This window comes from Mustela nigripes, chromosome 3 (genome assembly GCF_022355385.1).
Source record: "Mustela nigripes isolate SB6536 chromosome 3, MUSNIG.SB6536, whole genome shotgun sequence".
NCBI classification, from domain to species: Eukaryota; Metazoa; Chordata; class Mammalia; order Carnivora; family Mustelidae; genus Mustela; species Mustela nigripes.
In genome coordinates this window covers 163637885-163709973 of record NC_081559.1, presented here as the reverse complement: position 1 = coordinate 163709973, position 72089 = coordinate 163637885, and the positions used below count along the sequence as shown (strand labels likewise).

Genomic DNA, 72089 nt, shown 5'->3' with positions numbered 1-72089 from the left:
TGCTGGGGTCCAGGAACCGCCTCCAGGCAAGCTATTTTTTCCGAGATGGCATTTGGGGGCGCAGCAGGGGTAAGGGAGGAAACCATAGGTATCATAGGATTCTCCCAGGGGCCCGTGACCCAAATGATAAGAATCGATGTTCCTTAAACCAAAGAGCAGACTCGCCAATACATAGAACAAACTGGTGGTTGCCGAAGGGGAGGTGGGGGGTGGGTGGGTGAAATAGATAAAGGGGATTAGGAGATACAAACTTCCGGGTATGAAAAAAATCAAGGAGGTGGAAAGGACAGCATAGGAAATACCGTGGATACGATTGTAATAACTTTGTATGGTGACGGATGGTGATTACACTTACTGTGAGCACTGAGTAACGTACATAGTTGTCGAAACCATATGTTGTGCACCAGAAACTAATATAACATTTTATGTTAATTATACTTCAATAAATATTTTTTTAAGAAACATTAAAAATTTTAGTAGGGAAGGAAAAAAATGAAACAAGATGGGATGGGGAGGGGAGATAAACCATAAGAGACTCTTTTTTTTTTTAAATTTTTTATTTTTTATAAACATATATTTTTATCCCCAGGGGTACAGGTCTGTGAATTACCAGGTTTACACACTTCACAGCACTCACCAAAGCACATACCCTCCCCAATGTCCATAATCCCACCCCGTTCTCCCAAACCCCCTCCCCCCAGCAACCCTCAGTTTGTTTTGTGAGATTAAGAGTCACTTATGGTTTGTCTCCCTCCCAATCCCATCTTGTTTCATTGATTCTTCTCCTACCCACTTAAGCCCCCATGTTGCATCACCACTTCCTCATATCAGGGAGATCATATGATAGTTGTCTTTCTCTGCTTGACTTATTTCGCTAAGCATGATACGCTCTAGTTCCATCCATGTTGTTGCAAATGGCAAGATTTCATCTCTTTTGATGGCTGCATAGTATTCCATTGTGTATATATACCACATCTTCTTGATCCATTCACCATAAGAGACTCTTAATCTCATAAAACAAACTGAGGGGTGCAGGGGACGGAGAGGGGGGTGGGGTTATGGACTTTGGGGAAGGCATGTGCTATGGTGAGTGCTGTGAAGGGTGTAAACCTGGAGATTCACAGACCTGTACCCCTGGGGCTAATAATACAGTCTATGTTAATAAAAAATTAAAAATTAAAAAAAATACATTCAAAATTTTAAAGAACTGATGTTTCCTAAGCACTAACACTCACTAAGCACCAGGAACCTCACAAAGTTTTTTTTTTTTTTTTTTTTGACAGACAGATTACAAGAGGCAGGCAGAGAGAGGAAGGGAAGCAGGCTCCCCGCTGAGCAGAGAGCCTGATGCGGGCTCCATTCCAGGACCCTGAGATCATGACCTGAGCCAAAGGCGGAGGCTTTAAGCCACTGATTCACCCAGGCGCCCCCCACACAAAGTATTTTATACATCCTCTCTGTCTTCTGGGCAATCCTATGGGGTTTAATACCTCCTCTATTTGCCCCGTTCACAGATGAGGAAACTGAGGTTCAGAGAGGTTAAGCAACACCAAGGTTCTCTTTAGAGACCCATCCAGTTTCCTGGAAGTTATAGTAGACCCAACTGATGGATATTAGAGAAGAGGAACAGTCTGGCAGGGGAGCATACCAGAGCATTTGGAGGAATGCCCCCTCCCCGGTTACTACCTAACTATAAGTAAATTTCATCCCTGTTTGTCAGAAGCAGCAAAAATCCAGTGGGCTCTAAAGCCAGGACGGGCCACCTAATTTGCAGGGCTCAGTGCAAAATGAAAATGCAGGGCCCTTTGTTAAAAAAAAATTTAAGAATTTCAGGATAGTATTAACAGAACTATACACCAAGCATGATTCTTTTAAGCACAGCTACACAGGTCACTCACCCATGAAACAGCCCTGTGTAAAGCAGAACAGGTCCCAGGTCCCAGCCTGTGCCTTTATGTGCCAAAGCACTGCGGTGGCAGCAATCTACAGGCTGGAGAGGAGGGGAGGGCAACCCCCAGAGAGTATCCAAGCACAACTCCGGAGGCTGTTACCCCCAGGGACTTTGAATGGTCCTTCTCCGTGTAAATTTGGGGTCCAGATCGGAGTTTCAGCAAACAGCTAATCCTGTATGAACATCCATACTTTTTTTTCCCCCCATTTCTTTAGCCTTAGAAAAAAACAAACAAACAAAAAAAAACCACAACTTTTTAAGCTGGTGTATAGTTGACACACAATGTTGCATTAATTTCAGGTGTACAACAGTATGATTCAAGGACTCTACGCGTTATGCTGTGCTCGCTGCAAATGCAGCTACCATCTGACTCCCTAACATCAATACATTTTAAAACTACACATTTACGGGGCGCCTGGGTGGCTCAGTGGGTTAAGCCTCTGCCTTCGGCTCAGGTCATGATCCTGGGATCAAGTCCCACATCCGGCTCTCTGCTCAGTGGGGAGCCTGCTCCTCCTCTCTCTCTGCCTGCCTTTCTGCCTACTTGTGATTTCTGTCTGTCAAATAAATAAATAAAATCTTAAAAAAAAAAAAACTACACATTCATATAACTGATCAAATTACACTGTAAGATATATTAACTGGATATCATTATCTATATTTCAAAGGTAATCTATAATAATGTATAAGTGCCTTACTCATACCCTGTCTCTCGGGTCCTAAAATGACCACAGATCTAGTCCCACTGTGGGTTTGATGAACTTCTCTGTCTCTGTGCTTACTTCTATATACCTTTGTGTGTTTGCAAAGTCATTTTTTCCCACCACCTCTAGAATTTACTATTTCAGTCCTGTTGAGTTTTCTTGTTCTAAAACTTAAGTCCATTCTAACATTATAGATTTTAGTTCCAGTTAGAGATTATGGACTAGTTTAGTGTCTCAGATGTTATTTCCAGAGTGACCTTTCCCAAAGATTTCCAAATGTTCTGTATATTTTTTGTTCAGATATTTTACTTCTTCTATTGGACTATTCATGTACTTCTTATCTGTCATAAAAACTACTTTAAGGTTGACATCTTTAAAACATTTGGTCTTCCCATTAGGGACATAATATATCTCCCCAGTTTTCCAAGCCCTCTTTTATGCATCAATAAAATTTTAGGATTTTCTTGATATATTTCTTATTGTGGCTATGATGTATTTTGCTGTGATTGCCAATGGAATCTGTGCACACGACCCACAGACTGTATCATTTTTCTATTACTGTGTAACAAATTGCCACAAACTTAGTGATGTAACACAACACAAATTTATTACCTGCCAGTTTTGTGGGTCAGGAGTCCAGTTCAGATTAGTGTTACATGAAGCTGAACTCAAGGAGTCAGCCAGGCGAGTCCTCATCAAGAAGCCTGACTAGGGAAAGATGCACTTCTAGTCCTCCTTACATTGTTGACAGAATTCATTTCCTTGTGGTTTATAGGACTAAGGTCCCTCCTTTTTGGCTGCTTGCTGTCTGGGGACCATTCACAGCTACCAGAGGCCACTCTCTTGTGGCCCTTTCCATAGGTCCTCCCAGTAAACCTTTGACTCTGTGGCGGGAAGGGTGTAGTACCTTCTAAGTTTAAGTCAGGCCCATCCAGGGTAAGTCAATGTCAACTGATTAGGGAAACTAATTACACCTGCAAAATCCCTTCTGTTATATAATATAACATTAACATGGCGGTAACATCCAACAGCTTCACAGTTTTGCTCATACTCAAGGGGAAGGGATTATTCACCACAAGGCAGAAATCTTAGGGAGCTGTCTTAGAAATCTGTCTACCCCATGCATCAATGGGCTTTAGCTCGGAGCTTTTGATTGTCATCACTTGTTTCCTTATAGCGTAAAAAGGGATGTTTTATAATGTAAAAAGTTCTGGCAGATGGCAGGAAGATCAAGATGGTCAATAAAAATATTGTAATCACACTAGTAGTAGGAGTCAGTCCACGGAAATCTGCATTTCCCTTGCAGGAAAGCAAGCACGGGGAGTCCTCCACTTCTAAATTGTTAGGCGTTCGCCTGCCTCTCAGTTGTCCTCGTTTGCCAAGTGCTTCTCCCACGCATCACTTGATAATGGACATTTCCAAGTATCACGTAATCATAGCTCGCCCGTCAAAATTCCCTTTCGGCAGCATCTCTATCTTCATAAACAGGATTTGAGCCGTTATTTGACGCCTCGTCTTTGCTAGACCCTCTGCCCAGCGTGGAGCCCAACACAGGGCTTGAACCCACAATCTCAAGATCAAGACCTGAGCTGAGATCGTGAGTCAGACGTTTAACTGTCTGAGCTACCCAGGCGCCCCCATTCTTATTATTTTCTAAAGAAAAAAGAACAAAGGGAAAAGAAGGATAGCGATATAAATAATAACTCATAAAGTGAGTATGGTTGAAATAAAATAGAAATAAACGGGCTGAAATTACCATTTTTTAAAGATTCAAAGGGACACTTACCAGAATTAAGGTAGAAGAGCCTATGTATCGGTCAAGGTCTAGTCAGACTAACATAAACCATGCTGGCAAGTTCAACCGGAGGAGATTTATCAGCTGCTACCAGGAGAAGCTAGAGGCTAAAGCTGTAACTGTCCTCTGTGTAGGGACTTACTAAGTGCTTTTCCCTGGTACTTATGGAGCGCCCTCTCTATATTAGCTATTACTATTTTTATTATAAGAGTTGGGGATTCCATATAAAATTAAAGGAAGCCGTGGTTCAGTAAAGGACGCTTAACACATCATTGAGAATCCAGTGAGGACACAGAAACCACTGGGAGTATGCAAAGAGAATTTAGATGTAGGAATGAAGGTAGGAAATTGACTGCGAAGTCTTAAAGGTTAACAGAGGACAGTGAAGCGTCCCACAATTGGCCATGGCCATAAACTGTTCCACTCTTAAGCTGGAGAGACCTAAGATGCCCAGTCAAAGCTGGAATCTTATTGGGTTTATCCATTGGAAGCTGGAAGGGTAAAAGGGATGTGAGGGAAGGAAGATGAGTAATACCATGGCTATTCCCTTGTTCCCCCCTCCAATCTCTGATTGGTCCAACCCAGCTAGAGGGCCCCAGATACAGGAGTCTGGGAAACATCCCGAGATACACAGCAGAGCTGAGGAAGCTTGAAGAATGATGTGGGGGCAACGGGCACCTATCAGTTCTGAAGGGGGTCCTGAAGTCCTCCCTCCACTGGCTCATGCCTACATGTGTACACACAGGCAGCTCTCATATCCAACATTGTGGTGGCTTTGTCACAATCCGAAATACGTAGATTACCAGACTGTTTGGAATGGTATGAAACCATTAATCTACCCACATCCGGCACTGATAAACAGTAAGTAACTAGCACCCTTCCCAGTACATGAGTGATTCAGATTTTTATAGTTCTATGAGAAGAAAAGTTGATGGAAAGTCATAGAACCCAAATCATTGGTAAAAGATAAGGGTAAGTCCCTTGCCTGTGATTATGGTAAGTATATTCTTCACTTATCCTTTCTCATTCATGCACATTTTTACAATGGGAAGCTGGCGTGCTTTGCCATGCCTGAGGGCAAGCTCTGGTGGTCTATGTGAGACCCCCAAAGAGTTATATTTCATTTATTCTGAATCATAGCATGCGATATGCTTTCAACGTGGGTAGTCTTTCATTTCCTGTAGAATTTTCTTCCTTTTCTTAAGTTACTCGGAGCTGTGCACTTTCTGCCCCTTTTCATTGTGCCCTGTGTACCAATGCTTTGAAATCAGCATCCTCTGAACAGACTCTGCATTGTAAGAATTCCTTAGAAAGTGGCTCACCGTGGAGATCTGTGTTTGAGAATGGTCAAGATTAAAGACGTCTCGGGACGCCTGGGTGGCTCAGTGGGTTAAGCCGCTGCCTTCGGCTCAGGTCATGATCTCAGGGTCCTGGGATCGAGTCCCGCATCGGGCTCTCTGCTCAGCAGGGAGCCTGCTTCCCCCTCTCTCTCTCTCTCTCTGCCTGCCTCTCCATCTACTTGTGATTTCTCTCTGTCAAATAAATAAATAAAATCTTTAAAAAAAAAAAAAAAAAGATTAAAGACGTCTCTGGGCGGTTCAGATGACTCTTCGCAGCCCATGTGTCTCTTTCGAGCCACAAAGAGCCGCCTGTTTTCTGAAAAAAGAAAGCCAAAGTAAGCAGGATATTTGGAATTTCATCTTAAAACATTTAGGTTTATAAAATGCATCCAGGTCTCCAGCTTCCCGGCACACTTCTCCAATCCCATCAGCTAGACCATGGTTTCTGGTTATTGCTTTGTTGCTATAAAGTCAGGTCACTGGAGTGGAAATCAAAACAAGCCAAAATATTAATCCCCTCCGTCATCTAGCAGAGTTTTTAGCAAATAACAAAGCAAGCTGAGTGCCGTTTGACTTCCTTCCGAAGTGCCCCGTGGAGAGAGCTAGACTGGGACAACATGGGAATTAATAGGTGGCAGGAGGGAGAAAATCAAGAGGTTTGGTTATAAAACAAAGAAATGACCAACTGTCCAAAAGAAAAACAAGAGTGAGTGGAATAATTCACTATTTGTTATGGCAAGGAATTACCAGTTGCACCATTTGCTAACCACCCCATGTAGAAAATTGCAAATAATTTTAATTAAGTTAAAGTTGGTTTAGGCAAATTCCCTTCCCATGTTCCTTACCATGATTTGAAAATAACCCCTTGACAATGTTATTAGATACTTTGACATTGTTATCAGAACCATCAGCCTTACAAAATTATCAGCATTATCACAAACCTCCTGTTACCCCTTTTCCTTTAACTGGTGGCTAAATGAATGATTCCTATTTTTATGAACTATTGGCCTCCTCATTTATTTATGGATTCTGTAGAAAGTATGCTTTGCTATTTAGAGAGGTCCCAAAGCTGGGAGAAGTAGTCAAGCTCCTTGCACCAAAGCCAGATAGGAAAGATCTGTTTGGCATTAATTTCTGAGGAAAAGATCAGGGTGGCTATGTCTCAGGGGCAGGGGGACAAGAGGGAAAATTGAATTAGTCATTTGTTAAATAAAAATCAGGGGCACCTGGGTGGCTCAGTGGGTTAAAGCCTCTGCCTTCGGCTCAGGTCATGATCCCAGGGTCCTGGGATCGAGCCCCACATCGGGCTCTCTGCTCCACAGGGAGCCTGCTTCCTCCTCTCTCTCTGTCTGCCTCTCTGCCTACCTGTGATCTCTGTCTGTTAAATAAATAAAATCTTTTTTAAAAAAATCAAACAATACAGAAGAAAGTCACTTGAATGACTTGGATGAATGAAAATCCTCACTTATCCATTAAGCAGATACAAACATCCACTGAGAGGTGCCTGGGTGGCTCCGTTGTTAAGTATCTGCCTTCAGCTCAGGTCATGATTCCAGGGTCCTGGGATTGAGCGAGCCCTGCATCGGGCTCCCTGCTCGGTAGGAAGCCTGCTTCCCCCTCTCTCCCTCCCCCTGTTTGTGTTCCATCGCTCGCTGTCAAATAAATAAATAAAATCTTTAAAAAAGATAAAAATAAAATAAACATACACTGATCCCAACCATATGCAGATTTTCCTTTTGGATCTTAAATTCAGCAGTTAAATGTGGCACCATGTAGCTGTACATGTTCCCACACCAAGGGTGATAAGACATACCCTACAGCTTGATCTCCTCATGGTTCTGTTGTGCAATCTCATCAGCTACCTGGAATCCTTGCCATGGGCCCTCATTTTTTTGTTACTGAGGTTATATTAACATATAGCACTAAATCAAAGTCAGATATGAACTTATATATATTGCGAAATCATCACCACAGTGAATCTAGTTAATATGCATCGTCACACATAGTTACAAATTTTTTTCTTGTGATCACAACTTTGAAGGTCTACTCTCTGAGAAGCTTTCAAATATGCAATACAGTATTATAACTATCTCATCATGCTGTGCATTACATCCCTAGGACTCAATGATTTTATAGCTGGAAGTTGGTACCTTTTGACCCCGTTGCCCCAATTTTTTTTTTTAAGATTTTATTTATTTATTTGACAGAGATCACAAGTAGGCAGAGAGGCAGGCAGAGAGAGAGGGGGAAGCAGACTCCCCGCTGAGCAGAGAGCCCAATGAGGGACTCAACCCCAGGACCCTGGGATCATGACCTGAGCTGAAGGCAGAGGCTTTAACCTACTGAGCCACCCAGGCACCCTGGTGTTCCCCCAATTTTTAAGGTGATTGCTCCCTTGGGCATGAAAGGAAATTTGTACCTATCCCGACTTTCATTTAGGTAGAATTCTTCTAAGAGCCAGGTCATATCCTCAGCCTCTGCTTACTACATCCCCAGGAACTTCCGTTACTTGGTTATCATTAGTGTCTGGTGACATGTCAAGGTATGGCCGGTATATTGCATTCTGGGACTATCTCCCAGTCACCACGCCTTCCCAGCCCATATTCATGCACACAGACAAAGGCAAAGTCGTGCATTTCCACTTTGAGGATAATTATATATTGCTCCATATTTCACTACTAAAACCCAAGGTAATCTTAGTGATATCATAACCACGATAAGAAATAAAAGCACTGACAGACATACACTGTCCTGTGTGGTTAAGAACACTGTTAGAGTGTGATGCTTAAGGCCACGCAATATGTTTGTTTTAAAGATTTATTTATTTGAGAGAGAGAAAACACATGTGAGTGGGTAGGAGGGCAGAGGGAGAGAGAGAAAGAGAATGTCAAGCAGACTCCGCGCTGACCATGGAGCCTGACGCAGGGGCTCCATCTCACGCCCCTGAGATCGTAACCTGAGCCAAAATCAAGAGTCAGATGCTTAACCGACGGAGCCAACCGACGGAGCCAACCCAGGCAACATGTTCGGAGAGGAACGTGGGCAAATACAGCACAGGTATGTTTCTTGGCAGGTGAGCATGCTTGGGAGGGAGCTCAGAAATCCTCTCAGAGATGGAAAAGTTGGAAAGTTGGAGCAGGATGGCAGACAAGGGCTGTGACGAAAGGGGGCGGGGAGCCTTGTTCCACTGTGCTCAGAACGATGGTATCAACTTCTCTTCGGCATTCTGGGACATGTCTGGGTGGAAAAGATCATTGAGGATGATGTTTGCTTCATCATAACAGACCAGCTGGCCTGGCAGTAAGCAGGTGGGAGCCGGGGTGCTGTCGGAATGGGCAGCGGTACCTCCCCGAGGCATCTCCTTGAGAGGAGTCTGCATGGCAGTGGGTTGATTCCAGAAGATGATGATTATTACGTTCCAGAAATAGGCTATAAACTGGCAATATCTAAATCCCCGAAACTGAGCTTAATAGGTAGTGAGTGTCTCTCAGGGACTGAAATTAGATACCTACTCTCTCCAAAGAGCCTGGAGGCAGAGCCAGCGGAGGCTGTCGGGGGCAGACCCCAAGCTTTATAAGGCGGAGCTCCACATCATTTCCTTCTCAACGTTATCTCGGGACTTTGAATTTCCAAGAGACTCCACCCAGCCCTGCCACACCGGGCAACTGTGCAAATTCCTTCCTTCCCTTTGGGTTGACTCTGCCACTTGAGTTAGCTCCAATATTCCTGGAAGTCATTCATTCCCTCATTTAACATTCATGGGGCACCTACGTGAGTCAGGATCTAGTGCCAGACACTGGAAATAAAAACGAAAGAGGCACAGCTTCTGTCCTCAAGGAGCTCTGAGTCTGATGAGAAAAGCAGATTTCTAAAAACGAATTTCTAAACATACGAATGCAGAACAGGATGGTGAATGCCATGGTAGGGGTGAGTACAGGTTGCTTGAGATGGGGTCAGGGAAGAGGAAGAGGCACTGCCATGGAAGGCTTCCTGGAGGAGGTGATGTCTGGACAGCCTGCCCATAACCCTGAGAGCAGCCCGAGCATAGACGCTATGATTATACACAAGTATATTTTTCTCAGAAGAGAAAAGATGATGCCCACTGGCCCAGGTGAGAGGTGACAGGGCGCCAAACTTGCATACTGATAGTGATTGATCAGTCCTAGGGGGTGGTGTGAGAGAGTGACAAGCCCACGGTGAACTCCTCCCTTGCCAGGATTTCTAGCTTAGGTGACAGTTCACAGACTGGGATGCCGCCAAGTGGAATGTCAGTGTAGCCAAAGGAACAGTGTTCAGGGAGCACAGAGGAAAGACCATGCAAGCGCACAGCCAGAAGGAGGCCATCTGCAAGCCAAGGAGAGAAGCCTCCAGAGAAATGCAGCCTGTTGACACCATGATCTCAGGTTTCTGTCCTTCAGGGGGATAGGAAAATAAATGACTGTTGTATAAGCCCCTCGGCCTCTGATATCTTGTTATGGTAACCCTTGCTAACCAAAACAGGTCCATAACCCAGAGCCAGAGCCACTACCTCTCAACACTCGCATTCAGAAGCCTTGGGCATGTGCTTCCACTCTGGGGAAACAGTGGCAGCGAGATGTGTTAGAGCAGCGGCTCGCAGGCTTCGGTAATCATGAGCATCGCCTGGAGCCCCACCTCCACACCTTCTGAGTCTGCAAGGTCTGGGGAGGGCTCCGAGACTCTGCATTTCTAACAAGCTCAGCGGTGGTTGGGGGGGTGGTGGCATGCATTAAAAATTAAAATAGAGGGGCGTCTGGGTGGCTCAGTCCTTAGCGTCTGCCTTCCGCTCACGTCATAATCCCCAGGTCCTGGAATCAGGCTTCTCCCTCTTCCAGTCCCCCTGCTTGTGTTCCCTCTCTAGCTATGTCTCTCTCTGTCAAATAAATACATAAAATCTTAAAAAAAAAAAAAAAATGGAACTAGAAAGCTAAAAAATACTTTCAAAAATTCATTTTAAAATAGCAATAATAGTTATGTCAGAATAAATAGCCTTTTAATGAAAAATAGCTGTATTTTCTAAAACAAAAAGTTAACAAGGGGAACGGCATTATTCTGAATGTTTTGCAACTCCCCCTGCAGCCGGATTCCCCTCTGTACGTCTGCATTTGATATGTGGCCATATCCCACATCACGTGGTCTCTGGAAAACTCCACTGTGCACACGTGACAGAATGAGAGTGGAAAAGACAAATAACATCTTATTATTATGAACATAGTTTCGATGTCCCGTTTTCCCTGAAAATGTCTCAAGCGCCCCCCAGGGTCTCTGGACCCCGCTTTGAGAAGAGATGATTTGTGGGATGGGCAGAAGAGAGCCCCTAAAGAAGAGGTCAGAGAAATAGGAGCAAATCCAAGAGAGGGTCGGCAGCGGGAGCAGAACCGTGGTGTGCACTGTGATGGGAGCCCGGCCAGCTGGGCCGGAGCCGGTCCTGCTCTGACCACACGCACACTCCTGAGCACATGTGTGCCCGTGCCGTGGGGAAATTAAAATCACGGCAGAGCGCTGACATCCCTGGTATAAGATTAGCAGTTTCATCCCGTTCAAGCACATGTTGGGCTTCCAGATTCTCTGAGTTTAGGTTCTGCTCTTCAGCTCACGACCCTGGCACTGTATCCTTGTCTGACTCTTTGTGGACCTCCTGGGCTTTGGCGTTTGCTGATTTTCTTGGAACCCTGGAGCTGTTCTTCTTCCTATCTCCTTACCGTAGGCCTTTGTCCACAGTGTGCATTTCCTTCTCCCCAACCTCTCCACCAAGCTGAGCCTTCAGAGCTGCTTAGCCGGAAAACCAGCCCTTAGTTCTTCTGGGCCATTTATTTCCTTACATTTACACTCTATTTTTTTAAGTACAGGACTTTCTTGTAATATGCCTTTGAAACTCACCTCTAATCTTATTTTATTTCTTTATTTATTTTCCTGAAACTCACCTATAATTTTAAAGCCACCCCTTCCCAGTTCAAGAACAGGTAGACTTTAGATTTCAAGACATAGGCTGGGCAATACATATTCATGAAATGAATAAAGGAATAAATATATATTAGCATTCTTCCAGAGGCAGAAACATGAAATGACCCTGTGATGTGTCCCTTTTCAAGGGTGAGAAAATTCTTTCCAGAGTCCTTCTGGCACATTCCCTTCCTGTCTTACTGGCCAGGATTGTTGCACATGCCTGTTGCCTAAAACAAATCACTTGGCAAGAGACATTCGCCTCACGGGGCTAGAAAAAGACTATGCCTTCCCCGAAAGACGTGGCTGCTTGGAGGACCGTGAACAACATTTGGGTTCTATTAGCAGGGAAGAAGGGCAAGTGGCCGGCGCAGTGACTCACTATCGGGGAGACAACGGAGAGTATCTGCCAGCGCACGGTCTTCCTCATAGTGATAATCTTACTATTTCCTCACTCCTGTCACCAACAGGGAAGCCCTTGCTTTGTTTATGCAACCTACTGCTAGCTCTGGGTACCTTTTGGAAATAGGAGACCTCCGGGCAACAGGCTTAGGATAAAGCGTCAGGGAAAGTAAGCCTCCAAGTCCAAAGGACATGTCACCCAGTTCCATTTATGGATATTAACGACTCTCTTCTTGCACCGTAGTTTTTCTAGTATGCAAAGGCTAATCAGAGAACTCAGGTCTGTGGAATGTTCCTGAAAGGAACCATTTTTCATGAGTGTTTTAGGCAAAGACCTGGGAGCTTCCACAAATTTCTGGCTCACTCAGTGTTTTGCCTATAATGTTTGCTTACTGCTTCCCCAGGGATCTAATCTCCATGGAATGTGCTTCCCCCTGCCCCCCATTCCCCACCTCCTGGGGTGAGTATTCCTGGGGCCCCACTTACTGAAGAGTCTTGTGTAAGCCTGGGAACTCTCACTGAGAAGCCAGTTTTTCAGGTCGGTCATTTTACCACAGGCCTTTTGTTATCTCTTGATTAATTCCTCGAATGAAATTGAGGCTCTCTCATAATGCCTGCATTATTTCCTAGACTCATTACAGTCTTTGGGTTCCTGAAGGATCGGTCCATTGACAGAAACTGAGTTGTCAGGCATTTGTTTTCAAATTGCTGCTAATGATCGCCACCATATCTCTGTTAGGATGCTTGTTGCTACACTTGAGCTCATTGGTTGGTTTCCACACTGGTCGGTATTTCCACGGGTGTGGTCTTTCTATGCTAAAGAAAACAGTATGAATCCTTGTGATAAATTTCTTCCTTTACAGAGTTCTCCAGTAAATTGATTTATTTAAAATAAGTGTATGGGTGTGCCGAGGTGGCTCAGTGGGTTACAGCCTCTGCCTTTGGCTCAGGTCATAATCCCCGGGTCCTGGGATAGAGCCCCACATCGGGTCTCTGCTCAGTGGGGAGCCTGCTTCCCACTCTCTTTCTGCCTGCCTCTCTGCCTACTTGTGATTTCTGTCAAATAAATAAATAAAATCTTTAAAAAAATTCCCTATGCTTAAAAAAAAAATAAGTGTACGGTGATTGTTTCATTCCCTCTTCTATTCTGCCTCCTGTTCTTCAGTGCACCAGTAGAAATAAAATGTATATGTGGCTTATAAGTTTACAGATTAATGGTTCTCAGTAATTGATTGTCCAATTGACTGTCTCCTTTTGTAAAATAACTTTTAAATATATGTATTTAGAAAATTTGAATTTTAATTAGATGAAAGAGTTTCATCTTTTGAAACTTCCTTTCATAGGAGGGGATACCACCCATTTAGCCATTAATTTGTTTTCATTGCCATATTTCTGGTTTCTCCGAAGGTTGGCAAGGTGGCAAGAAATTTGACATTTCTTTGTATCTTCCGCAATACCTAAAACAATGAGCTGCACACAGAACATAACGATGTTAAGTAATGCATATTGCATTGAACTGAGATACTAGGCTTGCCTTCCTATGAGTTTCAGAGAACAGATGGATAGAATCTGGTTGGGAAAAGGATCAATCCCTTTTAAAATCTGTCAACAAAATGAAGTTAAAAATTTGGCTTGACAGTTAGAAAACAAACAATCTGACTTAAAAAATGGGCCAGAGACCAGAAGATACACAGATAACAAATAAGCAAATGAAAAGGTGCTCCACATCTTTTGTCATTAAGGAATTATAAATTAAAACAACATGAAATGCCGAGGCTTACCTATTATTACCTAATCCAGAATACTGACAACACCAAATGCTGATTAGGATGTGGAGCAACAGGAACTCTCAGTCATTGTTGGTGGGAATGCCAATGCCATAGCTACTTGGGAAGAAAGTTGACAATTTCTTACAAAACTAAACATACTCGGGTGCCTGGATGGCTCAGTTGGTTGAGCAACTGCCTTTGGCTCAGGTCATGATCCCGGACCTCCAGTATTGAGTCAGGCATCGGTCTTCCAGCTCTGTGGGGAGTCTGCTTCTCCCTCTGACCTTCTCCTCTCTCATGCTCTCTCTCACTCATTCTCTGTCAAATAAATAGATAATATCTTAAAAAAAAAAAAAAAACCAAACTAAACATACTCTTACTATTTGACTCTGCTATTACACTTTTTAGTATTTGCATGAGTTGAAATGAGTTGAAAATTTATGTCTACACAAAAACCTCTTTATTGCAGCTTTACTTATAATTGACAAAACTTAGAACTAACCAACATGTCCTTTAGTTGGTGGATGGATAAAAAAAACTGGGCTACAGGGCGCCTGGGTGGCGCAGTGGGTTAAAGCCTCTGCTTTCAGCTCAGGTCATGATCCTGGGGTCCTGGGATCGAGTCCTGCATCGGGCTCTCTGTTTCGGCAGGGAGCCTGCTTCCTCCTCTCTTTCTCTCTGCCGGCATCTCTCCTACTTGTGATCTCTGTCTGTCAAATAAACAAATAAAATCTTTAAAAAAAAAAAACTGGGCTACATCAAGACGATGGGATATTATTCATTGGTAAAAAGAAATGAGCTATCAACCTATGGAAAGACACAGAAGGAAATTAAATGCATGTTAGTAAGTGAAAGAAGCCAGTTGAAAAGGTCACATATCATAGTATGATTCCAACTAAATGACATTCTAGAAAAGGCAAAACTATGAAGACAGTAAAAAGATTACTGGTTGCCAGGAGCTGTGGGGGAGGGATGAATTAGCAAAACGCAGAGAGTTTTCAGGGCGGTGAAACTATTCTGTATGAAACTATAATGGTGGATACATGTCATTACACATTTGTTAACCCACAGAATGTGCAACAGCAAGAGTAAATTACAGTATAAAGTATAGACTTTGGGTGATAATGAAGGGTCAATGTAGATCATCAACTGTAACCAGTGTATCACCCCAGTGAGTGATGGTGATCTTGGGGGAGATTATGCATGTGTAGGATAGGAGGTACATGGAAAAGCTCTGTACCTTCCATTTGGTTTTGCTGGGAACTTAAAACTGCTCCCAAAATAAAGTCTGTTTAAAATAATGAGTATGATTGGGTGGAACAATACAGTGTTGATGAAGGTCCCCATTAAGTCATGGCTCTGCATCATTGTTTGAACAAAGTCTTCCTAGAACTGCCATCATTGCCATTATAAAACTCGCTTTGACTATGGCAAATATACAAAGCAAATCTGCAGGTGACATTTCTTGAAGTACAAAAGAGTACAGGAACTCAGGGCATAACCAAAAACTTTAAACCTTTTGCTCTAGAGGCTCAGTATGTATTTCATTTTCCTTTACCAGAATTCGGGCTGGGAAAAGCTTTCAGCTTATCATTACACTGTGCTGCCATCATTCCTCTATGTTTATAGCAGAATTTTCAAGGATTTCATACTGAAGGCTGAAGTCCCTGTAGGCATAAATCACGTTTTTCCAGCCATATGGTTACTGCTGTGTTCCCTGCTAACTCTTGACCAATAGTGAGTCCCAGATGTGCTCACTCCACATGCATCCTCCAATGTCCTCCTACTTTGCTACTCATTTTGCAGAATAAAGAAGCTCAAATTTAGTCTTGTTTGGGTGGAATAATGCAACTCTAGTTGAGGTCATCGAAGGGTCTGAGATACACATTCCTATAATATTTCAGTAAATGTTTATTGAGCATCTTTTATGTGACAGACACAGTACTGACAGCTATGTGTCACCTGCAAGGAGTGGACCATTGTATCAGTTAAGATGCTTTCAGCAGCAAGTAACAGAAAATTCAACTTATTGGGGCTTAAATAAGGACATTCATTTAACATGAAGTTCACAGGGAAGGCTGCTCCACAGTTGGTTAATTCTTTGACCCAAGCATATCATCAAGAATTCAGATGTTTTCAACTTTTACGTTCTGCCACTCTTAGGATTTGGGTTTTCTCCCCATGTCATCATCCCCATTGGGGTGACAATTTGTCCAGGTGTCCCTGCTAAATGCAGCAATGTCTAGAAGAGAAGAGGACCAGCTCTTGAGGTATCTCCTGGTTGAGAGGAAGAGCCTCTCTCCCAGTAGCCCCCACCCTTGCACATCTCATTGGCCAGAAGGGGGTCACCTACCCAACCCTAAAATACTTCTCAACCAGGAGAAGGAGATGACCATAATAGCAAATTAAGCAAATGAAGAAGAAACTCCATGTAGAAGGAGGTGGCTCAGACTCTAGTAGGATTCTCCTGGGGGCTCCTGAGGATTCCCTAAGAAGGCAAGGAAGTGCTGATTTCCCTCACCTTATTACTCGTTACCAGGACTCCTGTTGCTCTTCTTGGACTTTGCATCAGAAGCAAGAATTCAAGTTATACTATGGGCAGATGCAAAGATATTTTCCCCCTTCTGCCTGACAGAGTCTTGGAAAACAGAAGGCAGAGGGAGATGGGGAGGTTCCCCTCCTGTCTGAGCCCATCCGGGTGCGTTATTAGCAAACTCTTGGCTTTGAAGTTAGGAGTCAAGTCCAGTATATCTAATTCAATTCCAATTTTCTGTTGGAGTTATGGTAATCCTAGACCTCAGCTCATCCAGAACTATGAGCTAAACATTTAATTCCTCAATATATTTAACTCATGTGGTTATGAGTCATTGTTAATACGTTCAACAGATACGCTGGTTTCCAAGCTGCATATCCAAAGTCAGGGTTTTAATTGTTTTTCTTGGTGATTTGCTCATGTCTGCATACCAGCAGTCAGGCTTGGCTGACCAAAGCCATCTTGAAATATTTAACTTAGAATTCAGTACGGGAATAAACATGTTAAATATTTCCAAGGTCTCTATCCAGAGACACAGATCCTCCATCAAAGTTAAGATCCAAACCAAGTTACAGTAGGAGGTAAAAACAACTATGTATTTTATAGATGAGTACCATCGATGGGATAAATGAAATTTTAAATGTCATGTAAACAATTTTTTGCATGTAAGAATAAGTTTATTGTGTCTTTTTCAAAATTGGGGGGGTTAAAGGAAATATTTATCTGGTGAGCAATAATTTTGGAAAATTCTAGAATATTGATAATAACAAAATTCATAAAGCTGCTTATCTGCATATTGATGTATATCTTGAACTGCAATATGTCTTCATTTAGCTGCAGTATGAAAGAAAACAAGTAATAGATGTTTGCAAAACAGGCTGTTATTTTTCTCACCACTTTGAGCATGCCCCATGGCACCCAATTTTGGAGGTGGGTGGCAGCATATACTCATTTTGAAATAAAACAATACAGAAGTGTATAAATCTGAAAGTGAAAGGTTTCCTTGTTATTAACCCTCACCATGATCTCACTCCTTGAAAAGAGCTATTGTACATAGCTTAGTACATTTCTAGTTTTTTTTTTTTTAAAGATTTTATTTATTTGTCAGAGAGAGAGAGAGGGAGAACACAAGCAGGCAGAGCGGCAGGCAGAGGCAGAGAGAGAAGCAGGCTCCCCGCTGAGCAAGGAGCCCGATGTGGGACTCGATCCCAGGATGCTGGGATCATGATCTGAGCCGAAGGCAGTGGCTTAACCAACTGAGCCATCCAGGCATCCCATGTTTCTAGTTATTAAACATATATATGAGATAGTGTTTGAATATAAGTTAAATGGGATTATTGTATACATATGTGACATTGTGACATAAGAAGAAATATGTATTTGATATTTGCTCCCATTTCTGGCACAGGGCTTCCAAAACCCTTGGAGTTTCTGAAGTGATAAGGGTGTTAAATGTGTCTTAATATTCATAACATTCATAAATGTGTCTTTCAACTTCACCTGAGTTTATGTTAATGAACTTTTGGACTTTTAGAAAATACCTAAGGATGGATACTGGTTGCTGGGGAACCAACCACGTGATTAGGGTGTTGGCCCTTTCAGTCGTGCCCTATGACCTCCAAGGAGAGGAGAGGTACTGAGGGGGAATCAGTCACCAATGGCCAATGATTTAATCAATCCTTGTAACAAAGCCTCCATAAAAAACCCCCAAAATGGGGTATGGAGAGCTTCCAGGCTGGTGAACTCGGGGAGGTGCTGTGGGGTTGCCCAGAGACCATGGAAACTTAATCCCCATTTACCCAAACCTTGCCCTATGGACCTCTTCATCTGACTGTTCATCTGTATCCTTTATACTACCCTTTCCCATAAACTAGTAAACATAAGGAAAGGTTTCTCTGACTTCTGTGAGCAGCTCTAGCAAATGAATTGAACCTGTGGAGGGAGTTGTGGGACCCTCCAACTGTAGCAATGGGTCAAAAGCAGTGGGGACAGCCTGGACTTGCATCTGAAGTTGGGGGCAGTCTTAGGACTGAACCCTTACAGTGGGATCTCCAGGAGACAGTGTCAGAACGGAGTTAAGTTCTGGATGATGTTGAAAAAAACGCACACAGGAAGACATCCTACTATAACCTGCTTTTTTCTCTAACGATACTTCCTGGACATCTCTCCCTGTGACCATCTATAGTTCCTCCTTTTCCTTTATAACATTTCATAGCATTCGAATGAGTGGAATACGTTATATAACAAGTTGCATACTCAGAGATACTTAAGTTTCAGGTTTTTTTTTTTTTTTTTTTAAGATTTATGTATTTGAGAGAGAGAGAGAGAAGGGGGAAGGGCACAGGGAGACGGGGAGAGAGAGAATCTCAAGCAGACTCCCCTACTGAGTGCAGAGTCAGACACGGGTCTGGATCTCACAACCCTGAGATCATGACCGGAGTCGAAACCAAAAGTTGGAACTAACTGACTGTGTCACCCAGGCGCCCAAGTGTCAGTTTCAAATGATGCTTCAATTAATATCACCAAATTATATTCTAGCATAATGCTAATCACTATCTGAATTTATCTCGTTTGTCTATTTACTTACTTGCTCATTGTCTGACACCCCCTGGAGTATAAGCTCTGTGAATACAGGGGCTTGTGCCTTGTTCCCGATTATATCTTTAGCAACTGGGACAGTACCTGACAGATAGTATTAGTTGTTCTTATTACTGGGCGCACATAGGTATTTCTAGGTCTTTTCAATGATCCAAGGGCAACCTGGGGTGAGGTAGCTACTTCAGGCCCTCTCCCTACCTAGTCCTTGGCTTGGCCGGTTACAATTCCTTTCTGTCTAAGTAGTGCCTTTGAGCAGATTCTACTTCTCTAAAACCTTGAAATAGTCACAGTTTGAAAATTAGGAACCAGTTCAGATCTCAGGAATTCCAGCCCCACCGTGGCTCCCTTCCTCTTGGCGACTTACCTAACTATATGTGGTAGGTGGGGAACCAGGACACATTCCCCGTCACTCACATCCCTTGACACTTTTGCTCTTGGTAAAATCCAGTGGCTCATTTACCATCCATCTGATTTCTTCTTTGGTGAGATATCTGTTAAGGTCTTTTGCCCATTTTTTAGTTTGGGTTGTCTGTTTTCTTATTGTTGAATTTCAAGAGCTCTTTTTATATTTTGGAAAGCAGTCCTTTCTCAGAGGCATCTTTGCAATGATTTTCTCCCCTTCTATGGCTTGTTTTCTAATACACTTGACATTGTCCTTCACAGAACAGAAGTTTGTAATTTTCTCTTATTTATTTTAAGACTTCATTTATTTATGTGAGAGATAGTGAAAAAGAGAAAGATCACAAGTAGGGGGGGAGGGGTAGAGAGAGAAAGAGTTTTCCTGCTGAGCAAGGAGCCTGATGTGGGACTTGATTCCAGGACCCCAGGATCATGAACTGAGCCAAAGGCAAACACTCAACTGACTGAACCACCCACGCTTCCCAGAAGTTTGTAATTTTAATGAAATCTAGCTTATCAATTGTTTCTTTCATGGATTGTGCCTTTGGTATTGTATCTAAAAAGTCATCATCAAACCCAAGTTGTGTTTTATATTTAAGTGTATGATCCATTTTGACTTAATTTTTTTGAAGGGTGTAAGGTCTTGTGTAGACTCATTTTTTTTTTTTTTTTGCATGTAAATGCCCAGTTGTTCCAGCATCATTTGTTGCTGTATGAGAGTTTTCCAGTCTTTACTTTTATCCAATTAACTGCGATTAGCCACAGAGCGCTGAGAAGGAAGCATCACCTGTCCTTTCCACTTGAGTTACTAATAGATTTACCAAAATCTCTATGGTTTGTCTGAGTGGTTCCTTGTTTAGTTTTACCTCCTCTGATTTTTCAGACTGTAGGCTAGTTTTTGTGTTTGAGGGTCCTGAATGAATGATACCTACATCTGAAAATGCTCAGGAAGTTGACCCGAGTCAGGCCCGTGAAGATAACAATCCCGCTTTTGTTAATGTTGAGCCTGCTGCTGGAGAACGTGACTTGTGAGCCAGATGGGCTTTCCTCTGCTCCTGGCCTCCTAACCCTCCCGAGTTTAGACCTTAGAACACGCCACCTAAGGGAAAACAGCTTACACCCACTACCCTCCCAAACACACATGTTGAATATTTTACCCTCCCAAAAACACATATCTTGAATACTTATTGATTTTAAAACTTAGAATGCTAAACGCACCCTTCAGTTTGTTTTACTAAAAGGCCTTTATCACCAGGAAATGGCCTTGTTTCCAAATCCAAAGCACTTTGAAATAGGAATCTCAGTAAAATATAAAAATAGATTTAAGGTAGTATTGCTCTTGCTCTTTTTTTTTTTTAAAGATTTTATTTTATTTATTTGCCAGAGACACAGAGAGCGAGCGAGCACAAGCAGGGGAAACATGGCAGGCAGAGGGAGAAGCAGACTCCCCACTGAGCAGGGAGCCCCATGCGGGACTCCATCCCAAGACTCTGGAACCATGACCTGAGACGAAGGCAGACACTTAACTGACTAAGCGACCTAGGCGCCCCGTGGACCTGCACCCTTTATAGGAGACACATGATTTTAACTGGTATACCTGGCCTGCAGCCGGAAGTACAAACAGTTGGTTTTAACATCCCCATCCCAGGGAAATGACAAGGAGGGACCGCAGCATGTGCCCCTGCTCACAGGAAGAACACGACCCAATATGGACACTGGCCTCTCGTTCTGCAGACACCGTAAAACCGAAGTATACAAACGAAATACCTACCGGGAGTCTCTGAGTTCAGGATCTACAGCGTGTAAATAATCTTGCCAAGATATAACTCACGTGTTCTCCTTGGCCACGTTCTAGAGGTGAGCGGTACATCCGGCAGCGAGAGAGGGATCCCTCGGAAAGCTCCAGTAGTCTCTAGAACACAGCAGGGCCTCATCCTTGGCTGATGTATGTAGCATTTTATCTCCTTGATTAAAAATAACAAATCTCTGGCTCAGGTATCAGGTGGGGAGGAACGTTATTTTCGCTCTTGGCGAACTCCGAAAGAGGCAAAGTTGACTCACCTGCTCTGGAGGGAAGGGACCAGGGCATTTTCTGCAAGCCAGAGCTCAGCTTGGAGCGGTCCAGGCAGCCGGCAGGGACAGACGAGAAACCTACGACCATCACAGTTCTGCCGAGGTTTGGAATCACCCAGCCAGCTGGGAGCTGCTGATCAAAACGGGGTGGTCCCCGAGAACACCTCCCTGGGGCTACTAGAACAGCCAGTTATAAACGACCAACATCCCTCTCGCTCGCCCGGTCGGAGCTCCGGAGCCCCGGCCGACAGCACTGCTCGCAGGGGGAGGCGATTGCGCTGGGCAGGGAAGGGGGAGGTCTCTAGAGAGGACCGAGGTCTTCCTTCTGCCGAAAGCTGCCAACACCTTTGCCTTAGCCTCTCCCTGACCTTCAGCCCTCAGACTGCTGCCTTGACTTTTGAAGTTGGTGAGTATGAATTATCCGCTCCTGGGGACACTTAGACGGTGGTGGTCTGTTTGTGTTGGGGGGGGGATGGGGAGAGTGGCTGGAAAGAATTTGCCATCGTGGGTTTTCTGAGGACTTCAGCCTTCCCTTGTGTTCCCCTATATCTCATCCTGAGGGGTTGGTCCTCTGGCCTCCTGGGTCTCCCAGTGCTGGGATTGAGTAAGCTAGTCTAAGATTTATTCATGGGGATAGGAGTAGAGTCTTGGGTAGGGACACAAGAAGTTCTCAAAACACCTGTGGGAGGGCGCCTGGGTGGCTCAGTGAGTTAAAGCCTCTGCCTTTGGCTCAGGTCATGATCCCAGGGTCTCTGGGATCGAGCCCCACATCTGGCTCTCTGCTCTGCTCTGCTCAGCGGGGGAGCCTGCTTCCTCCTCTCTCTCTGCCTGCCTCTCTGCTACTTGTGATCTCTCTTTCTGTCAAAGAAATAAATAAAATCTTTAAAAACAAAAACAAAAACACCTGTGGGATTGCCAACAGAAGAAAAACTGGCTTCAGGGACAGAGAATCACAGCATGGAGGAAGCAAAGGAAGTTTGAACTAGAGGAACTGGGGGCCTTCAGGGTCTCAGTGGGGTCTGCTGCCCCTCCCTGCCCTGCATGCTAGCAGCTCACAGCAGGGAGGCCTTGGCTGCCCGCAGACTCCCCCCACCACCACCCGATGCAACATGGGCTGGACCCACTGTGGCAGCATTAGCTAGATCTGGGCTCAGTAAATGTTCTTTAAAAAAAATAATAATAATTTGTAATTACACTACCTGATACATGAGCAGATTCTCTTTATAAAAATTTAAACGTTAGGGACCAGGTTCAAGCCATGCATTTACATCTGTGTGTCTGTCTAACATACCCAGGGTCATTGCGTGTGGTGAGGGGTTGCTTGCTGGCACGGTATCATCACACACTTAGACACATGTATATGTAATGAGAGAAAACACAGAATCGTTCTGTGGGGGAAGGTTTACATAGACGGTATTACTCTGTAAATATAGTTTTGAGACTTGCTTTTTGCTGCCTAACAATGCCTTGGAATGCTTCCACGTCCGCGCATTAGGATTTCAGTCCTCCAAACTGCGAATTTTTTAGGTGTTCTTCCCTCTCCCACATGTGCATTCATTCTCCTCTGGCTTGGTGGGTAGAGAGGACAGGATTTTATATTGTTTAGATACAAATATTTTATATTGCCTCAATCTCTCCTGAGTGTCCAGAGTGGCCAGACCTTGCCCTGCCCCTGGGGTCCGCGAGGCTGCCTGCGCCTGGTTTTGGAGGTGTCATTCACCCCCCTTTCCTGGTCTTTGCTTCATCAAGAAAGCGCTGGAACCTCTCCGTGTCTGCACGGCAGGCCTGGAAAGCCCTGGCCGGAGTCTACGGACAGGGGACAAAGAGGCAGTTGATGACTGTCAGTCGAGGAAACACAGTCCCCCTGTTTTGTTTCCCTGTACTTTTTACTTGCCCGCAGCCTGCCAACCAGGTCAGCTCTAGAAACACAGCGTGCCATTCTCCTCCCTTGGAGCCCGCACGGAGAGTGGTGGCAGCAAGTGCCAGCCAGGGTTTTGCCGGTGGTCAACTTTGTTTACCGGCTCTGGAGGTGTCTGTTTTATGAAGGTTTGCATGGGGCCTCTGGACTGGCCATTCGAAAGGATGAAAACCGCTTGGGAGCTTATACTTGTGAATTTTTTCAGATAAAGTTTAAAATCTCTGTATTCAGAGATTTTAAAGTATTCTGTATAAATACTTTCTGATCGTGAAACTAATTAGATCCTAGAAGGGGCCCCCAAGAAAATAAACCCACAAACTTGCCAGTTTTATTGTAGTTAGCACTTTGGAAAACAAGACGGAGAAAATACTAAGGTTTTTTTTTTTCTTTGGGGGTTAGGAAAAAAATCTTTGCTGATTTGGGGGGCCTCTTCTCTCCATATATTTAAAATGTAATAATATGTATATTTATAAACCTATGAATTAAGCATCAAGTTTAAAGACTCTTTGTACTTGAGTATGTCAAAACCCAGTATACATGCCAAATAAGTAGGAAATATTTGTAATAATGTAAATAAAGGTGAACTAGGGCATGAGCTTGGAGAAAATGGCTTATTTGAAAACTTTCTTTAAGATAGTTCTGTTGAAACTTAACGAGATTCTCTCTCTCTCCCCCCTCTCGTTTTGTGACGGATATCCTTAGAAGTCTTTTCTAGTTTTCTCCTTTTTCCTTCTAGGGATGGAAAATAAAAGCCTTGAATTTGGCTAGTAAAATTAATTCATCTTAGCAGCACTTTTTTCATGTATTTTCATTTCTAACTAGTGTTTACCACTTTTGGTCCTTCCTTCTTTTCCTCTTCCCTACTCTTTCCGTATGGCTCCCTTTGTCTTCCCCTCCCCGAGCAGTGTCCACGACAGACTTTCTGAGGCTGCTCTCCCCTACCGTTCAGCTCTGAGTGCCAAGGCCCTCCGAGAAACTTGGATTAGGCCTTTGATCCTTTCTTGTCTGCTCTCTCTGTTGATGCAAAGGAGTTCATGAAAGTTTGGTTCTTCCTCACGTCCAAATCACAGTGGCCACTGTTAAAAACTTCCAGCGTCTGGAATTTTCAGTCTTTGGTGCTGGGGGTGGTGAGGTATTAAAGATGATGCTTTCCGTTCAGAAGAGTTATAGCAAGGCTTCTTGTGATTATTAAAAATTATATCTTTCCTTTCTTGAGAGTACCAGTGCCTGCCTTGGCAATATTAAAACTTTCCAGCAGTCATAACTGGAAGAGCCCACCAGTGGCATATTTCTGAGAAATCAGGAAACACTAAAGTGGTGATTTTGATGCTGGGTGGTAATTACAAGCTGTTTTTGGTCTAGTTTTTCTAGGAAAGTCTAGGAAAGATTCCTTCACTACCATAAATAGCCTAGCAGATGGATTCTAATGGATGTGCTGTCTTTTGGAAAGATGGTATTCTGTAAAATTCTGTTGAGGATTTGTGGCTGATTTTCAAGTTGAAATGCTGCCTGATCATTTCTTCTCTCTGTGGAGTTGAGCGGCACATTGTTCATGCCAATGTTATTATTGTAAATGTATGTATGGAATTTAGGGCCACTTTTCTGGTCAAAAAATGCTCTGTAATTCTTATAAAAATAAATGTCACCACTCCTGGAACAGTAGGCTCTTTTTGCGTCATAGACTCTGGGCTCATGAGAAAGAGAAACTGCTGTTTTCTTTTGAATTAAATGATAGTCTTGAAGTTGGCTATTAGAAATAGAATATTTTTAAAAATTTAGGCTTACTGATTACAAAGGCTATGTTCCTGGTTGAGGAATCACTTAGAATACAGGTAGGTATGGATGGACATTTTTATCTTAAATAAATTGCTAACGAATCAAATCAGGATATTAAATGATACACCATGACCACTTGGGTTACTCAAAGAATGAAAGAATGGCATTGTATTAGAAAATGTAACTTACTCATTGAGTAAGAGGCACAGGCACAGAGCTAGACTGCATTCCCCAGCCTGCCCTGCAATTAGGTGTGATTCTGTGTCTGGCTTCTGATAAATGGAATGTAGCTGGGAATGATGTGTGCACTTCCCACTCTGACCCATGACATTTTTCTGTACATTTACTCTCTCTTCCTCCATCTGCTGGCTGGGTACAGAGAATCCTGCAGAGAATTGCAGCTCTAAGGGACAGCTGTGGATGGCTGCATCAGAAGATGGAAGTGGTGAGTCCTTGAAGAATCAGTTGGAACCTCAAGAACATTTGCTCCTCTTCCTTCAGCTGCTAAGATTTGAGGACTGTTTGTTACAGCACTTAGCCTACCTCGACTAATACAGCAAACAGGCATTCAGTAAAATTTAGCACCTACTGCTAATTTGAAAAAAATCGTCAAAATGGAATTCATTACTAACTTGTTAAAAAAGATCTATCTTCTACCAAATACCAGTGTTCTTAATGATGAAATGCTAGAGACATTCTTATTAAAATAAATAAGACCAGGATGCCTTCCGCTACCACTATTAACAATGAGAGGTTCCCAATTTGAGCAAATAGATGAGAAATAAAATGACCATTACTTGAGATGAAAAGGTCATCTACATTGAAAATTCAGGAAAAATCAACTACAAAATTATTAGAGTGACTAGGAGACTTTCATAAAGTCACCCATTACAAGATAAATATTAAAAATCCATGTTTTCTACATGATATTTAAAAAGCAACTTATGTTATCTGGAAATATGCCTAAAAGAATCATGAAACAGGAAGATACTATTTTAAAATAACAGGAATAGGGATGCCTGGCTAGCTCAGTGGGTTAAGCCACTGCCTTCGGCTCAGGTCATGATCCCAGGGTCCTGAGATAGAGTCCCACATCAGGCTCCTTGCTTGGCAGGGAACCTGCTTCTCTTGCTGCCTCTGCCTGCCTCTCTGCCTACTTGTGATCTCTGTCAAATAAATAAAATCTTAAATAACAGGAATAAAAATGCTCTGTGAAATTAAAAATATGAGAGCCCAAATGAAAATTCAGTAGAAATTTAGAAGATAAGTTTCAGAAATTTTCTTAGAGAACCAAAATTCAAGGAGATGGATAAACAGAGAGGAAAGGTGAGAAAATTAGAAGATCCGCCTAGGATGTCCAGAATAGGATTAAAAGGGATTCCAATAGAAAAGGAAGCAGAAGGAAGGAAATTCTCTTTCTCTCTCTCTCTCACACACACACACAAAGGACATTTCACTGCATTGAATGTCTAAAATTAAAGCCCATATTTTATTCAGATTTGCTTAGTTTTTATCTACTGTACTTCTTTTCTAGGAAAGCACATTACATTTGGTCACCATGTTTCCCCAGGCATCTCTTGGCTGGGACAGTTTCTGACTTTACTTTTGGTGATCATGATAGCTTTGAGAACTGGTCAGGTATTTAGTAAAATGTCTGTTGAGATTTCTCTGCTTTCTTCACAACTAGACTGAGGTTATAGATTTGGGGGAGGAAGATCGCCAAGGTCAAGGGCCATTCTCATCAGGTCATATAGGAAGCGCACCTACTCTCGTCATGCCCTCTACTGATGCTGACTCTGCCACCTGCCTCAGGTGGGGTTTTGTCCAGTTTCTCTAGCATGGAAGTTCATACTACACTGGCAGGGACAGTGTGCCCCACTGTCCCATTCCCTACCATGTTCTTTGGAAGGAAGCCGCTAACTATGGGCTGGCCAGACTTGAGTGAGGAGTTCTACTGCACCTCAAGGGTGAAATATTTACATCAGTCAGTTCAGGAACTACTTTGGAGCGTGACTGCTGGATCGCATGGGAAGACCAAGTCCGGCTGCGTTGAGAAACTGCCCGTTTTTGAGAGTGTCTATACCGTTTTGCATTCCCATTAGCTGTGGATGAGAGTTCCTATTGCTCAGCATCCTTACCAGAAATTGATATTGTCAGTTGTTTTTTGGCTTGTAACCATTCTGATAGGTGTAGTGGTGTCTCATTTTTCCTTTTGTGATATTTTTAAGTTACATGAGTTTAAGAAATCCGTGCCTCATCCCCGAGGAGTACCTCTGGCTCTTCTCCCCGTCAGATGTTAGTGCCGATTCTTACTCATACACTGTTTTTGCATGCTTGTCTCTGTTTGACTATATGATGAACATCATATTTGAAAAAGTATTTGTAGAGTACAGAGAATAGCATTTTCTTCCTCCAGACAAGATTGCCATTTGCTTCTACCTATGACTAATCCAGAACTACCTTATTCTAATTCCAGAATAAGAGATTTTTCTAGACCATGCAGATAACTTGAAGCAGGGCTGCTGTCCCTACACTTCACACTTCCTTCCTTCAAAAGGATACATCCTTTCGAGGTCACAACTCTAAGTGGAGTGTGGTGTGTGGACACTCCTTCCCTTGAACCCCAGCCCTTGGACGCTGGCAATAACTGTTCAACCACTCAGCCACCTTTTCCACCCATTCCATTAAATGCTCCCTGGGCTAAAGAAGCCCCAGTTGTGGGGGCTGGCAGGGTGAATTTCTTTCTTCTCCAAGGTCTTAGCCTGGCAATTCCTCACTATCCTATTTGTTTTTTAAAATGTTTTAATTTAGTATTGTTTTATTTACCACTGCTTTACCTCATCCTTCAGGTCTCCCACTGGCTTTAAAAAGTATGATAAATACGGCTGTATCACGTATACTCTGGGAAAAACGGTAACAAATGAAAAATTTGAGTCCCAACGTCTTTTCCAGTTTAAAGCTTTTGGCTAATTAGTAATGGAGCCCCTGATCTGAAAAGTTCTACCACTTCCTGGGTCAGGACCACTAAAAATAAACACAATACTCCACAATCTCTTATACAGAGAAAACTTTATTACTGGAAAGATCATATAATTTGTATGCAAAGTTAAAAAATGTGGAAAAGTTAATATTTACATTTTCCATACAGTACGTGATAATCTTTTTATGCTTAATAGAATGCTAAATAGAGGAAAAAACCAAAAGCATCAGAAAATGTTCAAAGTAGAACACTTAATTGGAAATAAAATTAAGAAAATTCTTCAATATTTTAAAGTATGTTTATCAGGACTACATTTTTTCCCCCATTTGATTGACACTAATAGTGCTAACACATTTTTTTTTTTAAGCACACTTTTAAATGTTTAGCAAAATCCTATTTCGGTACAGGAATGAATTCTACATAATGTCTGATGAAGATACTGTACAAGCTTTAGTATTCTAAACGTTAAAAAAGTTAAAAGTACAAGCAACTAAAAAAAAGTACAAGCAAGTATAAATGGTCATAAAAATACAATCTTGAGTGGTCATAAAACTTTTTTTTTTTAAAAGGAAATCAATTGCACTTGGCTTAATTTCTAAAAGAGTAATAACATTTCACCTAATCCTTCAGGACATATCATTTAAAAATGTAGAAGGATCAGAGCAGCATAATACAATCAACAGTGGACATTAAGCACCTCATTTTAGTGGCATAATAGATGTATGAAATTTCTAAAACAATAAGACTATAAAATTCACACAGGGAAGATGATAAAGTGGAATAAGTGGGTTTTTAAAGGTGAATTCCCATTATAAAACCTTCTGGTGTGTCAAATATTTTTCATACTATAAAAGTATTATTTTTCAATTTTCTTAGAAACTCAGTGTAAAAGCTACCAAAGTAGTGCTAAAATATCAGAATAACATGACAAAAATATTTGAATAGCTTTTCCAGGATTCCTTAAAAAAAAAACAAAATTCAAATACATAGAAACTTATTTTCAAATGTATAAAAAAAAGACACAAAGTTTTAAATACTTTAGCAAAGTAATATCTTGATTTTAGACCATAAAAGTGAAAGAGCATATAGTACATTTTAAAATACTTTTAACAAGAGCAGAATATTCATAAATAGAAAAGGAAGATTCCTCTCACTCCCTCCTCCCACACAACTTAAAAAAATATTATTAACCTGCACATTTCTGTTTCCTGGGTATACTGTCATCACGAAACTCTGTGTGAAATGAATCCTATTATACTCGGAATCTACCGTTTCCAGTGTAACAAGCGACGGTGTAGCTCTCAGTGCAAAAGAACGGGACAGTGATGTTGCTAAGACGGCGCACTGTCCCCGCCAGTGTAGTATGAACTCCCTTCTCTGCAACGGGCAGGCAACCCCGCCCCTCACGTATCCGAGTGACTGCCACGGCCCTGCTCTTTCCTGCCCCCGGAAGCCGAGTGAACGAGCAGGGATGCAGAGCCTCTTGGGCTGCCCGGCTCAGAGGAACCTGGGGCCTGTGAGCTGCTGTTCTGCACTGGGCCAGGCTCGGGGACGTCACTTTTTGGAGAGAGCCTAGGTAAAAAGACGAAAGGTGACATATTACAGACCAAAGCGCAGATGTGATGCCAAAGGTCCTTACAGCTGCCATCCACTTTTCGTGAATTTTTTGCATAATTAACTAAAACTCTTTATGTGTACCATGACACCTCAAAGTGCAAATACTTTCTTTTCAAATACAGTTCTTGCTAACTTCAGAAATTGCATTAAGCACCACCCATGCGTGGGCTGAGCACACTGTAGCATCGGGAATACACTTAATAAGACAGAATTCCGGCCCTTGCTTTAGCAAATATTTTATTCATTTCCCACCAAGGATGAGACATTTTAATTCCAACACAATGATGAATCAGACCTCAGCTCTGAGGTTTTACAAATTGAGGGTTTACAAATCTAGTGGAGGTTTTTTTTTCAAATTAAAAATTTTTTATTAACATATAATGTATTATTAGCCCCAGGGCTACAGGTCTGTGAATCGCCAGGTTTACACACTTCATCGCACTCAACATAGCACATATCCTCCCCAATGTCCATAACCCCACCATCCCCTCCCCCCCCCCCCCCCCCCACCCACCCCCCGTTTTTTCTGTGAGATTAAGAGTCTCTTTTGGTTTGTCCCCCCCCCCCCCCCATCCCATTTTAAAGGCACATATCTAATTAGAAACAGCAAAAGCTGTTACGGGAACACAAAGAAGTGCATCTGATTTAGTTTGGGAGGAGGGTGGCAAGACAACCTTGAGACCTAAAAGTACTTAGCTATTGGCATTCTGCTTAATTCGATATTTACCTGTGTCTGGATCACCTATGACCATTTGGAAAAATTCATTAAAGATAATGTCAATATCCTTTCATGTTCAGAAAGTAAAAAACATAATCATCTTCATATAAAATGACAAATACCTTTTAGTACTATGATACAGTAGCAATTACAACTCAATAGCCTGTATCTCAAAAGGCTCCTCAGCATTTACCAAATATACACGCAACACTTAACAACGGCCACGGAAAAGAACATCACACTCCTATGCAAACAACATTCATGAAGGCTCTTTTCCAAGCTAAGAACTGAACTACCAAATAGCATATTTACAGGCTGGACCCAAACTTCTTATACCCAAACTTCCTTGGATTAAATATATGGACACATGTCATCTCCTAGCACATTTTCTTTCCAGAAGTGCTATGCTTTAATAAAAAATGCATAATGCAATATTCAAAGCAGTCCCGATTTAACAGAACAAAATCGGAGCTCACCTTCCTTCACTCCTCGTACTTTCTGATACGCTGATCTTATCTGTCCCGTTGCCTGCCCGGCCCTTCCTGTCGGCCTGTTCCCCACAGAGTTTGGAGCTGGATGCTGCTGGGGAGGCCGGCTCCCCACAGTCGTGTTCTCTGGATCCGGGGGTGCTCGCTCCGTCTGCTCTCACCTCTCTCACTGATGTTTCTGGGGAGGTTGGTATTTCTGTCAAAGTTTCTTGTCCTAAGTAATCATGGTTAGTGATAGCCACTGAGGAAGTGCCGTGATTGGCGGTAGCGCCTGTGCTGGTTCCCATGGATTTGGAAATGACCTTCAACTTATGCGAACTGGGCTTGTAGTGCTTCTTTTTGTGTTTGACTTTAGAATTGTGCTTTAAGAAGAACTCACATGACTCCTGTAGAACTCTTCGACTTTCACTGATTGGACTGTAAGAGAAACCAAGGAGCGGGCTTACTAGGTAAATGTTAAGTGCTATCGAGAAGCCAAAAAGCAGGGGGACAAAAAAGAAAGAAAGAAAAAGAAGCCAAAAAGCATAAATCTTATACTAAAATCTTTAGTTGATCAGGTTAAAAGTTCTAAATGACTTATAGTTATGAAATCTGGGATTACAGATACTATGAGCTATAAGTAGATTGCCATGACGTGAAATCTTTTTTGCATACACTGTTAGCTGCCTTTGTCGGCACAAGTAGATTGGTAAAAAATTAGAGAGGCTACACCTAAGGAGGAAACTGACAAGGAAACTCAAAGCAGCATACCGTAGGGGATAATCTATTTATCACATGTAAATACATCAATATAAAAGTAAACCAAAAAAGAAAGGATGTAGAATGGTTGTTGTTAAATTTAATTGTTTGCTAACATTAAAGTTAGCAAATTATACTGAACTGTGATGTATATAAATATGGAGTAGATATGTAATAATTGCAAAAAATTAAAGTCCAGTTAAATGCAATTCTTCAGTCAGGCTCCCTGCTCAGTGGGGAACCTGCGTCTCCCTCTGCTTGTGTGCTCTCTCCCTCTCTCTGTCAAATAAATAAGTAAAATCTTAAAAAAAATGCAATTCTTCAGACTTTAAAAACTTAGAAAAGATCCATAGTTCTGAATTTTTACCACAAAAAAGTTTATTAATCAAACCAATGGGGAATAGTTTAAAAACCTATGCTACATTGTTGGCTGTATAGAGCATATAATGTATATAATTAACCAAAATGAACTATTTACTTGTAAATCTACTATATTGTTATAAAATACTACATAAGCTTAAAATTTTACCATCTTAGGGCAAATAAGTTGCCCTAAGCCATTTTAAGCCAGCACTATGTGTGATAAAACTTAAAGGTAGTAAACGATCATATAATATATTTGAGTCATAGTCTATAATTTTCCTTACATATATTTGATCCCATTTAATCTTTTATCATTGATAAAATTTAAAATGCTGCATCTGAACTAATGAATCCAGTGATAGCAGTAATAATATTAAATATAAGCTGTGTAAAGAAAATGCACACTTAACAAATCTTTCTTTCATATTTCAATAGAATAGTATAGGTCAGAGTCTATTTTAATGAATGCCAAACAGAATAAAGTATATTTCTCCAGGAAAAAGATTTCCAAATTTGATATAACAGTTGGCATAATGAAACTCTGGCACAATAATGACTTGAATAGTTCCTTGGTATTTGTTCTATTTAATTTAAAACAACATCAGATAATTCAGTAGCTTCTTACTCTCTCTTTCGATTTCGTTTAAAAAACCCAGCCCATTCCGTGCATGTCTTTTTGCTTCCAACCCAGAAGACAGCAGAGATGCCAACAATCAATGTCATCAGATATTTTATCATAAATAAAGCCAATTCTGGTCGAGTTTCTGTTTTTGCCTACAAAAAAACAGTGAATAATAAAAATTTCAGTGATACATTTTAAGTGGAAAGAAGTCTATACCATCAATGTAAAACTTGAACAGAAAGTATAAATTTTCAGTCTGTTGTATTATAAAATGTTTGACATAGTGCACTATAATGAACAGTGCTGCTTTAATATTCTTTACTAAAGTTCCGAATGAAGAACTTATCTGCATATCAAAATACATAGCTAGAAAAGGAAAACACTTAAATATATTTAGGAAGAATATCCTAAATCTTGACTTGATTTCCCAGCATCTTTTCCCTATAAGTATTGCAGCCTCTTATAATTGCCAAAATATCTGGCTTTGAGTATTCATCTATTTGCCTTCTACTAAAATCTACCAAAAAATTGCATTTAAATTCAGTGGAACAACATAGTATTTTAGAGTCCTTATGCATTGTTGTTAATGTTTTTAAAAATTTGGTTGGTCAGGGTGAAAGAAGTATCAATTCCATATAGTAAAATAAGTTCTGTTTTTATAAGCATAGATGAAACAAAAACATTATAAGATGACACGATCAAATTAAATAAACCCAAATAAGGTTTCCCTGCACTAAGTGAAGAATTAAAAACAACTCCCACTTCAGCAGAAGTTGACAGACCTCTTCTTGTTTCTGTTCCTCATTATTATTTATTTGCCTTTGCAATCGAATTTAATTTTTATTAAAAGAATAGCTAAAGGAGGCATTTTAACTATCGTAACCAAAGTCTAAACTTGAGGCAAGAACTCAAGGCCTGACCTCAGCTTCAGCTAATGCCCAATCTTTCCATCTACTGGATTTTCTTATGGAAAATCTAATGTCATGTTCATGACTATTTCAAGTGTATGTCCAGGGAATGTCCACTGTGTTAAAGTTAAATAATGAACTAATACAGGGGTCCCTGGGTGGCTCAGTTGGTTAAGCATTTGCCTTCAGCTCAGGTGATGATCTCAGGGTTCTGGGATTGAGCCCCGTGTTGAGTTCTCTGCTCAATCTGCTCCCTGTCCATCTCCCCATCCCCAAAGGCTCAGGTAATCTCTCTCTCTCTCAAATAAATAGAATCTTTAAAAAGGATAGCAAACTAATACAAATGCTCTTTACCTGGTAAGGGCACGGGATGTGGTACTGACGACAGTGGTCGGAGACCCAAGTTATCTCCCAGGTGACCCTGTTCACTTGCTCATAGATGTAACACCCCAGAAGTATCACGAGGGGCACAAGATACAGGCCACTAAAGACTCCAATTCGAATCATAAATTTCTTTAGTTTCTCCTGGTTCCGGCCATCATGTTGTATAACTTGCCGAACGTGATTTAAGGAAATAATGCCAGCTAGAAGAAGAGACAGCCCGACAAACACACAAAGGCACAGAGGCAGGAGCACGAAGTAGCGAGACGCATCCAGGTCATAAAGGCCGACGAAGCAAACACCGCTAATGTTGTCTCCTTCGACTTTGTTCATAGCAAGAAGCATAACAGTCAGAAAACCCGGTATCCCCCACGCCACGGCATGAAACCACACCGCTTTTTGTTCAATGGCTTCACAACTCCATTTTCGTCCTGCCGCTAGGAACCACGTAATGGTAAGAATCACCCACCACACCGTGCCGGCCATTGTGAAAAAATACAAAAACATAAACAGAACCGTGCAAGCCTTATTCTGAGAGCCCAGAACTACCGTGTCCCCGAGCTCTAGCTTCTCATCTGCCTTGTTGCAGGCTGTGCGGTCACCTAACAAGAATCCGATGAAGTACATCAGGGACACGATGCTGTAGCAGACAGAGTAATATATAATTGGTCTTTCTGGGTATCTGAATCTTTTAACATCGATTAAGAAAGTAAGGAATGTGAACAGAGTTGCACAGAGACAAAATATTGAAACTATCCCGATAAAACTTTTTGCAAACTCTAGCTCATCACTTTTAAAATACATGTTAGGGCATGGAGGTGCGCACTGGTCAATTCCCAGAAACTTATAGCCTTGTCCCCCAGAAGTCTTCAGATGCCTGGGACACCAAAATCCAATGTCTCTTTGAACTTCCTCTGTTTTCTTCTGAGGACCAAGATACTGTGTGTGTGGATCAAAAGTTACAGGAACGGTCTCATCACAGTACTGCAATCTGTAGAGATTATAAAAATCAAAGGCAATATTTTTACTGATTCACTGTTTTAATGCTATGCTTTCCAGCTATAAAGTACTACATTATGCATTCATAATTGATGGGAAGACATACAACCTGGATAGATTAAAGGTTAGAGCTTTGAAATTAACTGAACACTAGTAGTTGTTAGTGAGGCCCCAATACGCTAACATATATTTAATACAAGGCAAGTGAATATGAACATTTCCTTACTCAGAAAATGATCAATGAATAATTTTTATTTTGTAAATTTTTTAAGTAAACTTTATACCCTAGGTGGGGCTTGAACTCAGGATCATGCTCCACTGCCTGAGCCAGCCAGGTGCCCCAATTAATAATTTTTAAATAATTTCTGCTTCCAAGAATAAATATTTAAGAAAGAATTTATCCTAAAAAAAAAAAAAAAAAAGGAAAAGAAAAAGAATTTTTCTTAATTAGTAGTCTCCAGACAAAAAAGTGTTGGCTTGTCTGTTTACAGCATTAGAAAAGTCTTGGGGAAGTTCACTTGTATTCTAATGCCCACAAGCAAAGTAGCTCAACCATATGACAAGGTTTTGACAGTTAAAATTGGCTGAAATGACACCCTTCCCCTCCCTGGATTGAGTTCAGGTGATCTCTACATTCTTAAAGGCAAGAAGATCACCAAGAAGTAGACTAGGGACCAGCTTAATTAATCACTATCCTGTTTCAGTTTGGCTGGCTCTTTTTAATTTAATTGAGTTGACATACAATATTATATGAGTTTTAGGTGCACAACATAGTGATTTGACATTTATATACATTGAGAAAAGGTCACCATAGTAAATCTAATCACCATCTGTCACAAAATTAATACAATGTTATTGGCTACATAGCCCATGCTGTACATTATATCCCAACGACACATTTATTTTGTAACTGGAAGTCTCTACTCCTTGTCTCCCTTGTTTACGGTAGACTGGAGTGATATACACAGATACATTTTCTATTTTGTGAAAAAGTTTATTGCTCAGTTGAGTTTCTACACACCAGTGTTAATTTGGAGGATCTATATGGTATAAAAATTAGCGGGAGTTTGGGGCGCCTGGGTGGCTCAGCGGGTTAAAGCCTCTGCCTTCGGCTCAGGTCATGATCCCAGGGTCCTAGGATCGAGCCCCACATTGGACTCTCTGCTCGGCAGGCAGCCTGCTTCCTTCTCTCTCTGCCTGCCTCTCTGCCTACTTGTGATCTCTGTCTGTCAAATAAATAAATAAAATCTTTAAAAAAAAAATTAGCGGGAGTTTTGGGGCACTTGGGTGGCTCAGTTGGTTAAATGTTTGATTTGGGCTCAGGTCATGATCTTGGGGTCCCGGGACTGAGATCCACGTTGGGCTCTCTGCTCATGGGGTAGTCTGCTTGGCCCTCTCCCTCTTCCTCTATCCCTCCCACTTGTACTCTCTCTCAAATAAAATCTTTAAAAAAGTAAAAATAAATTAGTGGGAGTTTCTAAGAAGAAAACTACTTATTTATTTATTTATAAATTTTATTTTTAAGTAATCTCTACACATCCAATGTGGGACCTAAACAGTAGAGATCAGTTGGGACCCCTTTCTGGTCCTATTCTCCTTTCTCTCTCCCCAGAAATACTCATTACCACAAATTCAGTTTTTATTCTCCTTCTGCATTTGAAAAAATTTTTACTCTGTGATTTTTTCTAACCATAATGTTATATAATATTGTTTTACAGGTTTTGAATTTTATATAAATGACATCATACTATATATTATCCTGTAGCATCCTTTTTTTAACTTAACACTATAATTTTTAGATTTATCCATGTGTACAGATGTGGATCAACTACATTAATTTTATCTACTGCATCACAGTACTCTAGTGTATAAGTACATCACAATTTACTATTCATTCTTCTACAATGGAGTTTCACATTTCCCCTTTTTTAAAAAAAATTTAGGAATAATGTGGCAATCGGTATTCTCATGTGTGATTCCTTATTTGTGTAAAAGCTCCTGTAGAAGGGTATTGCCTAGAATGTAAGTATGGGTATCCTCAACTTTATTATATGTTATGAGTTGTTCCTGGAAACAATTATCCACCGCAAGTATTTGACTTTCACAAACCTTCTATAATCTAGTCTACAGATAAAGACACAAAAAGATAGATACAGCATCTTCCCAGCTTTATCATGTGAAGTCTCATTATATCAGTAGACTGTTTCAAATTACAATCCCCCAATGTCTAGCGAATAGGAGACAAAAGTAATGAGTCAAGGTCAATGTACAAATGGGCAGTGAATTGAAAATAAGTTCATTTCCCCCCAGTTTGGGTCAAAGGCACCCTTACATCTTCTCAGAGAACTTTGTACTTCTCCTTTGTTGTCTCTAGCATGGTTATAATTTTACATTTATTATTATAATTATTTTATTACTATCTGTTCCTCCTACCCCACAGGTAAATTCCCACTGGAAATCTGTTTTTGTTCACCATTGTGCCCAAAACACTACACCACAGTGGCTGGCAAATGTTAAGTATGCAATAAACATTTGTTGAATTAAATAATGAGAGCCGGTCACAAACATTCTGGAAAACTAAAACCAACATTAAAAGATCACTGGTAGCTTTCAGTTGAAAACATAATTTACCTGTCACATTCAAGTTCCTCAGGCCATCGCATACCAAAAGTATCAATTAATTTTTTGCAATCAGAATATACTTTCTCACAAAAGTTACGACAAGGTGGAACCACATTAATTTGTTCCGTGCAAGCTGGTACAAAAGCTTTGCAAAGGAAAGTTTCGATGTTTGGTGAGCATTCCAAATTTGCCAGAGGAAGAAAAGGCTATTAAGAAAAACAGCAAGATAAGGTTAGAAAACATTTTAATAACAAATGAATGGAACTTATTCACTATTTAAAGTATATGCCTTCTCACTTATACTCTAAAAGAATATCTCATTGTCAATACAGTCAAAATTTTTTTCACTTTTATTAATTTATTATTTTTAAACTAATCTCTATGCCCAACATGGAGTTTGAACTCATGACCCTGAGATCAAGAGTAATTTTCTCTATTGTCTGAGCCATCCAGGTGCCCCTCAATACAATGAAATTTTAAGGAGATAATTTCAGTTAGTCTGTTAGACTTATGAACCCTTCATATGTAATAGAATATTATTATTTTATTAAATTACACATTTTTAAAGAAGACATGCTAAATCAAACCAAAATCACGAGTTGACTGCTAGGTAAAATAACTTATGCAAATATTAAATTTATAAGTACATAAAGGAATACCCTAACATTGTACTGAGTATTCTAGAGAATGAAGGAATGTCTGAGGCAGAGGAACAGCATGAAAAAGGCATGAGGATCACTAAACCCTTATCCATGCAGGGCAAGCTTAGTGTGGCTTGAATATAAGGTCAAAGAGGTGGTGTTAAGGGCAGAGTAGAGAGAGCTGAGATTGGTGAGGTATGCTAGGCTTGATCCTGGAGAACAGGAATGGCATGCTAAGTTGTCTGGATTTTGGAAATCAAGGAATGAATACTACTGGAGAGTTTTAAAAGCAGGAAGTATCTCTAGAGTCTGACAGCTGAGTTGGAATGTTAGTCCCCCACTTCCTGGCTGTGTAACTTTGTCTAGTTAACTTTTCTTTGCCACAGTTTCTTCAACTGTAAAACGGCAATGATAATACTACCTGTTGCATAAAACTGTTATGAGTATGGAGTTAATAAATGTAAAGCTCTTCAAACAGAGTCTGGCATGTAGTAGGCACTCAATAAACATTGTGATGATTATACTTCAGAAAAGGCACATGGGTTCTGGATAAACCTGGCACATTAACCACATATGTTTACCCCCTTTCCTCTTATAATTAAAAAAAAAAAAAGCTACTAACCAATTAGAAGTGAACAGAAGAGACTACATTAGCATATATGACTTTTCCAATGATAAAAACAACAAAAAAGAAAGCCCCAGCCTTCCCAAGATGGAGAGCCATTAGAGGAGTGGAAAGTGACTTAATGGGACATGAGGTGTACTTTGAAGCAGGAGTGGAGGAATTGAGATGACAATGAGCTCATGTGCTCTAAATAATCCAAGAGTCTCAGTTTGTTGAGGTACTAAGTAGCACAAAAGTCTATCCTCACCCCTACTCCAGTCCAGATGACTACTGCATTCTACCAGCCTTGTTTCTGGAAGAAACGGAGCTGGAAATGTTCTGCACTTGGGGCATCAAGCACAGGGCAGAGATAATGCACAAACTGAAAAGCGGGGGGCTATAACAGTCAACCTACAGAAATATGAAGCCCTCATCTTCCTGTTCTTCTTCTGTTCAGGCATATACCTACCATCCCCATTCTTTGAAAAAACTCAACAGTCTTGAAGAGCTCTACACACTGACAGTGAAAAAGACAGTTGACCTTGAGCTAACCCTACTATGAAGCCCACCAATAACAAGCCCCATTCTTGCACACAGAGCTTTTTAGTGCCCCACACAAATAAAAATGGGCAGCCAAGGATCATCAGATGTCTGAAGAAAGCCTCGCACATCAAAGAGAGAAAAAATGTTTCATAAGAAGGGCAGGATCCACTGTGTGAAATGTTATTAAGAATTCAGTAGGATGAGAGACCAAAACAAGCAAGCAGATAATTGAATATTTGGAGGAAACAGATTATGCAGGGAACAAAAGAAAATGAATCACAGAACAAATAAAAACCTTAATATCTTAAATTGCATTCATTTAAAAGGAATAGATGCTATAGAAAATTGAAATAGTAAGATGGCTCAAATTAAAAAAAAAAAAAAAACACTCTATAGAAGGATTAGAAGATAAAGCTGAGGGAAGAGATGGACAGTTAGAGAGAAAATCCTCCCAATTAGAGGATCAGTCCAAGTGTCCAACACATGACTAAAGGAGTTCCAGAAATTAGAGGGAAAATGGGGTATGGATGATAATCGAATAAAGAATATAAGAACATTTTTCAGAACAGAAATGTACTAGTTTACTAACTGAAAACCTGGTATCACACTGCAATCTTATTACTAAAACATTTCTGGGCTTAACCTTTAGTCAATTTTCCTTTCTTTTCTAAGATTTATTTATTTATTTGAGAGAGTGTGAGGAGAGAGAAAGGCAGAGGGAGAGAGGGAGTCTGAAGCAGACTCCGTGCTGAGCATGGAGCCAAATGTGGGGCTCAATCTCATGGCTCTGGGATCATAACCTGAGCTGAAATCAAGAGTTGGACGCTTAACCAACTGTGCCACCCAGGTGCCTCCAGTCAATTTTATTTCACAGAGATCTCTCTCATATTCTCCTCTCTTCCAACCCCCCAATTCCAAACCCTATGCTACAGTGATTATCCCATCAGACAAACTTGTTCTATTATCTCCCACCATAAACAAAACAAAACAAAACAATAATATCTTTCCTTGACTTTACATCCCAATCCCCATCCAGCCATTATTCCATTTTTCTGTTCCCCTTTAGAGAAAAACTCCTCAAAACAGTTGTCTTTACTTTCTTGAATTCTGCTCTTCCCACTCCCTCTTGAGCCTTCCTTCAATCGTCCTCATACTTCAGTGAAACAGCTTGTCAGAGCCACCAATAAACTCCACATTGTCAAATCCAGTAAGTCAGTTCTAAGTCCTCATCCTACTAAATTCTTAATAACATTTTACACAGTGGATCCTGCCCTCCTCATGAAACTTTTTTTTTTTCAATTGGCTTATAGAATATGAATTCTCCTGGATTTCTACCTATCTCATTGCTGTTCTTTTTTTGATTCTCTTCTACTTCCCAATTCTACATACTGGAGTACTCGGGAGTTCCATCCTCAGATTTCTACCTTATCTATACTCACTCCCAGGAGAAACTCATCCAGAACCATGGAATTAAATACCAACTGTACACGAAGATTCCTAAAGTCATCTCCAGCCCCATCTAACCTGTGAACCCTCTATTTGATGACCACCTGCCCCTGGAGAATTCCAATAAGCTGTCAACATGCATCTCAAACCCAGTATGTTCAAAACACAACTCAATCCCACAGCATCCTATCTCCCAAAGAATCCCTCCGTCTTCCCCATCTCAGGTAGTGCCACCATTCACGAAGTTGCTCTGACCAAGAATCCAAAGACTCATCTTTTACTCCTCTCTGTCTCTCACCCCATATCTGATCCAGCAGCAAATCCTATTGGTTCCCCTGTAAGATTGATTTCAAATCTGACCATTTCTCACTATTACTAAGTTACTATGTCTAAGCCACTAAATCTTTCACCTAGACTACTGAAATAGCTTCCTAATGGTCTCACTACTTAACACTCTCGCAAATCTGACAGTCCATTTCCATTCAGTCCACCTTCCAACCAATGTGATTCTTTAAAATGTAAGCTTGTCCTTGTTAAAAAGACTCCATTAGAATAAATTCTAGAGTTCTTATCAAGTCCTATGAGGCCGCAGATTTCCTGGCCCCTGGCCACTTTCCGACCACCCTTTCCCTCATTTCCTACCATGCTTTCTCTTATTCACTCCAATGCCACTAAATTGGCATTTTGCTTCTCATAATTCCATGTGTATTTCTGCTTCAGAATCTTTGCATTTGCTGTTCCCTTTACCTAGAACACTCTTCCTCCACACAGTCACATGGCTTGTGTCCTCATTCATTTGGGTCTCTGCATAACTGTCACTTCAGAGAAGCATTCCCTGCCCACCCTATGTAAAAAAAAATGTCTTTCCATTCTCTGTTCCATTGTTCTGATTTGTGTTTCTTTGTAGTCCTTACCACTATGTATCTAGTCCAGAAAGCAATCAGGGCAAATATACGAGGACAGATAGCTGAAGGAAGAATGAATGCCTCAAGGGAATGGCACTGGGGGACTGGAACTGACAGATTATATGGTATTTTAAGCATCTGGAAAAATTGCTGTTAGATGTCTAAAAGTCTAGGACATCAAGAAAAAAAACTAGCTATAGGTACATAAAAAACAAGCAAATAAGGGAAAATGTAGTTATTGTGTTAACCAAGAGGGAAGGTATTAAATAAATACATTCAATCAAAGCAAACTACTCGACTCAGTAATGTACAATATTTAATGTTCCTAGTAATGCTAGCACTGGAGATTGATTGATTTAACCAAGAATTATATTAGAACACTGGGAAGAGAAGAAAAAATGGTAGAGTAAGACAAATCAATAATCAACTACCATATAGAATAAACAGAGACTGCCAGAAGTTCTAAATGGACGAATCAATAAGCAACAGACTAAGCATATTAGAACATGGCCTGTGTATCGGAAGAGCCCTGAAGGAGTTCAAAGTGTCTGTCTTTGGGGAGGACGATGGGGATGGGGATGGAGAAGAGTGGGCAGGAACTCCTGTTTTTCCGTTAAAAGCCTTTAATAGTAAGGGTTTTCTTCCAGCTTTATTTAGGTATAATTGACATATAATAAATTGAACATGTATAAAGTGTAAACTTTGATGGGTTTTGAAACCATTACCAGAATCAACAAAATAAATATATCCATTACCACAAAAGTATTCTCTTGCCTCTTTGTAATCCCTCCCTCCTATCTCCCCTCTCACTCCCTACCACAAGCCAAAAAGCCTCCCCTGGCAATCACTGATATGCTTTCTGTCATTACAGAGTGGTATTTTCTAGGTTTTACATAAATGAAATCATACAGCATATATTCTTTTTTGTCTGGCTTCTTTCACTTGGCATCATTATTTTGAAATTCATCCATGTTGTTCCATGCCTCAGCAGTTCCTTCTTTTCAATTGCTAAGTAGTATTCCATCGTGTGATTAAACCATAATTTGTTTATCAGTTCACCTGTTGATGGGCGGTTTGAAGTGCCCATAGGACATGTGAGTGTGGATATCTACTAGCAGACAGTTAAATAAATAGGGCTCTGTAAGTGACAGACTTTAGGTAAAGGACATGGATTTGGAAGCCATCATTATAAAAATGGTAACTGAAATATCTGAATCAAATTTCCCAATGAGAATATATAGAGTAAGAGAAGATGAAAATTCTGATTCAAGAGGAATGCACTGAACTTCATATTATCATCCTCTTCTTCTCCAAATGCCATTGAAATGGGAAAAAAGTTCTAAGGATAAAAAAGAAAATCTACAGCTCTACAAAAAACTAGGAAAACTCTTATCAATGAACTATAAACACTGAGGCATTTCTGAAAGATAAAAAGGAATTGAGGGGCACCTGGGTGACTCAGTGGGTTAAAGCCTCTGCTTTCAGCTCAGGTCATGGTGTCAGGGTCCTGGGGTGGAGCCCTGCATCAGGCTCTCTGCTCAGTGGGGGAGCTGCTTCCTCCTTTCTCTTTGCCTGCCTCTCTGCCTACTTTTGATCTGTCTATTAAATAAATAAATAAAATCTTAAAAAAAAGGAATTGAGGTGGAGCATCTGGTAAGATGGCGGAAAGCTCACCTTGGCCCACAGATGCAACTAGGTAATGTTCATATCAGTGTAAAAAAAAACACAGAACAACCCAAAGACTGGTGAAACCAACTCCACAACTAAAGGTAGAGAAGAGGCCACACTGAAGAGGTTAGGAAGGATGGAGATGTGGTCAGAGCCAAATGAACCCTGGCAGTCCTTGGAAAGGAGGGAGCCATGGATGTGGAGAGGGGAGAGAAAGACAATCACACGGGAGGCTGAATGGGGAAGATTAAGTGCCATAACATTTGGCTTTGAAAACTAGAGGGGCTGAATTTTGTGAGTTCTCACAATAATCAGTGGAACTTAAAGTCTCAGATTTTAAAAATCAGCAGGATGATATCTGGAAGAGTCAGCTGATTCCCCACCCTTAAAGACAGCACTACAAATAATCCGTGGGGATACAGCATAGACATAGTAGCCTGAGGCATACAGGGGGGTTATTTACTAATTTCAGAGTGTGTCCCTAAAGGATAGAGATCCCTGGGAGACTCACCCAGGAACAAAGGAGCTGGCAGGCACCATTTTCCTCTCCCAACCATAGCACAAACACATGGCCACCTTTCAGAACTAGCCCAGAACTGACACTTACTACCTAACTTCTTCATACCACCACCTGCCCTCTTAGGGGATCTGCCCCAACTAGCCAAGCTTGCTTCAGTCCCAGCACTGAGGGTCTCCTCCCAGAACACTGGCATACCTTGCCAACACCAGGGCTCCCAACTCCTGGGCTTTGTGAAGCCTCAATCCTCCAGTGGTGGTTGGTCCCACTGAAGACCAGCATGCCTTGCAAAAACTGCAGGCCCAGACCAGCGGCTGTACCAGCCACACCCTGCACTGGCAGCACAAACCTTGTGGACACTGTGGGCCCTGCCCCTTCCAGCAGCTGTTGGTTGGTGGCTATTCAAGCTGGAGCCAATAGCCAGGTAGTGTGCAAGCAGCTATGACGGGCCAGCTCCGCTCCAAAGGGACTCCTGCCCTTGGGTGAGGGAAGGCTAACCACACACCCAATCGGACAATCCCAGCAGTGGGCTGCAGGCAGTCAGCTTGGTCAGATTGCAGGCCTACCAACCAATAACAGTTTCTCAGGGGACAACACAGGGAAAGCACCCTTCAGTTTGGTGCTATAACATTTCGGGCAAATGCTTGGTCTGACTAAACTCAAGCCCAAGGTGGCCCCAGACTGGCCCACTAACAACACGGGGACCAAGCACTGCCCACAACAGGCAAAGAAAGCCATTGCAGAAGACTGGACTAAAGGCAAAAGTGGCCAACACACAGCAGTAGGGTGTGTGTGATACACATAGGCGACACCCCTGAAGCACCAGATTCTGGGGAACAAGGCACACTGCACTGCAAGGCACTACAGGACCTTTTATTCATAAGGCCATTACTTTCAAGAGCAGAAATGTAGCTGACTTCCGTAACACTTAGACACACAGAGTTAGCCAAAATGAGGAGATAGAGGATTATGTACCAAATAAAAGAGGAGGAGAAAACCACAAGAGACCTAAGTACAACAGAGATAAGTAATGTGTCTGATAGAAAAATTAAAGTAATGACCATAAAGATACTCACTGGACTTGAGTAAAGAGTGGAAGACATTAGTGAGACTCTTAAAAAAAAAAAGATAAAAAGAGCCAATGAAAGATGAAGAACACAATAAATGAAATTAAAAATACACTAGAGGGAGAGTTTCCTGAGTGACTCAGTCAGTTACCAACTCTTGATTTCAGCTGAGGTTTCCAGCTCAGGGCCATGAGTTCAAGTCACTCACTGGGCTTCTGGCTGGGCATGGAGCCTGATTAAAAATACAGTAGATAGAATAGATAGCAAACTAAAGGAAGCAAAAAGATGAATTAGTGACCCGGAGGACAGAGTAATGGAAAGTAATCAAGAGAAAAAAAAATTATACAAAATGATAACAGACAGGAAACTTAGCAAATTCATCAAGCATAACATTCTCAGAGGAAGAAGAAAAGGGAAAGTTTATTTGAATAAATAATAGTTGAAAACTTCCCTGCAGAAGGAAATAACTGACCATATCCAGGAGGCACAGAAATCCCCCAACAAGATCAACCCTAGGAAGCCAAACCAACACACACAGTAATCAAATTGGAAAAAACAGTAATAAAGAGAAAAATTTTTAAAGCATCAAGAAAAAGAAGACAGTTACATACAAAGGGAAGACCCACGGGCACCTGGGTGGCTCAGCTGGTTAAGCGACTGCCTTTGGCTCAGGTCATCATCCCAGAGTCCCAGGATCGAGTCCCGTGTTGGGCTCTTAGCTCCATGGGGAGTCTGCTTCTCCCTCTGACCTTCTCCCCTTCTCATCCTTTCTCTCACTCGCTCTCTCTCAAATAAAGAAAATCTTTTAAAACAAAACAAAATAAAACAAAAAAGAAAGTAAAGACCCATAAGGCTATCAGCAGACTTTTCAGCAGAAACTTTGCAGGCAGAAGAAAGTAGCATGATATATTTCAAATTGCTGGCAGGAAAAAAAAAATCTGCAGCCAAGAATAATCTATCCATCAAGGTTATCATCCAGAATAGAAGAAGAGATAAAGAGTTTTCCAGACAACAAAAGTTAAGGGAGTTCATGACTACTACAACAACCCAACAACGAACGGTAAAGGGACCCTTCTGAATGGAAAGGAAAGACCATAAGTAAGAATAAGAGAAAGTAGGGAACACAAAAGCAGTAAAATTTAAGCATATCTATAAAAATCGGTCAAGGGACTCACAAATGAAAAGACTATAAAGTATTACTCCATATATGTAAAACGCAGCAGGAGAGAGAGTAAAGAAGGTGCAGACTTAGGTGACCATCAACTTAATATAGACTGATATATACAGAAGATGCTATATACAAACCTGATGGTAACCACAACCAAAAAACAGCAATAGACATACAAAAAATAAAGAAAAGTAATCCAAGTATATCATTAAAGAAAGCCAGTAAACCATGAGAGGAGAGCAAAGGAAGAAAGGAACAGAGAAGAACTATAAAAATAACCACAGAACAAGTAACAAAATCACAATAAATACATAAGTATCATTAGTTACTTTGAATGTAGATGGACTAAACACTCCAATCAAAAAACATAGGGTGATGGAATGGATAAACAACCAAGACCCATCTATATGCTACCTAGAAGAGACTCATTTCTGACCTAAAGACACAGGCAGATTGAAACTGAAGGGATGGAAGAGCATATATCATGCAAATAGATGTGAAAAGAAAGCTGTGGCATAACATATTCGACAAAATAGACTTTATTATTTATTTATTTATTTAACAGATTTTATTTATTTGACAGAAATCACAAGTAGGCAGAGAGGCAGGCAGAGAGAGAGAGGGGGAAGCAGGCACCCTGTTGAGCAGAGAACAGGATGTAGGGCTCGATCCCAGGACCCTGGGATCATGACCTGAGCCGAAGGCAGAGGCTTTAACCCATTGAGCCACCCAGGCACCTGACAAAATAGACTTTAAAACAAAGACCGTAACAAGAGATAAAGAACGACACTATATTGTCATAAAGGGGGCAATCCAAAAAGAAGATACAACAACTGCAATACTGTTACAATATTACAATATACTATGTTACCCAACATGGGAACAATCAAATACATAAAACACTTAATAACAAACATAAAAGAATACCGATAGTAATACAATAACAGTAGCAGACTTTAACATGCTACTTACATCAATGGACAGATCACCCAAACAGAAAATCGACAAGGAAACAGTGACTTTGAATGACACAGATATAATCAGAACATTCCTTCCTAAGACAGCAGAATATATATTCAAGGGCAAACGAAACATTCTCCAGAACAGATCACATATTAGGCCACAAAACAAGTCTCGACCAATTCAAAACGATCAAAGTCATACTAAGCTTCTTTTCTGACCACAATGCTATGAAACTAGAAATCAACCACAGGAAAAAATCTGGAAAGAACATATACACATTGAGGTTAAATAACATCCTACTAAACAATAAGTGGATCAACCAAGAAATCAAAGAAGAAATAAAAAATTACATGGACAGAAATGAAAATGAAAACACAATGGTCCAAAATCTTTAAGATGCAGCAAAAGTGGTTCTAAGAGGGAAGTTTAGAGCAATACAGGCCTACCTCAAGAAGCAAGAAAAATCTCAAATAAACATCCTAACCTTACACCTAAAGGAACTAGAAAAAGAACAACAAATAAAACCCAAAACCAACAGAGAAAGAAAATAATAAAAATTAGAGCAGAAACAGATGACATAGAAATAGAACAGCTCAATGAAACCAGGAGCTGGTTCTTTGAAAAGATCAATGGAAAACAAACAAACAGAAAAGTGTGAGGGAGAGAGGACTCAAATAACCAAATCAGAAATGAAAGAGAAGAAATAACAATCGACACCATAGAAATATAAAGGACTGTACGAGAATATGAAAAATTACATGTTAACAAATTGTACAACCTAGAAGAAATGGATAAATTTCTAGAAACACATAATCTCCCAATATTACATCAGGAAGAAACAGAAAATTTGAATAGACCAATCATGAGCAATGAAATTAAATGCGTAATCAAAAAACTCCCAAAATACAGAAGTCCAGGACCACACAGTTTCACAGGTGAATTTTAACAACATTTAAAGAAGAGTTAATGCCTATTCTTCTCAAACTTTTCTAAAAGAATAGAACACAAAGGAAAACTTCCAAATTCATTCTATGAGACCAACATCCCTGATATTAAAGACAGCACCAAAAAAAAAAAAAAGAAAAGAAAAGAAAAAAGAACTAAAGACTAATATTTTTGATGAACATAGACACAAAAATTCTCAACAAAATATTAGTGAATCGAATCCAACAATACATTAAAAAGATCATTCACCAATCAAGTAGGATCTATTCCTAGATGCAAGGGTGGTTCAATATTTACAAATCAACCAACATGATGTATCACATCAATAATGAAATTATAAAAATCATATGATCATTTCAATAGATGGAGAAAAAGCATTTGACAAAATACAACATCCATTCATGATACAAACCTTCAACAAAGTAGGTTTAGAGGGAACATACATCAACACAATAAAGATCTTATATCAAAAACTCACAGCTAATATCATTCTCAATGGGGAAAAACAGAGAACTTTTCCCTTAAGGTCATGAACAAGTCAAGGATGTTCACTCTCAGCACTTTTATTAAACATAGTACCGGAAATCCTAGCCACAGTACTCAGACAACAAAAAGAAATTCAACCTGGTAAGGAAGAAGTAAAGTTTTCACTATTTGTAGATGATGACATTATGTATAAGAAACCCAAAAGGCTCAACCAAAAAACTACTAGAACTGATAAATGAATTTAGCAAGGTCTCATGACATAAAATCAGTATAGAGAAGTTCATTGAGCTTCTATACAATAATAATGAAGCAGTAGAAAGAGAAATTAAGAAAATAATCCCATTTGTAATTTCACCAAAAATAATAAAATATCTAGGAATAAACTTAGCTAAAGAGATGAAAGACCTGTACTCTGAAAACTGAAAAACACTGATGAAAGAAATTGAAAGGGTGCTGGGTGGTTCAGTGGGTTAAAGCCTCTGCCTTCGGCTCAGGTCATGATCCCGGGGGGCTTGAGATCAAGCCCCACATCAGGCTCTCTGCTCAGCAGGGAGCTGCTTCCTCCTCTCTCTCTCTGCCTGCCTCTCAATCTACTTGTGATCTCTGTCAAATAAATAAACAAAATCTTAAAAAAAAAAAAAAAGAACAAAAAAATAATAATTCTATTTGTAAGAATTTATTTAAAAAAAAAAAGAAATTGAAGATGACAGAGACAAATGGAAAGATATTCCATGTTTGTGGACTGGAAGAACAAATACTGTTAAAATGTCTATACTACCTAAAGCAATCTACACATTCAATGCAATCACTATCAAACAATACTTTTCACATTCTTAAAACAAACAATTCTAAAATTTGTATGGAACCACAAAAGATCTTGAATAGCCAAAGCAATCTTGAAAAACAGAAACAAAACTGAAGGTATCAGAATTCCAGACTTCAAGATATATTACAAAGCTGTAGTAATTAATCAAAGCTGTATGGTACTACATGCATACAAGTTTAAAATTGTAAACAAACAAACAAACAAACAAAACAGTATGGTACTGGCACAAAAATAGACACACAGATCAATGGAACAGAAAAGGAAGTCCAGAAATAAACCCATAATTATATGCTCAACTAATCTTTACCAAGGAGGCAAGAATACACAATGGGGAAAAGACAGTCTTTTCAACAAATGGTGTTAGCAAAACTGGCCAGCTACATGCAAAAGAATGAAATTGAACAACTTTTTTATACCAAACACAAAAATAAAGTCAAAATGGATGAAAAAACTAAATGTGAGAATTGAAACCATAAAAATCCTGGCAGAGAGCACAGGCAGTAATTTCTCTGACATCAGCCATAACAGCATCTTTCTGGATAGGTCTCCCAAGGCAAAAGAAATAAAAGCAAAGATAAACTATCTTTGTAGATAGACTATATCAAAATAAAATGCTTTCTACACAGTAAAGGAAATAATCAACAAAACTAAAAGATAACCTATTGAGTGGGAGAATGTATTTACAAATGATGTATCCAATAAAGGGTTAATATCCAAAATATATAAAGAACAGATACAACTCAACACCGAAAAACCAAATAATCCAAGTAAGAAATGGGCAGAAGACATGAACAGACATTTCTCCAAAGAAGACACACAGCTGGCCAACAGACACATGAAAAGATGCTCAACATCACTCATCATCAGGGAAATGCAAATCAAAACCACAATGAGATGTCAATTTATACCTGTCAGAATGGCTAAAATAAAAAACTCAGGAAAGAACAAGTGCTGGTGATGATGTGGAGAAAATGGAACCCTATTGCACTGTTGGTGGGAATGCAAACTGGTTCAGTCAGGGTGGAAGACATTGTGGCAGTTCCTAAAAAAAAATAAAGAATGGAACTACACTATGATCCAGTAATTGCACCACTGGGTATTTATCCAGAGAATACAAAAACATGAATTTGAAGGGATATAGGCACCCCTCTGTTTACTGCAACATTATTTACAATAGCCAAATTATGGAAACAGCCTAAGAATCCATCCATAGATGAATGGATAAAGAAGACATAGTAGACATATAATAGAATATTATTCAGCCATAAAAAAAAAAATAAACGAAATCTGGCCATTTGCAACAACATGGATGGAGCTAGAGAGTATTATGCTAAACGAAATAAGCCAGTCAATGAAAGACAAATACCTATGATTTCACTCATATGTGGAATTTAAGAAACAAAGGAACGAAGGAAAGAAAAAACAACCCCTCCCTCCAAAAAACAGACTCTTAACTATAGAGAACAAACAGATGTTTATTAGAAGGGAGGTGGGCTGGGGCTGGGTGAAACGGATGATGAGGATTAAAGAGTACACTGATCTTGATGAACACTGAGTAATGTACTACATTGCGCAATCACTGTATTGTACACCTGAGACCGATACAGTAGTACAGGATAACTACACTGGAACTGAGACTTATGTTTTTTAAAGATTTTATTTATTTATTTATTTGAAAGAGAGAGAGATCACAAGTAGGCAGAAAGGCAGGCAGAGAGAGAGAGGAGGAAGCAGGCTCCCCACTGAGCAAAAAGCCTGATGCGGGGCTCGATCCCAGGACCCTGGGATCATGACCTGAGCCAAAGGTAGGGGCTTTAACCCACAGAGCCACCCAAGCACCCCTGGAACTGAGATTTTTAAAAAACAAAATAAAAATGTGACACAGTACCAAGCAACTGAGGGAATAAAAGTAATGAAAGAAAAAAGAATGAGGTCAGATTCTGGATAAATAACAACAGATCTACTTTAAAATGCATTGCTGAACACTGTATATACCTAATAAAAAAGCATAAAACATTAAAAAAGCAATGAAACTGCAAGGAGAAATGGAGAATTCCATGACCTTAATAAGAATTTTCAATGCATATTTCCTGCTAAATGAAAGGGCAAATGCAGAAAAAATTAATAAGTAAATATGAGATGTGATTACAACACTACAATTAACAAGTCTGATTTAAAGAGCACATATGGAACCCACACCCAACAATTACAGAGCAAGAGCCGTAAAGAACGTTGGAGCCGTGGAGAGTTCACCCCGTGCTGATGCGGCAAAGTGACCGGGCAAAGACAGGCCCTCCAACGGGTGGCAGACCGTGCTGCCCATATACAGACGATGCTGAGACCAACGCTTTGCTGCCTCACAGGAGCTTGTTAAAGAACAAACAGCAGAGTCCTTCTCTCAGTTTTCTCTACCCCAAGAGGGAGAATGCCCAGACAGTGCGATTATCCCTTCAGGAGCTGAAGTGGAAGGAGGAGAATCATGGACAACGAATAACATTTCTTTCCTTACTTACTGTCCAATCAAGCCTCGTTCCTAACATTTTTGAGTGTCTGTTAATCAGACCCTAGAGTGGAAAGAATGAAAATACACTGTGTGTGATTCTAACTCAGGAGTCATTCTATAATAGCTAGGGTAAGTTGATGGTCAGCATTTAAGATCTGTTTACTGTCCAGTTTAAGGGCAGGCAAAATGAAAGTGACACACATCCTTTTGCTATGCTAAAATAATTTCCTTACAGGGCCAATAAGGCAAGTCCCTGTTGGGCCCATGGTCAAAGGAGCGAGACTGATACAAAGCGAAGGTCAAGCAAAGCTTTATTTCGCGCCAAGCATCGAGAATCAAACTGACCAGCCAGGGCCGTCTCTTGCAAAGAGGCGACCCCTCCCAGTCTCACAGACTAACTTTTCTAGAGCAAAAGCCATGTGGTTGAGCCTGGCCACACAGAGGTGGCCAATTGAATTACAATTCACCCTATAGTCGTTATTTGAACTAGCCTATCACTCTGGTTAGAATTGGCGCCCAAAAGGCAGGGCCCACATTCTTGGGTGGTTAGGGAGGTATTTTCTGACTGGATGTCTCCACCTGGCTTGACTCATCCTTGTATTCTGGGCTCTGTTACCTCCCCCTGACCTGACATGTCCTGGTATATGGGCTCTATTAATCAGGGGCTGGTCAGTCATATTTCACTGGTTTCCCAGACTTGTTTCTAAGTAAGTTTCTCGGGGGGGGGGGGGCTGTCAATCTAAGTTTACTGCATAAATAACAAAATGGCTAGCTCTGACTAAGTAGGCCCTTATAGTCTCATCTTTTGCTTAATAATTCTAGAACACCAGTACTGGTTAATCCAATAATGTTGAGGTTCATGCAATGAGCAGCCAATAAATCAGATGTTGAACCTTCAATACCTTCACAGGCCAGGCAGGTAAATTCAGAGGGTAGAAGATAGGGGGCAGCTGCCATTCAACCCCCAACTGACTATTTGAAAATGGGGGCACAGGCCTGTCAGATTTATCAATTTTTCAGATGAAAACAGAATCTAGATTTTTATATAAAATCTCCAAATTTTTGGTACTTTAATATAAACATTTAAAATACTGTACAGGAAAAATAAAACATGTCTTCGGGTCACATCCAGTGTGGACTGCTTTAACCTTCTGCAACTAATAGACATGAAGAATTTTAGACTTGGAAAGGACTTGAGTGGACTTTTAAGTCTATTATTTTCTAAATGTGTGTGTGTGTGTGTATGTATTTTGCCAAGATTTTTCTTTAAATAAGAGATTACAAAGAAGCCTGCTATATTAAATAAATAAAAGCACAGATGCTCTGGCTGAAAAGGAAGCCCTCCCTCTGAGAGCCCTCTCACTGCTCCCCTTCCCTGCCAGTGACCTCAAAGGACTGCCAGAGATCACAGCCTGAAAACCACTGACCTAATCCAGACCTCAGGTTAAAAGTGAGAAACAAGAATCCAACTGCTGATTGAAGTCGTTACTGAAATCCCCAAATCTTTTTTTTTTTTTTGAAATCCCCAAATCTTACCTGAATTAGAATGTCAGTGCCCTTCCTCCTAATGCTCCTTTTACCAACACTATAGCTACTGATAAGTCAGAGTTGTACTTGCCATAAACCAGGCACTGCGGTTTCCCATATGCCAATTCTCATACAACAGTAGTCCCGTGCAAGAGATATTCTTAGCTCCACCTTGCAGATGAGGAAACCGAGGCTCTCTACGAGCAACTTTCATCAAGTGTCCTAAGTAGTAAGAGGCAACCAGGATGTGAACCTGGGTCCATATGACTCCAGAGTAGGTCCTCTTTAACTCTGACACTACGCTACCACAAGATGGGCAAGAAAGTCAATAAGATGAAGGGGAAAACAGATATGGTGAGGCCCCTGGGTGGCTCAGTGAGGCGCCTGGTGGCTGGTGAGGCGCCTGGGTGGCTCAGTGGGTAAAGCCTCTGCTCAGCTCAGGTCATGGTGCCAGGGTCCTGGGATCGAGCCCTACATCGGGCTCTCTGCTCAGCAGGGAGCCTGCTTCCTCCTCTCTCTCTCTCTGCCTTCCTCTCTGACTACTTATGATCTCTGTCTGTTAAATAAATAAATAAAATCTTAATAAAAAAAAAGAGTGACAAATTGGCATCCCTCAATTCTTGGTTCAAGGAGTGGAATGAAATACAAGGATTAAAAGGATTTAAGGTTTAAGAAGTTGAAAATCAAATACACAGTTTGACACTGCAGGTTGTCAAATTATACTTTGGCTAAATTTGCTTCCCTTTCACATAAGATATGGAGGGATATTGTGATCTGGAAGCAGTGGGACCCCTAGATCTGAAGTGGGGATACAAGACAAGGTTCAGAGGACTCACACAGAGCTCTCTGAACCTGAAGACCTCAAAGTAGACCTTCACCCTTTGTTGGGGCAGGTGCTCCTCATCTGAAAGATTTGCTTTGTAAGAAGAAAATAAATAGCCTATACCACATCCCAACCACTCTACAAGTCTCAACCTGTAAGTAGAGTTCTACCCCAGCATGCCGTGGGATGGTCAAGTCAAAATCACATCTGGAAAAAGGGAGTATACATTACTTGTAAGACACTGTTCACTTACATCGGTTTCTGAGTATGCTGAATTAAGGAGGAAGGAACAGAATTTTAGACAAGGCTAAGATACACTGATATGGGTGTATTCATTCTAGATTCAATGTGCTAGTTTCAGAAATTGGGCTTTGGAGGTCAGAGGATAAATGGGCTCATGATAGGGCTTGGTGGGACCCTAAACCCAGCCCACTGTAATTTCTAAGTCCATGCCTGCATACTTCAAACAGCTGTATTTAGCCACAGTACAATCACCATACGGGCTTCCAGGATAAATATTATTATGGTAGAAGGGGCCAAGTGAAACCATGAGAAATCTTCCTCTACCAAGGTAGAAAATCAAGAGCGATATTACTGAGGGCAGGGGAGGGAGCACTTTCAGAGACTAATAACACCACTGAAAACATATTTAGGGGTGTAATTCTTAGAACCTGTCCACTTTAACTCTCCAGCACGATGGAATATGTCATTAATAGGTTGTCTCAAGCAACCCCAATCAAATGGCTAAGATGCTCTCCCAGATGCCGTCTCTAGTGGAACAAATCGATGGCAGCTTTGGCCCCTTACATGCAGGCCAGTGCTAATCTGGCCAGTGCTTTTTGCTTCCAAAAGCCATCTACTTTCACCTAGGAAGGACGGCAACACAACTTTCCCAACTTGCCTTCGAGCAGTGGTTCTCAGAGTGGACCCTGAGCAAGCAGCAGCAGCAGCGGACGGGAACTTGAGAGCAGTGCAAATTCTCCATCCCACTGCAGCCTACGGGTTCAGGAGTTCTCTGGTGGGAGCAGTGATCTGTGTTCTAACAGGCCCTTTGGATGGTTCTCATGCACACCAAGGTATGAGAAGCACCGCTTTAAAGTAGTATCAGATTTTCAGCTCTGTGACTCGATGTCATCATCAGAGACCCTACCCATATCCTGCTTCATACAACATCACTCTGGCCCACTGTATTTAGGACAGAAAGCTGCTAAGGGCATAGATATATTCCAATGAGGAGATGAACCCTAAATAAATAAAAGGACCTTCCACCTTGGTTTGCTAATAGTTCCTGATAGTGTCAAGACTAGACACAACTAAGGGACATCTACACAGAACCACCTAAAGCCACCTCTCATGAACTGGGTATTACCTAACTCCCTCAGGCCTACCCAATAGCATTCCATCTTCAAGTGGCCTGAGCAGATATTAAGACGGGAAAGCAGCGTGAGTAAACTGCTACACTCTCGGAATGCCGGCTTCTGCCATATTACCATCTTTTTCCTTAAAACACACATGCTATGACTTGACAATGGAAGGAATCATAATGTAAGCCTGGAATCAGTGACACTGTAGGATCCTGCAGAGAAAGTCTGGATTAGAATTCCACTAGAGCATGATCAGAAGAAGAGAGATACTTTGATTTTTTAAAAATATGTAAAGCTACCCCTAAGCAGAGTGGTCCTGTGCCAGTATCTTAGCTGTGCCCTGACTCCCTTAATATTAAACTAAAAGACAGAGGATATATAAGCATTTGTCACTTTACTGAAACATGGATCGCACATGGAAGTAAGGGAGCAAGCCACTTTCTCCTGTACAAGACCGAGTGCCGTGACACATCTGATTCTCCACTCAGGATATGTGCTTTCTACTCACGGGGACATACTCAGTAATTCTCAAGAAGTGCTAAGAGCTTTATTCATTACTTTAAAAAAGCACCAAAACAAAATCAACTTCTAGTGATGGTAATGAAAACTGAGGGAGAGCGAAGAAGTCTAAAAAATGAGAAGAAAAAAAGTGATAGGTGTTAGCTAGAAAGAGAGTCACTTGAGATCTAAAGGGGTCCTTATTTATTTTTTTAAAAAGATTTTATTTATTTGAGAGAGAGAGAGAGAGAGAGAGAGTGACAGCACGTGCATGAGAGAGAGCACAAGTGGCGGAGAGGGAGAAGCAGGCTGCCCACGGTGCAGGGAGCCTGATGCGGGGCTCGATCCCGGGACTCCAGGGTCATGACTTGAGCCGAAGGCAGATTCTTAACGGACTGAGCCACCCAGGCACACGTAAAGGGGGTTCTTATATGTTTATTCCTCAGAGAGTAAATACTATTAATGTGTCTACAGAGATCACAAATAAATTCTATGAGTGTTACAGACAACTATACAAGAAAGTGATGGAAAATTTGTCACTTATTTTCATGAGTGAGACCAGTATCAGGCAAGTGAGTTTCTTTAAATACAAAGCAGGGCCTGGAATATAAGAGAAGAAAAAGCAGGAATTTGCATTATTTCCACGATGGAATACGTGTTATTTTTTTTAAGTGTTCTTAGCAGGAAGCATTATTAATTTTAAGTTATTTCTTCAATAAACTGTTTACTTTGGAAATATGGCAAATATATGCAATAACTGGTTGACACTACAAAAGAATTCATTCAGGGAAGAGTCAACTCTTTAATTTAAAACTTGTGAATTGGAAAAATTCTAATTCCAGGGAAACTACACATTCAGGTATACATTCGGTAAATATTAATGAAAGTCTACACGACAAATACACAAACCAGAGCCATAAGCCTTCGCTACCTACATGTCGCATTCTCAAGGAAAGGAAATAACACAACAGTCTTCTCACGGTCTGGAAGAACCATGACACTTCATGGACAGACAGGCTCTCCTGAAGGCATAACTAGTCACGTCCCAGACTGTGGAATACCAAGGGATAGCCCTATAGGGACCTGGTGCCCATCAGCAGAGCCTCCCCGGAGACGTGCTGTTCTCTGCTCACATACGCATCTAACCCTGATTCTGAAGATGACGATACAGTCACGGTACTTTCTTACTACTGATGTGGGAAACAAAGGTAAAAGAAAAATTAAATTTCCTTAGTACTTACAGCCGGATGACAATTTCGGAAACAGGCAGAGCGACATTCCTCTAGGAACTCCACTGCCTCGATATTAACACTTTGCTAAGGGCAAAAGGCAGTCTTAACTTGACCCCCAGGATCCTGTAAGTCTACTGTAACATATAAAAATTTCTTTGGAAACTTTCTTCTCTCTCTACACTCCCCCCAACAAGATACATTTTGGCAATCATCCTCCAAAGTGTATGACCCGCTTATATATATCTGAAGAGTCTCCTGACTGGGTTTTTACTAAAGGGTAATATATGACTTTTTCCTAACAACAGCTAGCCCCCTGAGGATGCTGGAAACCCTGTTTCCAAAATACCTGGGAGGCTTAGGCTCTCCCTAAACCCCTCCCAACTTGGAAGTATAAAATGGGCTACTCCTTGCGACCCGGGGGGGGGGGGGGGGCACAGCTCTTTCTGCCCACGGATCCTGTCCCCATGCTTTAATAAAACAATCTTCTTCCATCAAAAGCATCTCCAGAATTCTTTTTTGGCCCTTGGCTCTGAACCCTAACAACTGTCCTGCATCACTACTGTTACACAGTATCACAAAGGAAGGTAAGTTTATGAGTTGTACATTTAAAACACAAAGGTAGCCACCATACACACTCTGACTTGGAACACATTTCAGTATCTGTTTCATTTTGAATGACTCAACAACTTACTTTCGGAATAGTTACAGCTATTTGAAGTTACAGCTTACTTCCCTTTAGACTATTTGAAAGTACAATGACCGCATGCTGTTCCAAACACAATACATGACTTTGCTTTTGCCTAGACCTCAACGAAGGCAATTCAAAAAGAAAAATAGAATATTCCTGTTTCCATTTTCCCTAGATCAATCTCAGCTCCTTCTGGACGAAATCAGTCTCTCAAGGGACATCAGCCTCACAATTTGGGAAACAATGCTCTAGATACGAAACGAAAAGGAACACAATGGAAAACCAGCAGCCATTTGTTTTTCTACTTGGGAGAGTTGGGCTGTACAACATCCTTTTCATTACCAAGCCAAGTTACTATTCAGAATTGTAAATTAACTCTTTGAAATACAAATGACTTCAGCTTCAGACATTAAAAGACAAAACTGAAATCCCTCATTTCAAGCAATCTCTGAAACAAAACCGAAGAATAAGAATATCCCAGTCAGTGGTCTGTGATAAATTTGGCCTAAGAAAAATTTATGTGGAAAGATAAAACTCAAGTAACATATTAACAAGAATGAACGATCATGTTTACTTACTACATACTCTGTGTGTAATATCCTTAGGAACACTTTCAAATACCTTAAACCAGGTCCCACAAACTAGCCTGTGGGCCAAAAAATGGTGCACTGCCTGTTTCTGTAAATACAGTTTTATTGAAAACCCATCTACACTCATTTGTTTACAAACTGTTTATGGCTGTTTCGCTACAGGTGCAGAGTTGAATAGCTGTGACAGAGCCTGTATGGTTTGCAAAGCCAAAAATTCTTATTATTTGGTCCTTTACAGAAAGTTTGCATTCCTTGCTCTAAACCAGTGGGTCTCAAATATTAATGTTCGTGAGAAACTCTCAGACAGCTTGTTAAAACACAGCCTCCTGAGCCCTGACTTCACAGATCATGCTTCAGTAGGTTGGAATGGGGTCCATGAACATATATTTCTAACAAGCCCACAAGCTGCTGGTCTATGAACTGAACCCTGAGAACCACTGCTCTAACCCATCTCCTGTAATCACAGAGAAGCTTTGACAACAGGTGCTATGAATTTTATGGCTATAAAACAGGATAGCCCTCAGACAAAATGAAAACTAAGGTGTAAAAGCTGACTGGGATAGATCCATTGATGTATGGAATTCTTGGTAGTTGAGAAAGCACAACGAGTTGCTTGCAATAATCAGATGATGATTCTTCAGCCCATAATTCTAACGTTAATTTATAGTGAACACTGTGAACTCAGTAGGGACCAGCAGGAACCGAAGACATTGGGGTTGGAAGTATAAAACCTCATCTTTTCTTTTGAGATGTTATAAAACGTTTTTTGTGGTTTGTGTGTGTGTGTGTATGTGTGTGTGTGTGTGTGTTTTAGTAACAGCCAGGCTCTACACAGTTATGATTTAGTATTTGACCAGACTATAGCACAATGTTTGTAAAGAAACTAAGACATGTGGTTTATAATACAAAACACCAATCAAAAGACGAATTCTTGGGATGCCTGGGTGGCTCAGTTGGTTGGGCTGCTGCCTTCAGCTCAGGTCATGATCCCAGGGTCCTGGGATCAAATCCCACATTGGGCTCCTTGCTCAGTGAGGAGTCTGCTTCTCTCTCTGCCTCTGCCTGCTTGTGCTCTCTCTCTCTGACAAATAAATAAAATACAATCTTTAAAAAAAAAAAAAAAGATGAATTCTTTCACTCCATATAAATATTAATGGTTAAAGAGAAAAATATTCTTTTTAAGATTTATTTGAGAAAGAGCATGCACACGCAAGAGAGCGTGCACTTGTGAGCAGGGGGAGCGGCAGAGAGAGGGAGAGACAAGAAGACTCCCTGCAGAGCAGGAAGCCCTGTGTGGAGCTAGATTTCAGGACCCTGAGATCATGACCTGAGTTGAAACCAAGAGTCGGATGCTTAACCAACTGAGCCACCCAGAGGCCCCCAAAATAAGATTCTTTAAATTCCAAGAAACAAGTATCATGTTAACATGGGAAAGAACACCGAGGATGTCAGCTAATACGCTTCATCAGACCCAGGCTCAGGTAGAACCCAGGTGGGTGATTTGAGAACCACCTAAAAGTATCAGAGTTTCTTTCACTTGAACACTGAAGATGACAGAGGTGGAAAGTGATGATTTGGAGGTAAAATTCTCTTTGCTGATTTATTAGAACAGGAAACACCACTGGTTTCTTTATTCAGCTTTTACTAGGCATCTACCATGCTCTGAGGCACTGGACTAGGCATTGGGAAAAGGTGAATAAACACCATCCTCTCTCTCCACACACTCGCAATCTAATGAGAGCTACATGCATAACTGCGATACTGCGTAATAAATATAAGAACCGTTATATATTTAGGCACTATCCGAGTATAGACAGTGAGACTACATATGCCTGGGAGAAAGGTGAAAGAAGGCTTCCCTGAGCACAGAGACCTGCATAAACCGAGTAGGTGAAGGACAGGTACAGAGTCTAGGACACAATGGATACAATGTGTAAAAGGCACAGAAGTGAGAGAGAGCAATGTGGAGCAAAGTGTGCAACGTCTGAAGGGACAAGATGGGAAGGAAGCTGGCCAGGAAGGCAGGGTCCCCTATGAAGAACACACTAGAGTCAGGTCCATTTTTCTAGCTCTAGGGAAATGGTGAAGAATGCTATTACTCCCAGAGTGGACCATGAGGATTTGTTTTCATAAAATCACTTTGACACAACCAGAGAGGAGCAACTGGTGAAAACTGTGAGAAGACTTAGTATTCAAGGCACAGATGAGAAGAAGAAAGACAGGTAGGTCTGAAGAGAGGTTAAAAAAAAAAACACCAAAATTCCCAGTTTAACTTTTATAGAAATGAAATTTGCAAAGCAGCAGCAAAGACTGAAATTAACCCATCATATTCTGAGTCTTGGGAAATATCTTCTTTTTTATTGATTAAGATCAAAGGCTAAAAACAAACAGACAAACAAACAAAACCACTTAAAGATGACATTATGGTCCGTGTGGACAGAGAAGAGTTTGTTGGAACCTTGTGCTCAGACTTGGACAAATCGTAACTTCTCTGAGCTTCGGTTCCTACATGATGGAGGGCTCACGGGGTTCTTAACCAGGGCTATAAAGAGAGGTATATTTCAATACAATTGGTTTCCTTTGTCAGGCACCTCATCTTAATTCAATTTTAAAACATTCTCTTATTCTAGATGGGGTCAGTGGCACAAAAGAGATTAGGAAGCTCTACATGTTATTTAGTGTCACAACTCTCAAATTATAGGATTTGGGGCATTCGTTATAGGAACTAAAAGAGAACATCACTGGCTAAGGACAAGTAAAGACGGGGCAACAGTAAAAGCACAATATCATGGCCAAAAAAAAAAAAAAAAAGAATACCCAAGGATTTACAGTCTGACAAAGGTGGATATTATTTAGCCTTTCCGTTTCCCTTTCTTCTTTTGCAGACTAATATTATATTAAACAACTGCTTGATGACTTCCTTCTCTTATACCCTTAAACTTACTGAAGTATGACTGCTAGAAAAAACTTAACAGTAAAGTCTATGAAAAAGCTTAGCATATGGGGAAGATTATATAATGAGGTTGCTAACATTAGCAATCAAATAAAGGTGGTGAGAACAAAAATGCCTTCTTGATAATGTCCAGACACGAAACCCCTTGGGAAAGAAAAGCAGCTAGATAAATAAAAAAAACAACCTTTTTCTCTTAATCAGAAACAACTGTTCTAAAAAGACACGTGAAAAAAAAAGACACATGGAACAAAAAGTAGTTTGTATCATCTTGAAATTACAGGATTTAATAGCAGGGATGCATCTCTCCGCTCTCTCTACAATGGTACTCTAGGATAATGAACTCCAAATGATGTGACTTTATAAGGCCAGTGTTACCATTCAAATGTATGTAGCTATTATGCAGAAAGGAAATCGGATTTAAGAATAAAAATATTTTTTAAGAACTTTATAAGACATGAGTTATAAAACTATCAGAGAAAACATGAATGATGCAATTATTCATTGAAGGCACTCCTATTACATACTTTATTTTGATCAGATTAAGCTATCAAAATGGTCCTGATTAATGAATTAAAGTATCACTGCACCATTTGCTCAGTGTTCAAAATGAGCAAATGGTGCAGTATTTAAAAGCTCTGCTATTTTAGACCAGTATCTACGAATGAGGTAGTGAAAAACTATTCAACTAAACAACAGTGAATGCATAAATCTAATCTCTTTTTAAATTAGTGTCTATATTAAAGTTGTAGGAGTTTCATCTCTTAGCAACGTTCTGAGGGGGAAAAGCCTTTACCATCCCTGGACGCTTCTTCTGGAGAAAGACTAGAAAAATATTTGTCTTCTTCCCTTCTTGAGACTTACCAATCTAAGAGATCTGTACGGGAGGGCAGGTTCCCTGTCTCTACAGGTAACTCTTTCTTCCCACACATCCCGGCAATCTGCATATCTCCAAACCGGAGGCTGGTAACTGAGGTACCTAAGGCAATCTTTAGTGTCACTCTGCTCCTCCCTAGACCTGTGGTTTCTTTTAACAGGTACCTTACAAAAAGTACTTAAGTGCCACGCTTTAAAAAAAAAAAAGCCACTTTTTAGCCAAACAATTCAGCCCTCACATCTTCCAGTAATTGATTTATTTCAGAAAAACTGGGCCAGGTGAACATTTACAACTACTTATGAAAATACACGGGTGTAGTTCAAGCACAATATAGGATATATGTTCAATGAAATAGGAAAAATTCATAATTCACACTTCCAGAGGAACTACCATACATAATTGATTAAAGGAAGCAAAACATTTGCCAGGTGCACGATATTTCAAAATCATCACTTACACCTCATATAAAATAAACCCTCCATTGAACAAATGCACTAACAAGGGCCACAAAACTACACAAAACAGAAGTTAGTAGGGGAAATTAATTTTCCAAAGGATGTATTCAAAATATGAAGTTGTTCACAACTTAATGGAATCCCTTACTGTGCTTCTTAAAAAAAAAAAAAAAAAAAAAGAAGTCACATTTATAGTTTATTCCAGAGCAGAACATCAACTACTTCTCTATAAATGTATGAAGAAATACTCACCTCCATTTTCACAGCAGCTGTACTCTGGTCATAATGCCTCATCAAATTAGGGAAAAATGTCATGTTGTAGGCCATTTTCATACATCTGGGGACAGTAATTGGTTCACAGGTGAAAAGACTGTGCCCTCTTATGAAGGGTGGAAAAACACATATCCACAAAAATGCCAACATTTCCATTTTCTTCAGATTCCTGGTTTTACCACATGGCTGGGATTAATCGCTCTTTTCATCCTTAGATGGTCATCCAGAAAGAAAATGTTCAAATTGCTCTTTCATTATTTTGCCATTTTGCCATTTTGAAGGAAGCTCTTTTCCTGAAATGAGTTCTGGGTCAATTACTGTAAAAACAACCAAGAGAGGGCATGTGCGACATCTGTCATACACTCAAAGGCGGACATCAAAGTGCAGAGGTTGAGTTTTTCACCCTGGGTAACTAACGCTGGAAAAACGACGGAAAATTCCGTCCTTTCGAGATACTCTTCACCTGCTCTGGCACAGCATACAGAATCGGCCGAGGAAGCCTCATCTCTAGGGAACCCATGATAGAACCTTTGGGCGGGGGGCAAAGGATGAGTGAGGTGGAGGGAAAAAAAGTCACGCTGGGGTTGATAATACGTTAAAAAGTATTAACAGAATCGTGAACGCTAAGGGCCCCTGTTGGGGATCTGATTACGCACAAGAAAACTGAGTCCCAGGGAAATTTCGTTCAGACCTAATGAGTTCCTAAAGCCTTGGAGGACTCCCTAGGGCCGGTCTGTGGGGCCGTCTCCGGGAGATGGGCTTTCCCGGTTTTCAAAAGGCCAACTGGGGGGAGACGTCTAGGATTCCTCCCGGAGGAGCGAAATCAGTTCTCACGGGCTGGGGCGAGGAGTGGGGCCGCACCGCGAGGGCAGAGGAACAAAGCTGGACCGGGAGGGTGACGGACGTCCGCGGGAGGAAAGGCCGTGGGCCCCGAGTCGCGACCAGCCGCACCCCCCCCCCCCGCACCCCCGCCCCCGCCCGGTGCCCGGCTTCCAGCGCCCCGCGCGGGCCCTCGCCCCACAGCCCCGCACCTGCCCGGGGCCTGGAGCCGCGCAGCAGCGAGCCTCCCGGGCCGGCTGGGCGGCGCGAGGCCCCGGCAGCGTCCCCCGGGAGCTCGCCCCGACTTCTGCGGCAACTCCGGCCTGCGCGGCCTGTCCCGCCGCCGCCGCCCGCCCCGCACCTGTGGCTCCCCGCCCGCCGCGCGCCCCCGAGGCCCGCCCCGCAGCGCCCGCCCGGCAGCGGCCGGCCGCCCAGCCGGCCCGAGGGGCCTCACCTCCCTCCGCTCCTCGCCGGGTCGAGCGTCCGGCCGCCGCGAGCTGAGACGGCGGCTCCGCGAAGCGTCCGGAACTCCAGCTGCCTCCGGAGCGGCCCGGGGAGCGAGGGCCGGGCGATCCCGCGAGACTGCGCCGCCAGGTCGGGCGGGCAGGTCTGGGCTCGCGGTCGCGGCGGCGGCGGCGGCGGACCTGGCCCTCCGCCCGGTCCCGCCTGCGCTGCGGCCCGGGCGGCGCCCCGGGGACCGGGGTCGGGCTGCGGGTCCCGCTGTGCGGCCGGGGGGTGGGTCCCCTCCACCTTGCGGTGGTTCTGGTACCCGCAGCACACGGCTGTGCCGCGCGTCTCGCTCTCCCGGTGCAGCGGGCTTCCGCCTACAGGGCTTTCTTGAAGCTTCTGGGTGCCTCCCCTCAACAAAAACTTCCTTTAAGAGGACCCACTGCATTTCGGATCTCAGGACACACAAGGATTCTTAAAAGGGGGCAGATTTGCTCTGTAAAGGCAATTCTCCAAGTGTCCTTAGTGGGAAAGTGGCGGGGTCCCTTTTGTTAGTTTTGGGGGTCCGGCCACTAACTTGAGGCGCAGGTGGCAATGGGATTCCAGCCTGGCAGGTCCCACAGTTTTACTGACGCAAAACCCTGATAGAAATAGAACTACTTTAGAAGTCAGCCTAGGGGCTAGAATCAACCATGCCACACATCATCTCGTGGGCTTCACTGATTATTCATCCCTCCTTTCTTCCTAAGACGCAACGACCACGGATCTTTTCCCTCTCTCCATAGTATTGTCTTTTCTAGAATGTCATATAGTTGGAATTGTATAGTATGTATAATATGATTGGCCTCTTTCACCTAGTCATAGTCTTCAATGTCTTCTCATGGCTTGACAGCTCATTTTTTATTAGTGCTGAATAAAATCCCTTTGGCTGTACCATGCATTCACCTTCACAAGGTAGTCTTGCTTGATGCCAAGCTTTGGCGATGGTGAGTAAAAGTGCTAAACACCCGTGTGCAGTTTTTTGTGCCATGTTAAGTTTTCAACTCTTTGGGGCAAATACCAAGGAGCCCAACTGCGGGATCACAGGGTAAGAGCATGTTTAGTTTTATAAGAAATGGCCAAACTGTCTTCCAAAGTGGCCATAACATTTTGCATCACCACTAGCGAAGTCTGATAGTTCCTGTTGCTCCACAGCAACAGAATTTGGTGTTGTCCGTGGTCCAGAGTTTGGCTATTCTAATAGGAGCAGTTCAACTGTTGTTTGAACTTGCACTTCTCTGATGATACGTGATGCAAATATCTTTTCAGCACTATTTACCGTCTGTGTATCTTCTTTGATGAGGTTTCTGTGAGGTCCTTGGTCTATTTTTAAAATTGGGTTGGTTGTTTTCTTCTGGTTAGGTTTTAAGAGTCCTTTGTGTATTTTGGAGAACAATCCTTTATCAGATATATCCTTTGCAAATATTTTCTCCTTGTCTGTGGCTTATCTTCCGGTTCTCTTGGCATCGTCTTTCACAGAGCAGAAGTGTTGAATTTCAACGATGTCCAGCTCACGGGCTATTGCTCTCGTGGATCGTGCCTTTGGAGTTGTACAGTAAAAGTCATCACTGAACCCAAGGACTTCCGGACTTTCCCCTATGTTCTCCTGTGTTTTACAGTTAGGTCTATGATCCATTCTGAGTTGATTTCTTTGAAGATGTTGTGTAAGATCTGTGGCCAGATTCATTGTTTCGCATGCGACTGTCCAGTCGTTCCAGCACTTTTGGTTGAAAAGATGCTCTTCATGTATTGTCTTTGCTCCTTTGTCAAGGATGGGTTGCTCCATGTATATGGGCATATTCCTGGATTCTCTATCCTGTTCATAATGAACAAAGCTGGACCAGGAGGGTGACAGAATGTCTGGGGGAGGAAGACTGTGGGCCCTGAATCACAAGTCACTGCACCGTCCCACACCCACGCCCTGCCCAGGCTTCCAGCACTGGACAGGGTGACTTGTTCCACACCCCAGCACCTGTCCCCATGCTGGGGATGTCTATTGATACCATTTTTGCAACAGCATTTGCTCACTTCATGTCTCTGTGCCGTAGTTTGGTAATTCTCAAATTATTTCAAGATTTTTTGTTACTATTATATCTGTAATGGTGATCTGTGATCAGTGATTATGACTCACCGAAAGCTCAGACCATCGTTAGCATTTTTTAATTAATAGTGCATTGTTTCTTTAGCCATAATGCTATTGCACACTTACTAGACCACAGCATAGTGTAAACATAACTTCTATTTGCACCAGGAAACCAAAACATTCATCTGACTTGCTTTATTGCAGTGGTCTGGAACCCAACCAGACTATCTCTAAGATACGCACGTATCTGCTTATATCACCCATCTGTTTTTGTATGTTGTCTACTTTTTCCTTTAGAGCCCTTAGCATATTAATCATAATTATTTTAAATTCCTGGTCTGATAATTCCAACATTTATGGGCATCTGAGTCCAGTTCTGGGGCTTGCTTTGTTTCTTCAGATTGTCCTTTTGCATTGTAGGTATGCCCTGTAACTTTTTGTCCTGCATTGGGGAGCCTGCTTCTCCCTCTCCCTCTGCTGCTACCCCTGCTTATGCATTCTCTCACTCTCTCTTGCTGTCAAATAAATAAATAAAATCTTTAAAAAAAAAATAAAGGGGTGGAGTGGGGAAGCATTGTATAGATCTATGATTAGGTCTCTGTCTTTTAGGGAGCCTGTGACCTTTACAAGTGCTTTTCAACTTATACTTCTCTCAGGTGGGACAATATCACCAGAGTGAGCTGAGTAGGGCTGGGTGTTTTTCTTCCCCCAAGTTAGACAGGCTCCAATAAAATCTGAATATATTAGGCTTTGGCAAAATAATTTCCCTGGAAGTCAAGCCTTATTAAGAAGAATAGAATGGTCAGGCATATTTCAATATGGTTTCTTTCCTCTTTCCCCTGCCAGAAACATGAAGAGATATTTCTCCACTAGTCACTGTCAGAACCTGGTGGAGCTTCAGGAAGTAAAATTCACAAGTGTGGGGGTTCCCTGAAGACTGTGTCCCAGTGGTTGTTTTTTTTTTTTTTTAAGATTTTATTTATTTATTTGACAGACAGAGATCACAAGTAGGCAGGGAGGCAGGCAGAGAGAGAGAGAGAGGGGGAAGCAGGCTCCCCGCTGCGCAGAGAGCCCGATGTGGGGCTCTATCCCAGGACCCTGGGATCATAACCTGAGCCAAAGGCAGAGGCTTTAACCCACTGAGCCACCTAAGCACCCCCCACTGTGGGGTTTTAAACTCCCAGACTTGTCCACACTGAGTTTCCCGCAAATCATCCATTATAGTTTAGGTTTTCCTGTCCCCTCCTGGTTCCCCCTGGAAGGTTTCTGCTCTGGTAAGTTGTGAATCTCTGTATCTTACTGTCTCTCCAATTTGGGGAGCAGCATTTGGCTTTATGATCTCAATTCACTGAAAGATCTAAGAAGAGTTATTTATTTTCAGTTTATTCAGCTTTTAACTTATTTGGATGGAGAGATGGCTTCTCAGTTATTTACATGTCAGACCAGAAACTCCAATTCTTCATCTTCTAAAATAAGTATTGCTTTAAGAAACTGATCAACGTGTCAGTTGCTATTGCCTTTGCAGAATTAAAATTAAGTTCAAACATTCCAAGAGCTATAACAACTCAGGAAAGTTATGTAATTTAGCGTCGTTGTTAATAGAACACTGATTTTATGAAAATTGTCGTTATAGCAAAACTAAGTGATTTTGCTAAATTGAAAATAAAGTTTATAGAGTAAACATATCATTTGTAAATTGTGCTAAGTTTTTATTTTGTTACTTATCCAAACATTTCCAGCCTATCACCAGGCTAAGCAGATGCACACAATAATAATTACATTTCTTAAACTTGGTAATTTGCCGACACATTAAAATATAGATTTATACATTAAAATTTTTAAAAATTTTATGACAAAGTTAGGGAAGCAGAACATGTTTTATTGAACAGTATTAAGCTTGATTTATGGCTTTTAAGTATGCAGACATATAATTGGTATCCTCCTCTGTATCCTGGCCTTGACCCTGCACAGGTCGTGTGGGTAGACCTCCTGGTAATCACTGACCTGATGCCCAGGCCTTAGGAGTGGAGGGAGCAAACAGCAGCTGGGGGACCCCAGCTGGAGGAGGCTGGGTGAGTGAGAGCAAAAAAGGTAACAGAGGGAGAGAGGAGCCCCCAAACTCTTGTTTGCCTAACCTCTGAAAGCTCTGCCCAAGACTGCAGTCCCTCCAAGTGACAGTTGTACATGTAATGGCTTATTGACTTAATTTGGGGGAATCTATGAACACAAAGTGGAGGATAGCCTTTATTTAAAAACTTTCCCTTGAAGTGCATGGCCTAGTCACTCCCTGCTCTAAAAGCTAATTGCTGCAGCATCTCTAACATGGCCACTAACCTTTTGCTGTGGTTGAATCCATTAGCATTGGCCAGAAATAATACACCTTCTAATGACTACCTCCAGTATTACTGGGAAATAAAAATTTCAGTAGCAACATGACACTGCAGGAAAGAGACACATGTTTTAATCACAGTTTGACGTGAGAGATCGTGTCTTTGGAGCTCTGGTATTGTCATTTTCAAATAAAAAGATTCATAATGCTAAAGAGAAACAGCTTCAGCCCTATCAGCACTTAGAGTTATACTGAGTTTACTGTGATTGGTTTTGGTTTTAGTGGTTTCGATATCTACCATCCGGTCACCTTTAATATTTAAGATCTTATCTTTTTTTTCCCTAGCAAAGCAGAGGTATAAAGTCAAATATTAGAAATGGTTATTTTCCTCTAAAGCTTATAGCATTTAGGAAAGGGCTTCGGCCTCAGATTTAGTGATACAGATAATAGCTAAATGCATTTCCTTTGATATGTAAAACCAACTTCACCCCCTAATTGTGCATCATGGACTGGTAATGACTATATGTATTTTTTTTTATTGTCTTAAAAAAAATGGGAGAAGTATGTGTCATAGGGTGACAAATGAAGCAAAATAAAAATTAAATTTTAGAGAAAGTGGAATTAAAGAAAGACTACTATTTTTGCAGCTCCACAGAAGAATTGTGTAGAGGAGGTGGGCTTTAGGGAGCAAGGTGAATGCAAAACTATAAAGAGATCTGATGTACCAAATATGGCCTAGAGGTTGGGAGACTCCATAGATCTTGGGTGTTTTCATTTGAAGGCAGAGGCAGAGACTGGCCCTGACGTTAATGAAACTTAAGCATGAGGGACCTTTCCACAGCTCTAATTCTATATTTGAAATCTTGTGGGTTTTTTTTTTTTTTTTTTTTAAGAGTCCCCAAGTTCTGTTCACTTCAAGAACCTCACTATCGGAATGCATTCCTCCTGAAAGGAGGAAAATACTATAGTGGAGACCAGGGAAACAGAGTAACTCAGGTAGATTTTGAGGCTGTTAATTACAATGAGGAGAGTTGATTTCCACAAGCAGGGGAGAACGGTGGAAGGGGAAGCTGCTGACCTTTGTTCTCATTAATAATAAACTTTGTAGAATTAGTTAACTTTTGTTTAACTTTAACAAAACTTGAAACATTTATGTATGTACGTGTGGAGGCATGGAGGTGTGTATTTGAGGGAAAACAGAGCTGGGCAGTATGTATACCCAAGTTCCTTACTGGTCTCTTACCTCTTACTTGAAGATGTTCCAGACATCTTCAAGCCAGGATAAGTCCTCCCAGTCTTTGGTCCTTGGCCCCTGCAGGCAAAGAGCCGGGGGGGGGGTGGGTGGGGGTGGGGGGGGGGGTGGGGGGGTGGGGGTGGAGTGGGAAGTGGGGAGCCCCTGGGAAGAGGAAATGCTTTTCCCACAGTGCTTCCTACTCCATTAATGATAAGGAATTTCTTTCCCTCCAAGAGTTTAGTTCTTCTCCCATGGGCTGGATCTTTTCTCACACTGCTGTATCCGAAAGTGGAATCCACACTTCGGGTGGATTCAGCCTCCAAATGAAGTTGTTAATGGACAAATAAAGCCACAGTTATAATATTGTATGCCCAAAACTCAATGTCGTATGCCAACTTTAGCACAAATTTGGGTCAATCTTGGTCTCTTTGTAAATACTATTTTGGATGATCACTCAATTTTTTTTTTTAAGATTTTATTTATTTACTTGAGAGAGAGCATGCACACACAGAGCAAGAGAGAGAAGCAGACCCCTGCCGTGCAGGGAGCCCAGTGCGAAGCTCATTCTGAGGACCCTGGGATCATGACCTGAGCTAAAGGCAGACGCTTGACTGACTGAGCCATCCAGGTGCGCCAGACAGTCACTTTTGTTTTAATCTTAAGACACATATTTTACTCATGGGGCGCCTGGGTGGCTCAGTGGGTTAAGCCGCTGCCTTCGGCTCAGGTCATGATCTCAGGGTCCTGGGATCGAGTCCCGCATCTGGCTCTCTGCTCAGCAGGAAGCCCGCTTCCTCCTCCTCTCTCTCTCTGCCTGTCTCTCTGCCTACCTGTGATCTCTCTCTGTCAAATAAATAAATAAAATCTTTAAAAAAAAAAAAAGACACATATTTTACTCAAATGACTCTACTTTGTCTCAAATTGAATGGATTATAACCTTAAGGGTAGTATTTTATTAAAAAGAGAGAAAGATCATTTAAACAGGAACTTCATGAATAGAATATTTTCATTTTAGTAAAAACTCTGGATAAAATAAATCTTACATTTTAATTTGATTAACAAATCCATTATAGCAAAAATGACACTAAGAGAATAATAGAGGTGGTTCAACTAGAGACTGTTGCTCTCGGCCCCCAAGAACGACTCGGAGACTCACATATTGGCGAACCTTCTTCTTTAATCGCTTTTCTCTTTCTCTCCCTCTACCCTCGGCGCATGCGTTTTTATACAGGCAGTGTTAACCAATCAAAATGCAGTGCTCATGCACCTCCCGCGAGAGGACCTAAATGAACAGCCAATCATATTCAGTCCCTTACAGCTCTTAGAGTAGGCCTCCTGTACTGGCTCCCGACAAGAGACACCTAGAGACAACTAGAGACACCTGAGATTATAAAAGCTGTTCTCAGGGCTTATTATATAGTTATAAGACAAATATGAAAGTTATAGAATGTTTTCCTAAATAAATTTCAATTGGTTAAAAACAAAGACACATTTGGCAGGTCTACACTTAAGCTGGGGGAGACCAGCATTTGGGGTGGGAGGAGGGTTGTCAGAGATGGAGAGGAGAGACCAAAAGATATATATTTCCAAGGAGGTACAAGAAACTATTAACATTATGTCCCTTGTGACTGGTTGGATTGAGTGTAAATCAGAGACTGATGTACAAAGAGGACTTTACTGAGTATACATTTCTTTTGTAAAAAAAAAAAAAAAAAAAATTTTTTTCTGAAGAAAAATTTCACAGTGTAGTACATATTCAACAGCAAAGGATAAAAATGAAACTAAAACACAATGGCCTGGGTGGTTCAGTTGGTTATGCAACTGCTTTTGGCTGGGGTCATGATCCCAGAGTCACAGGATCGATTCCCTCATGGGGCTCCTAGCTCCACAGGGAGTCTGCTTCTCCCTCTGACCTTCTCTGCTC

The 72089-nt window shown here is 41.4% G+C and overlaps 1 protein-coding gene across 2 annotated transcripts; it reads right to left on the bottom strand.

Annotated features, from left to right (window-relative positions):
* Positions 1-28271: 28271 nt before the first annotated feature.
* Positions 28272-64577, bottom strand: FZD6 (frizzled class receptor 6). 2 transcript variants are annotated; one of them, XM_059394968.1, is made up of 7 exons: positions 64488-64577; positions 63194-63531; positions 37665-37861; positions 34008-35025; positions 32749-32897; positions 31011-31439; positions 28272-29771 (listed from the first exon to the last, which is right to left on the bottom strand). In XM_059394968.1, the coding sequence occupies exons 2-7, from the start codon at positions 63368-63370 to the stop codon at positions 29603-29605; spliced, it is 2139 nt and encodes a 712-aa protein (XP_059250951.1). In that variant the 5' UTR covers positions 63371-63531; positions 64488-64577; the 3' UTR covers positions 28272-29602. The 2 variants fall into 2 exon arrangements, with proteins under 2 accessions (XP_059250951.1, XP_059250952.1); XM_059394969.1 differs by having other exon boundaries at positions 63194-63507; positions 64488-64576.
* Between the last annotated feature and the right edge of the window lie 7512 nt (positions 64578-72089).

Excerpts from the sequence above, each read along its gene's own strand:
- FZD6 (XM_059394968.1), bottom strand. The coding sequence starts at position 63,370 with ATGGAAATGTTGGCATTTTTGTGGATATGTGTTTTTCCACCCTTCATA. Across the intron at positions 32,898-34,007 it reads ACATCCCGTGCCCTTACCAG|GCAAAAACAGAAACTCGACC; the intron begins GTAAAGAGCATT and ends GTTTTTTTGTAG. Across the intron at positions 29,772-31,010 it reads AGTACGAGGAGTGAAGGAAG|GCTCTCTCCAAAAAGTGACG; the intron begins GTGAGCTCCGAT and ends CTTTTTACCTAG.